Consider the following 69,141-nt stretch of genomic DNA (forward strand, 5'->3'; position numbering starts at 1 on the left):
TTCGAGCCCCACATCAGGTTGTGTGCTGACAAGCTTGCAGCCTGGAGCCTGCTTCAGATTCTCTCTCTCTCTCTCTCTCTCTCTGCCCCTCCCCTTCTCACACTCTGTCTCTCTCTCTCTCTCTCAAGAATAAATAAAACATGTAAAAAATTTTCAAACGGTTTAATATAAAAAATAAAAATAGAAGTTGACTCACTTTAAGTCATCAACCCATTCTCTTGATGACCCAGTAAACGGAGGACTATAACCTCACTAATGCAATCCACTGGTACCCCATTTTCCACAGCCCTTTGCAGCACCGGTTCATTACAATGCTGATGAGCTTTGAGTTAGATAAATACTGGCCATTCCAGTTATTATTAATACCTTCCTCATACTCGGTAGCCAAAGACATCTCGGGGACCTCGGCAAGAAGGAGCTCCCAGGTCCCCTCCATCCTTCCTGCGCCTCCTCGAGGTGTGGCCGGGGCCCAGATGGCCAGGAGCCAAACAGCCCCTCGCAGCCCCGGGGCCCTCACCACAGCCGCCTCTGCCGGCGTTTGCATCGAAGACCACTGACCCCAGAGCCACGAGACGTTGCCGCTGGTGCTGCCTGCGAGGCCAAGAACGTGGGTTCCCCGCCCAGCTCGGCTCAGCTCAGCTCTGCAGCCTCAGCTCTGGACCTCACGGTGCAGAGTCTGAAAGGGGCCTTAGCAGAAGAGTGTAGAATGCTGGAGGACAACCGGAGAGCTGGCGATCCGCGTGGGCGCCACCCACCCCGTAGCCTCTGAAAATTAAAGTAGAAGGTGAGGAGCATCCCTCCCCAGCTCACATGAGTCCCACTGCCTTCATACGGTGCTAGTGCGCACAAGACGCGTGACGCTGGGCAGCTCCAAACAGCACCTTGTGATTTCCACACTCTTGCCACCGTGCTGGGGCGGGGGCGGGGAGGGGGGTGCTCTGCCCAGACACCAACGAGCGTCTCAAGTGGGGGGGGGTTTCTTGATTCCAAGTGAACGTAACTCTTAGCCCTGTGGCAGCCTAGATAGTCTGCTATGGTTTTTTCCAGTAAAATAGAAAGAAAGAAAGAAAGAAAGAAAGAAAGAAAGAAAGAAAGAAAGAAAGAAAGAAAGAAAAAAAAACTTTGTAACTTCTGCGAAGCTCTTTACCTCACCCAACAGTTTCTCCCAGAAGGGTTTGCAAAAAAGCAACATTTGCCAGCGTGCTGTTTTCTCCAGGCTCTGCTCCTAGAGATAACGATGCCAATGATGCTGGCTACACAAGGGCCGTGCAAAAATGAACACACGCACACGCACACACACACACACAAATCAAAAGGACATTACTGTCACCATGCAATGGAACCACGTCATAAGCCCAGGCCACTCGCCTCAGGTGCAAGTTCTAGCAAGTTCAGAGCAAATCCACAGACTAAGCTCGCAGCCCATGGCCTCCCGTGTCTAAACCCACCTGTCGCAGTAACTGAGTAGCCGCAGACATCAACATCCAGCCCAACCACATGGTTCTGAAAGGAGGATCCAAACCGAAAGGGGAGGCACAGTTTTACTCATAATATCTTTTTTTAAGGTTTAATTTTATTTATTTTGAGAGAGAGTGAGAGAGCACGTGCGGGTGAGGGAGGGGCAGAGAGAAGGAGAGAGAATCCCAAGCAGACTCCACTCTGTCCATGCAGAGCCCCACTCAGGGCTCAAACTCACGAACCGCGAGATCATGACCTGAGCTGACATCAGGAGTCGGACGCCTAACTGACTGAGCCCCCCCAGGCGTGCCTACTCATATCTTGAGGAACATGGCCGATCAAACTGTCCCCACGGCAACCCAAGAAGTAAAAAACCTAAATGAATCTGAGACAGAGTTGTAGGAAAGGTACGTCCCCCCCCCCTTTCTGGGAAACACGAGAAAATCTCGTACACTTAAAATTGGTAACTTTCGGGGCGCCTGGGTGGCGCAGTCGGTTGAGTGTCCGACAGCCAGGTCACGATCTCGCGGTCCGGGAGTTCGAGCCCCGCGTCGGGCTCTGGGCTGATGGCTCAGAGCCTGGAGCCTGTTTCCGATTCTGTGTCTCCCTCTGTCTCTGCCCCTCCCCCGTTCATGCCCTGTCTCTCTCTGTCCCAAAAATAAATAAACGTTGAAAAAAAAATTTTTTTTAAAATAAAAAAAAATTCTTTTTTAATGTTTATTTTTTGAGAGAGAGCAAGCAGAGAAGGGAGACAGAGAGAGAGACAGACAGACAGACAGAATCGGAAGCAGGCTCCAGGCTCTGAGCCGGCAGCACAGAGCCCCACGTGGGGCTCGAACCCACGAACCGCGAGATCATGACCTGAGCTGAAGTCAGACGCTCAACCAACTGAGCGATCCAGTGCCCCTCTACCTGTACCTTAAATGCTGGAATTCTCCCCAAAGCGCTCTCCTTAGCCCTCTGCTGTTCTCTGGAGTTTACCCAAATCTATAGCTTCAACTGCCACTGAAATGTTCATAATTCCGAATTTCTGCCCTATATATCACTAAAGCTTAAAAAAAAAAAGTAGTTTTCTGTAAAGACCACACATATGTACATAGGAAAACAAATTCAAGGGGCGCCTGGGTGGCGCAGTCGGTTAAGCATCCGACTTCAGCCAGGTCACGATCTCGCGGTCCGTGAGTTTGAGCCCCGCGTCGGGCTCTGGGCTGATGGCTCAGAGCCTGGAGCCTGTTTCCGATTCTGTGTCTCCCTCTCTCTCTGCCCCTCCCCCGTTCATGCTCTGTCTCTCTCTGTCCCAAAAATAAATAAATGTTGAAAAAAAATTTTTTTAATTAATTAAATAAATAAATAAATAAATAGCTGGTGAAGCACAAACCCTGCTCCCCCCCACTTCTGCGCCTTTCCACGCCCTTCCCTCAGTGGTTCCCGGGCTCCACTGGCCCCTGGAATCCTCTGCTTCGGTTCGGAAGCGTTTGCTGTTTGTGAGCAAGGACAGGTGCGTCTGTTTCTTTAACGTGCGTTTCACTCTCCCCGCGCATGCTACCCCTCACCCGGTCCTGGGAAGGTGAGACGCAGAGGGCTGGACAAACCCTTGTCTGGCGTCTGGATCGGTTCCCCCCGTGGTCGAGATTGTCCGTGAGCCTCGGGGCTTGAAAGCCTGTCTCGGGGCCCCAGCAAGTCCTGTTTGCCTTGAAGGATGCGTAATGCACGCATTTGTTCAGAGGTACCCAGTGAGGGAGCCACCATCACGATGCAGGGGGTGGAGGAATTCCATCGCTAACCCTTTTCTCAATCCGTCCCCCTCCCTCTGGACCCCCCTGGATTCGGGCAACCAACGCCCGATCTGCTTTTTGACTCTGTAATTTTGTCTTTTCTAGAAATTTATGTAAACGGAGTCATGCGGTCTGTGATCTCTTGTGTCTGACGCCTTCCGCTGAGCATCGTGCCTCGGAGAACCCCCCACGTTTCCGTGCGTGTTCGTGGCTGGCGTCTCCCTGGTGCTGAATAACGCTGCCTTGTGTGGATGCAGCAGAGCGTGATTGTCCACCCACCAACAGATACACTCGAGCTGTTTCCCGATTTGGGCTGTTACACATACCGGTGCCACGAACACGCGTGTCTTCGTGCGGCCACGTTTGCTCAGGGCTGGGACCAGGGTGAGGCAGGGAAAGCGTCAGGTGCAAGCTTTAAGGAGGCACTCGCTCTCGGGGTCTTGCAAGAGCAGCCCCGGGTGGGGGAAATTTCCCTCCCTGGACACCGATCTCATCTCCGCTGGCCTCAGCCTTGGTTTTCATTTCTTTGGGAATAGGACTTTGGAGTCGACAACCAAGAGTGAGGTTTTCTGACTCATACAGTCCACGTGCATTTAAAATTATGAGAGACGGGACGCCTGGGTGGCTCAGTCGGTTGAGCGTCCGACTTTGGCTCAGGTCATGATCTCCCGGTTCGTGGGTTCAAGCCCCGCTCTGTGCTGACAGCTCAGAGCCTGGAGCCTGCTTCGGATTCTGTGTCTCCCTCCCTCTCTGCTCCTCCCCTACTCATTCTCTTATCTGTCTCTCAAAAATGAATAAACATTACCAAAAAAAAAAAAATTAAAAAAAAAAGCTCCAGTTTGCGTGGCTCCATCTGTCCATAAGAGGTCCCTCTCTGCTGTGCTGTTCTTTTCGCCGGATCCCCAGGGTCTCCCTCTTGTGGGAACACTTTAGCTGCCAGGCAGGGGGTTGACACATTGCTTTCTGATTTGGGGTCTCAGTCCCTCTAGATTCTCACGCTTTCTGATTTTTCCTCCAAACTTCCAGCTGCTTAACAGCCCTGAACTCTGGCCTCTGGGACCTTTAGCGGCACGTTTGTGGGTTCTTTTGGTGTTGTGTCCCAGGGTCCAGCTGGGGAAGGGGCCACCAGGTGCCCTCGGGCCCAGTCTTCCCCTCCGGTCCTTCCCAGCAACCACAGGCACAGGCCCAGCCCAGGGTCTTGGTCTGCGGCTCCAAGAGGCAGAAACAGGGGACACGGGGACCCTGCAGCCAGCACACCAGCAGAAATGCTCTGCTCCTCCTGCTGCTGTGGCATGAGAGGCCACGGCCTGGCGGCGAGTGACCTCGTAAAGCGGCCGACTGCCCTCTGCACCCCAGTTCGGAGCCCTCTGATCGTCCCGTTCTCAAAACTGAGCTGAGGTTGGGGCAGGAGAGGAGCTTCTGGTACCTGGGCGTCTGAATAACCTGCCTCTTCTCCCAAACCGGAGCCTTCCAGACACTGAATCTCTGGGAAGGGGGGCTCCTTCCAGACTGACTCGGGTTTAAGTTTGCCTCTGCAGGGAACTGCGGGAGGACCCAGGTCATGGGAGAGCACCTGCCTGCTTGGGACAGGTTGAAACATTAAATGGAAGAAAAGTGATCACTGTGGAGTCCGGCACACAATAGTGCACCTGCTCCTGCCCATGCCGGGGGGAGGGGGGGTGAGGGGTGGGGGGGCGGGGAGGGGGGGAGGGCGGGCTGGCTAGTCCCTGGCGACACAGGAGCTGCTGCTGTGGAGCAGGACGAGTGGCCCCAAACGGAAGGACGTGCACGGCTCCTCGTCCGCAGGGACAGCAGGTCCTCACAGGCTCTGGAAGAAGGGGGCCGTGGCCCCTCCGGTTCCCCCAGGCGCCACTGAGTCCTTAGTAGTTTCTCCCTCGGGGACCCTCTCTCCGCAAAACGTAGTGGTCTCACCACCCAAATATGACGGGATTTTCCAGTGGATCATGTTCAGGGATGAGTGTAGAAAATCAGAAAAGAGAAAATACAAGCAGCTCGGAAACCTGGGCTCATGTTCCGAGTTGCTGGTGTTCTAGACACACAAGGGCGGTGAGTCGGGAGGAGTGTGAATTGTTCCCAGCATGTGCCTCGTCACTCACATCTGTGAATAAATCCCAAGGCGGAAAAACCAAAAATATTGGGAACAATTTATGCTCAAAAGTTGTCCACAGTGTTCTCTGTTAAAGACCCTCCCTTTAAAAAAAAAAAAAAAAAAGAATAAAAAATTAAATTAAATTAAAAAAGATCTTCCCAGTTGTGGGAATAATACAGAGAGATCACAGCATAAACCTATAGGGGAATGAATTAAAGAAACACTCCACATAAGCAGCAGGGGTCAGGACAGGGACGCCCGGTCCCCAGGAGTCTCCCTGTGGCCTCACGAATCCCAAAGTCCCCGTCCCCAGACGTGAGCCCTTGCCGCCTCTCTCCAGTTGGACCACCTCCGTAGGCGGCAGGAACGGGATGGCCGACTTGGCCTGTTCTGGGGGTGCACACGAGGCCGGTCACAGAGCCTGTGGTCTGTCATCTGCGGCCCCTCCCACTCGATCCCGACCTTCTTCCCGCGAGTCCTGGTGCGGGTGCCGGCACCTCTGTAGAGCAGGTGGGGAGGAGAGAACCGCGGAGCCACAGGGGGTCCTGGAGAAGGCACGGAGCCCCCCTGCACAGGACCCTGCACGCGGGGGACGCTCGAGGCCTGTGCCCCGCCCCCCTTAACATGACGAGGGCCGGGCTCCCCAGGAGGCAGGACGTCCCCACTCTGTCTGCTCCGTCTGTGGAACTGACCTGCTTCCCAGCCCCCTCCTACCACCCCTTCCCCCAGCGAGTCCGGGCCCCTTCCCCCAGGTCCCCAGGGCCACAGCTGTGTCTGCGGTCCACACGGCTCCCCTCCCGGGAGGCTTGCTCAGGATCCCTTCCAGGAACAGGACCAGGTTCTCCCAGGGGAGCCCCGCTCTGGGTCCCAGCCCGATTCTTCACCAGGACCCTCCCGGACAGGACGGGGCTGCTGCAGGTTCAGCCGGTGATTTCACACAAGCACGTGGGACAGGTTTAATCTGACTTTCAGAGGCAGAGGAATACGGAGGCTCTTGGGACATTCCTTCAAAGAAACCGAGGCAAGGACCGTGAACTTGGAAAGTGGAGGCAGAGGGAAGTACAGGGTGGGAAAAAGGGAAAATGTAGAGTCTGGACGGGGAGCTGCTGGGAATCTGCTCAGGAGTAAAGCCAACACATTTCGGACGCAGGAGGTTTCTCCTGGAGACGGGCATTCTGGATACAATTGGAGGCTTTCTGGAGCATTGATGACCTCACTGGCCCCACACAGTCCCGGAGATTAACCCAGTGACCCCTGGAGCGTCTCCAAATCCCTCCGTGTTCAGAGCTCACTGGCTCAGGTCCGTGGAGCCATTTGTCCCCGGACATGCAGGGAATGAGTGAAAAAGATGAGACTCTCACTGGGTCTGGTCCTAAAGCCGCTCTCCCAGCAGCTGACTGTGGCCCCGGCACGTCCAGGAGGGTTTCCAGCCCGAAGCCCGCGGGTCAGCACAGAAGCCATGTTGCCCAGGGCGCATTCTCCAGCTCAGGGTCATGATCTAAATTAGCTGCTGGTTAGAAAGTTCCGGAAGCGGCTGAGTGTGGGAGAAGTAAGCCCCACAGTGAGCAGGGCTGGAGGCGCTGGCCCACCTGTGACGCAGGCAGTGCAGGGGGGTGGCTGTGGTCAGCAGGGGCCTCTTTGGACCTCAGATGCTGCAGGGTTCAGGCCACAGGGCCTGTTTCCTCTGGCTGGGGGTGTGAGAAAGGAGAGAGGCTGTCCGGGGGCAGGCCTGGCCTCCCTCCCCCTTCCCCTCCAGTGGGGCTTCTGAAGGTCAGGAGGGACTGAGGTCTGGACAGACCAGTGGCCTATGAGCCTGAGATGGGGGCCTGGCCCCGCCATGTCCCGGCTTCCACACCGTGGGCCCATCAAATACCCTAAATGGGCCTTGACGTTGCTCATCTGTAAAATGGACGCTAATCTTGATATCCGCCGCCTCTCGCAGGGACCAAGCCTGGGAACCGCAGAAACCAGACACGCTGTGCACGGGTGACGTTAGCTCTTGCTGCCCAGGACGGCGGCGAGTGACAGAGATCAGTATGTGGGGTCGAAATGTCCGTGGTGGGGTGCCGGCGTGGCACGTGTGTTGGCGGCCCCTCCCGTGTCCTGACCTGCAGCTGCTAGGGTTCCCTCTTGGGCCCTGGGCCCCGCCCTCCACACAGTGGTTTTGGTGAGCAGACATTCTTCCCCCGAGGCGCTCCCCAGGGTGCAGGGACAGGGACAGGGGCATTGCCGACTTGCTCCCCATCACGCCGAAGTGACCAGTGGTGACCTGCCCGGGCGTGGCCTCCGTCCGAGGTGTTTCTAACCGGGAGGCCAGGGACTGAGCCTTCTGAAGGACCGTCGCGTTAAGGGACGGGAGCGGGGGAAGAAGGCGGTGTTGATGCTCTCTTGTCCGAGAGCACAGAGCAGGTCGGGAGCCCAGAGTGGACTGGGGTGACTCTCGGAGGCCACACGGTGGGAAGGGACGGGGCTGGGATGTTGGGCCTCAGAGATCACGGTTAGGAGTCCAGTTTGTGCTCTGCCCTGCTGAGTGACCTGCGATGGTCGTCCACACCCTTAGGATGGGCTTCCGCATCCCCAGAAGGGACTTCCCAGCCCATAGGCTGACTGCCTTCAGTTGGTGTCCCCGGCCATCCTGGAGTCCAGCCTTAGCATCCGAGGCTCTGAGCAGCTGGGGGGAGCCTCCGTGGGCGGGGAAAGGCCACGGCCAGCGGGGAGTTATGGGGCTGCTCCCCCAGGGTCCACGGGAGACAAGGTTCTCAGAGGTCGTGGGGCCCCGTCTGGGGAGAAGAGGCCTGACCCTCAGCAGGTGGCCGTGAGTCTGAGGCAGCCGAGCCTGTGGACGGAGGAGCCCGTCCCTGCCCCCGGCCTGTGTGTGAGAGCGGGCCCAGGGCTGGCAGAGCCTTAGGGGGACGCGCTGGTGGGGTGCTGCCCTGTTGGGGGAGTTGCCTTGTGGGGGGGCAGGGCGGGTCCGTGTGCCCGGAGGGCCTGGGTGCTGGCAGTAACGAAACGCCCATGTTTGCACTGGGGTGTGGGGGGTGGGCCCTTCCCACAAAGCGCTTTGTTCTTGTGCTCAGAGCATCTTCCTTAGACACCCGACAGTTAAGTGCAGAGAAAATCAGAAAGGAGATTTGACTCGTTCAATGGTGTTAAGACAGAGGACAGGCCCAAAGCAGGGGGTCACTGTGTCCTTGGTACAGTGGTTTGTGTGACTTTGTGCCTGGCCATCGGCTGACCCTGGGGAGCAGGGCTGCCTGGGCAGAATGTGAACCCAGGGAAACAGGTAAGGGGTCCCGCTGGCTGCCAGCTGGGGAGCTGAGATCACCAGGCTGGTCGTGCCCACAGGACGGGGCATCTCCCACACAGCGCCTCACCCAGGGGGGGTTCCTATGTTTATTCCACCATCGTTCCCCGAGGGTCCCTGCAGGTGCCAGAGAGAAGAGGAAGCATCTGAATGGCTTATCTAGAGCAGCCAGCTTGTCCTAGACAGTTAGCTCCGCCCTTGGGGTGGGAAGAGCCTAAGAGTGTTCTGAGCAGAAGCTCACCTCTTCTCCTGCCTCTGCCTTCTGGATGTTTCCTCCACGGCCAACTGGGCCCAGACCAAGCCTGAAGGAGGCAGCCTGTGATGGGAGCCCACTCAGAAGACCCCCACCTGTGCTGGGCCTCCCGGCTCCTGGGGTTCAGCAGCCTCGTCCTCAGTGAGTGGCCCGGGCTCCCCGGGTGGGAGGCCGGTGTGCGGGGCAGGGAGGCGGGGGTCCCGTGGGTCTGCTGTCTGTGGGGAACAGCCCGAAATACCAACTCTGTCAGGGAGCCCGAGGGGGGCATCTGGCTCTGAGCCGGGACCCGCCTGGCACAGGGGGAGGCTGCCTCTGCAGCTGTGAGGGGAGCAGGGGGCCGACCCAGGGTCCCCGTCGGAGCTGGAGGACGCGGGTCCCGCTTCTGGGGCGAGAGGAGGGCACGGACACAAGGAACCAGGAAGGGAGGGCGGCCTCCGGAATTTGAGGGTGTCTGCGCCCACTTGCTGGAAGGGTGGGGATGGAACAGAGGGCGCTGATAATCAGGGCCCCGGGACAGGGTGAACGGGGCGACGGGAAGGGAAGCAGCAGGTCCCCAAAGGGAACCGAAAGAAAGACTGTCCTGAGGAAACCCGGATACCCCCGTTCGCTCTTCCCCCGAGACCATCCGCCTTCGTGAAACAGACGAAATGAAAACAAAGGACAAGACCGAGGTCTCGAGAGCCGTGGATTCCTGGGAATTTCATTTCCTGCCGTGTTTTGCTTGAGTGCCCTGGCCTGTCCGGGGGAGGGGGGTGCCGGGGTTCTAGGAAATTCCGGAACCTGGGGCATCTGTAAGCAGGGCGTTTCTCATCAGACGTGAGGTTTGCGGGGACCTGGGGGCTCAGTTGAGCGTCCGACTCTTGATTTCGGCTCAGGTCATGATCTCACGGTTCACGTGTTAGAGCCCCGCGTCGGGCTCTGTGCTTTGTCAGCCTGGAATTGTCTCTCCTCCCGTCTCTGTCCCCACTGCACTCATGCTCTCTCTCTCTCTCAAAATAAATCAATCCATTTAAAAATTTATTTAAAAAAAAAAGAAAAGGAGCTTTGTAAGGCGTTGACATCTCTCTGATCTCAGTATTTTGGCCACAAGAACACGTAGGCTTTCTCTTTCTTTTGATTTTAATTAACTGGAAAAATATGTGAGATGACGTAGAGTTTTCTCCGTCAACATCTGGGTTGGAAGATTATGTAGGAAAGAAGGAAAGAGAAATGGAAGAAAGAAGGAGGAAGGAAGGAAGGGGGGAAAAGTAAAAATCTATGTTCACTGCTGAATATTAAATTTTATCTTCTTCAGGGCCTCCTGGGTGGCTCAGTCGGTTAAGCTTGGGACCTCAGCTCAGTCATGATGTCACGGTTGGTGGGCCTGAGCCCCCAGTGGGTCTCTGTGCTGACAGCTGGGAGCCTGGAGCCTCCTTGGGATTCTGTGCCTCCCTCTCTGTCTGCCCCTCCCCCGCTCTCACTCTGTCTCTTGAAACTAAATCAATGTAAAAAAAAAAAAACCAATAAAATAAAACAAATGTTATCTTCTTAAATAAATCCTGGCTCTCTGGATCACAGCCTCCTGTGTCCCTGGCCGTCTGTCTCTCTGTCCTTCTGTCCTTCCTCTCTGGGATTAGCACCTTCTGCTGATCTGAGAGCTCTCACTGCCTTCCTGCCAGCTTGAGTCGGCTTCCAGCCTCCTGAAGCCCAGGCTCACCATCCAGCCTGGGGGGCAGGCCCCCCCCTGCAGCCTGAGGGCTGAGCCTCCTCCCTCCCTGGTTCCCTCCTTGCCAGCAGGTGCCCGAGGTCTTGCCCTGCCCCAGGCGGACAGGTACCTGGGTGCCCTTTGCCAGGAGAATAGCTGGGGCGTGAGAGCCCAGGACTGCTGGGAGCCTCTGAGAGTGAGCCCCTGCTCAGGGCAGGGTAGGGCAGGGGGAGAGGTGCAGGCAGCTCCCTGCAGGGGAAGCGCTGGGCTGGGGGAGAGGGAAGCCGGCTCCATGGGCAGCAGCCCAGTGGAGAGAAATGGGGAGATGCCCCCACCATGTGGAGCCACAGTACCCGGCCCTCCCTCGTCTCTAGGACGCTGCCCCCCCCCTGCACAGGTGTGCTCAGTTTCCTGCTGCGTGGACTTGACAGGGACCATGGAAACCAGCTCTCGTGGACATGGCTCTGAGAGCTTCATGGCTCTGAGCGGAAGGCCCCGGGGGGACTTTGGCTCCCGTGGCTGCCTGTGGGGTGGCACCATGGGTGTCTGTCTCCCGGGAGCCCGTCCCTGATCCCGGGAGGAGACCCCGAGAGGGCAGCTGGTGGGGAGCACAGGGCTCCATCCGGGACGTGGGAAGTTCGGGGAGGACCCCAGCTGTGCTTGTCAGGAGCAAGCATCGTCCTGATGGGAACAGCTCACACCTAACGGAAAGCTCTCGCCTTCTGACACCCTGGCAATGGTTCCCTGAGGGGAGCACGGTCATTGTCTCTGCATCAGAGACTCAAGGAGAAGGCAGGGAGCTTACATGACTGCCCGAGGCCACAGGCTGCAGAGAGCGGAGGACTCCCGCCTCCCGGACCCTCCCCCGGTCCTCACCGACCTGCTGCAAGGGACCTCCTGCTCTGAGACCCAAGCAGAGTCCCTTCCGGTCACATTCACACACCAACATTGCAATCGCAAAAGTTCTAGGAGGCATGCAGACCGAGTTCAAAGCACACTTTTGCTGGGGGGGTGATGTTTTTCTGCAAGACGTAAAACCAATAAGCCTTACACGTAACGGATACATCCAGCTTCTTGAGGCTGAGAGCAGGGCCAGAGTCCACAGACAGAGGTGACGTGCACGTTGGAGAAGAGTTACGTTATGTGTGTTAGAAAACAGGCTGATTCTCTTACGACAGGTGCGGCGGCTCCTCTAAAGTAATGGGACACAACAAGCCAAGGACACAAGCAGATCCAAACCGCAATGGGACGCAGCAGCTGGCACGTGGGGACAGGGACCTGCCGTCCGGGCCGGGCAGCGTCAGGCGGGATGCAGTCACCTGCTGTCGGAATGAGGGAGTTAGTGACGACATCATTGCGTAGAAGGATCTGGAATCTTCTACAAGCACTACTGGCCTGAGCCCTTCTCTGGGTTCTCTGCTTCCTAGGAGAGCCAGGAACGATGTGAACACAGCGAGGGGGCAGGCCCCGCGTGAGGACAGCTCACGGACCTGGAGAGGGGTCTGGGGCCCTGGCAGGCAGCGGTCCCCCAGGCGGTCCTGCCCTGCTGCAGGGGACACATGGGTCTTCCTTTCAGGACCAGGTCGTTCTTTGCCCGTCCCCTTCTTTCCTATCCCGGTCTCCAGAAGGACCCAGGGTATCAGGTCCCCTGGGCTGTGCCGCATGGGGCATTTTGGGGTCTGGAGGGGCGGCCCGGAGGCCCTTGCCTTCTGGTCACGGTCTGCAAGAGGTGACTGAGGAAGGACATTGAGGGTGTCTCGGGACCGGCTGGGGAAGCATGGTCTTCGTGGCAGGCACAGCAGAGCTCACCTACCCATCATATCTTCTCCCACATTTTCCAGTTCTGGGTAGGTAGCCAGGGCCCTGTGACTAGGTGGCCAAACCCATGAGCAAGATCCCGTGGCTTCTGGAGGGAGAGAAACCCCCACGGGCGATTCCCCTGTGTGCCTTCCCTGCTGTGGCCCTGAGAGGTGCAGCCACCAGGCCGTGATGACTCTACATTGTGTGACAGGAGCCCCCTCAGTCTCAGAATCTCCCCTTGTCTCAGCCCCTGAGCGACTGGAGTGCGGGTTCCCGTAGCACAGCCTCCCTGAGCCTGACCTTGGGCCACTCCGCTCCAGAGCAAGTCACAGGGCGTGGCCCCCACTCCAGGGCCAGGGCTCCCACAGCCTGTGGGCAGCCACTGTGGACGCTGCCTCCTACGCTGGGCACTTGGCATCAGCCCAGATATGCTCGGGGCTCTCGATCTGTGATGTCCTCATGTCCAGACTCTCAGAGTTAGGTGGCGTGGACACTGGGGGACAGCAGGACGGGACCGGGTTCAAGGGGACGCCCCACTAGGACCAGGACCTGATTCCAGCATGACTCCAAATTCTTGCTCTGTCCCGCCTCCCGGAGTCAAGGGAGTCTACTGGGAGTCTACTCATGAGCGCCATGGGTTCTAGGGTTTTCTCCTTATTCTCAATGACAAAACACTCACCGTGTCTGTTTCCAATGCCCTAGGTGCCTTCAGCACTGTAGTCAACGGTTCTGGAACTCATGGATCTCAAGTGGAGGATTCTGGAAACGTGGTTTCTGTGAAGGGAACTCAAGGAAGTTCTGTGTCGTTTCTTGTGACCCGAAGTCCAGAATCACTTCCAGGAGTCAAGCTGGAGATTTCTTGGGGCATTAAAAACAAGTCCAACTACCTAGTCCTCCTGCAAGTGTCTCCTGGGGAAGATGTTCCAAAATGGGTCAACTTCCAGGACAAGTTCGAGAAGAGGGTCCATGTGCTCAACACCACGACCCTGAGGATTGACAACCTGACCCTTGAGGACAGTGGGCAGTACTGGGCTCGAGTCTCCTTAACAGGAGGAAGAGAAACTATCCGGTATTTCCACCTCACTGTCTACGGTAGGTGGTGGCTCCTCCCCCAATCCATAAATACCCCTTTCTTTTGTCCCTGGGAGTGTCCCTGGCCCCCCTCGCAGGACCCCTTCCAGACCCCAGACCTGAGGCTCTGGCTTCTCCCTTGAAACTGGACGCAGTGTGTTCACCACAAGTCGAGGCAGAGCTGAGATCACTCCTGAGGCTTCAGACAGTGGCTCCCGTCCTCATAGCCACTCGCTGTATATTTGGGTCAAGTCTGTCTTATCTGTAAAGTGGATTCACCATCCTTGGGGGGAGGATGCCAGGGCGACAGTGAGATTCCGCCTGAGAAAGCATGAGGCGTGATGCTTCCCACTCACCTGACCCCGTGTCCTCTTGTCCCTCGGGCCCCAGAGCCCGTGCCCCGCCCCCAGATCCTGGCCAAGACTCCATCCGTCACACCAGACTGGTGCAATGTCACCCTGGAGTGCCACGCCCCGGGAACCAGAGAGGACGTGAATGTGTCCTGGGAGAACAAGGGCCTCCCCAGGGAGCTGGAGCAGAGAGGGGTCCCAGGACCGGCCCCCAACCCCTGGACACTGGCTCTGAAGCTGCCCCTGAGCCAGCCCAGCCCCAGCATCACCTGTGTGGTCAGCAACCCGGGGGACCGGAAAACTGCCACCCGGGACCTTGGGGAAGTCTGTGCCCACGGTGAGTGCATCCTGTCAGAGGGGTGGGGAGTCCCGGGGTCAGGTCCCCCTGGGGGAGGGTTTCGGGTTCTGTCCCCCATGTTTAGGTCACCTCCTGCCACCCGTCACCCGTCCAGGAGGCTCGTAGGCACATCCCGCTTGCTTCTGCCTTTCGGTGTCTCTCTCCTGCTCCTCTGCACCCCTCACCCCTGCTGGTCCAGGCAGCCCCCTCGGGTACCTCACCCCTGCCTCATCCTTCAGTCCTTGTGTGTCCCGGGAGGTCTCCAGCCAGCGAGGGGGGAGGGTCAGTGGTCGGTGCCACCTGAGGGAGGCCGAGCCAGCCGCTGCCTGCAGGGTTCAGGCGTCGGGGCTCGTGTGCCCGTCTCCGGTCTCGGGGGCACGCTTCCCGCCCCAGTGCTCGCCTGGATTCCCGGATGTGTCCTGGGCTCCCCAGGTTTCAGCCTCTGGCCAGGCTGCTGCTTCTTCCCCCAGACCTTCCAGTCCCGCGTCCTCCCCTTCCGCACTTACTCCCGTCCAGGGACCCCTTGCCTGCAGCTGCCCCACCGTGGGTGACCCCTGCTGGCCCACAGGAGGCCATGCTGGGGTCCCGTCCAGCAGGCACTGACCTCGAGCAGGGCTCCTCACCTCAGGACCCTGCAGGAGCCCCCCCTGAGCCACCCTCACCCCTCGCCTCCTCTCGGGAGCAGAGGGGCCCCCCACCCAGAGCTGATGCTGTGGCCAAGGGGACCGGAGTGGGGGGGGCCTCGGCTGCTTCTGATTTGCCTTCCTGTCCCACCTCGGCCTCCCACCTGACTTGCTCACCGTCAGCGTGTCCCCGAGTGAGCAGCGACCGGCTTCCCCGTGTGCCGCCTCGTCCCTCCACCCCATCGTCCCCTGCTGCCTCAGCATCCCTGAGTCCCCGGGGAAGCTCGTCCCTCAGTGACCCCTACCCCTCTGGAGGATCCTCCTGCCTCCCACTCACCCTCCTCCCTCCGGCTCCTCCCTCAACTCAGTCCGGCCCTCCCCTCCTCCGGGAAGCCCTCCCTGGAGACCCGTGTACTGGCTGTGAACCTCTAGTGCACCGCCATGGCCCTGGCTGGCTGCCTTCGGCCTTTTCCCAGCCCTCCCCCCGTGGCTGAGCCCCTCAAGCGCCTGGACCCTGTCCTGTCCCTCTCAGCACCCTGGTGCCAAGCAGGGCCCGGCGCTGGTTGAGCGACAGGACCTGCCGTGTTCCCCCCTCTCCAGCCCAGACCGGGTCCCTTCACACGTCTCCACGTGCCTGGCAGCGGGCATGTGACGTTGTCTCTTGTCTCATCCTTCTTCACTGGCTGTGTGGGGGGCAAACAGGTCCACTTGGACAGGCCGGTGCTGGTTTCTTGAGAGACATCCTGGGGGCTCTTGGCATCACGTTCCTGATCCTTGGAGCTGGACTGTACCTTCGGTGCTCACGTGGGAAGAAGCAGAGCTTGGAGCCTGGGAGAGGCAGGTGCACTTGTCCTTGCCGTGCCCACGTACCTCCCCCCGCCCCCCACTGACCCTCAGCTCCCTTCCCCCTGCATCTTGCTGCTAAGGGATGTCCCTGCAGAAGGCTGGTGGATGTGGGCGTGACCGAGGGGGGCATGGTGGGGGAGGGTACAGGTTTCCAAGGCTCAGATTCAAGCTCCATCCGTGGGACTCAGGTGCAGGATCCCAGGAAGAGCACAGGGACCGTTTTGGTGGCGTCCACCATGCGGGGAAGATGTCCCGAGACCACAGGAAGCAGGTGAGGCCTGGGTTCTCCCACGTCCCTTGCCTGGGTGTGAGTTTGTCAAACCCAGAGATCAGCGGTTTCTGGCCTTGTTGCCTCTGTATCCCTCTCCAGACAGTGCAGAGTTAACACGGGGTCCGTGCAGTGCTGGGCGCTTTGGGGGGAGGTCAGGTGAGCGGCATGGCATCTGTGCGGGTCCCTCTGGGGCCTCTGTGTCCCTCAGCTGTGGCAGGAACCCTCTGTCTGCGTTCCAGGGTTCGGGGGAACCACATCTCGAACAGGAGACACCGCTCACGACAGTCTACAGTGAGGTCCGCCACCCAGGCCAAGGCTTGAGGGTGATTTAACTGGAAAGAGCAGGGAATCCGGCCTCCCCCCGACACCTCTGTTGTGCGCGTGATGCCTGCGGCCCTGGTCCTGCCCCCTCCCCCTCTGGCTGCTCTCAGCAGGGACCGGATTCATCCACCCTCCGTGAATCTCTACGCGGACACGTTGGGCCCAAGTTGAGCAGAAGACACACATCGCGGCAGATCGAGGGGGACCTTCGTCGTTAAACGAGTCCAAAGCTGTGGTCCGGTTCCGCTCAGCCTCAGCCCCTTTGGCAACCGTCAACGGAGCCCACTCTCCCCACGTCTGGGTCCCGTCCGTCGTCCTGTCTGGATCCTCTGCCTCTGGGACCCATGGACATGAAGCCTCAACTTCCAGCCTCGACCGGGTTACCACCAGCCAATTGTCAGTATGTGCATTTTCCTTCTGTCTCTCTCCCCAAATATATGTGTAAATAACCACTTTAAGAAAAAAAATAGATGAAATTTGTCTAAGACCTATTATGGCTTTGTAATTTCAGGTTTAATTTGAAAAAGTTTGTTTTCACTCTGACCCTTGTGACTCCGCTCACAGCAGGACCCCGGCCTCTCCCTATCTGTCTCTTACTTCCCCCACCCTCCCATCCTCTGCTCGTCCCCGTGGAGCCCTCGTCTCTCCCCTGCCACCACCTCTCCCCCGGTGACTCCGGCAGAGTCCGAGGCCGGAGCCGGGCCACGCTGAGCCCGCGTCTCCAGTCCTGAGCCGACACCCTCATGCGGCCGCCTGATGAACATGGGCTCTGGGAGGCACAGTCACCTGTGGGAAACCCGATTCCTGTCTCACGGGGACCCTCCCCCTCCCCCGGCTCCTCCATGGGCTCCGATGACCTTTCCAGCTCCCTCGGGTCCCACCATCTGCCCACTGGCTTCAGCAACACTTGGAGGTCCCCTTTGCTCCCTCGTTCGCTCCCCGCTGGCGTCCACACCACCGGCAGCCCGTGGGTCCCCGTATGTGCCCTGGTCTCTGCACGAGGTCCTCGCCGAGTGCCCGCGTCCTACTCTGGCGCTCGGCCCCAGCTTCCTGCAGGTCCAGAACGCAGACCAGAACCCGGTACCGCCTCGTCCCCGGGACCTACATGTGGGGCCGGCCCGTGGGGCCGGGGGGGCTTCCCAGCATCGGGGGGCCTGGAGGGCTGACCTAGCAGCAGAATCCAGGCAGAGGAAGGAAGAATTCGAAGAGGAAAGACTGAGGACCCTGAGGGCACCCCCCCCCCCAGCTCTGGGACCTCAGGTCCAGGGACACTGGTTGTTCTGCACACAGGGCACAGGCAGCCTGAGAGATGCCTTATTCGTGGCCTCGGGCCAGCTGGTAAGACACACCAAACTTCAGAGCTGCAGGGGAGGCCTCAAGGCCCAGAGAGCCAGGCCGGGTGGGGGCAGGAGAGAGAGGAGGCGCTGGGCTCACGGGTGGTAGACACCCCGTGCTGACCTCTGCCTGCATCGCCCTGTCCTGCCCGTCCCTGTCGTCAGCTGTCCAGCAGTGAGGTGGACGAGGTGTGGGCCGCCTCTGCTCTCCCAGCACGTGTGTGCAGGTGGGTGTGGCCGGGACCTACAGCGTTGATCGGGGGGGGGGGGGGGGGGGGTGTGGCAGCAGCAATCCCCCCCCTCCCTGGAAACCCAGTGTGTCCACAGAGCAGGGCCGGAGGGGGGCGTCCTCCACACGACTCTCATCCAGGACACGCAGGAATGAGGGGCAGGAGAGGAGGGCACCTGGGAGCCGGCCCTGTCCTCTGGTGCCTCAGTTTCCCCTTCCTGGGCTATGGCCCTTGGAGAGGGACAACTTGTGAGTGGGGATGGGGCCATGGCACCTTTCCCAGTGGTTCTGGCAGGTTAAGGGCCGCCTGTCACCCCACTCTTCCCTGCTCTCTACCTTGCCCTCGCCCCCAGCACCCACCCCCTGTTCCCCGGCTCCCAATGAGCTCCCGGGGACCCGCAGCGGCACACACAAGAGGGACAGACAAGGGCCAGCCCCAGGGAGCACGGGGGACAAGCTGACTGTGCACCCTGCATCCGGCCCCCAGGAGTCTCCCTATGTCCTCATAAACTCCAGTGTCCCCGTCCCCAGACGTGAGCCCTTGCCGCCTCTCTCCAGTTGGACCACCTCCGTAGGCAGCAGGAACGGGATGGCCGAGTTGGCCTGTTCTGGGGGTGCACACGAGGCCGGTCACAGAGCCTGTGGTCTGTCATCTGCGGCCCCTCCCACTCGGATCCCGAACTTCTCCCGCGAGTCCTGGTGCGGGTGCCAGCACCTCTGTAGAGCAGGTGGGGAGGAGAGAACCGCGGAGCCACAGGGGGTCCTGGAGAAGGCGCGGAGCCCCCTGCACAGGGCCCTGCACGCAGGGGACGCTCGAGGCCTGTGCCCCGCCCCCCTTAACATGACGAGGGCCGGGCTCCCCAGGAGGCGGGACGTCCCCACTCTGTCTGCTCCGTCTGTGGAACTGACCTGCTTCCCAGCCCCCTCCTACCACCCCTTCCCCCAGCGAGTCCAGGCCCCTTCACCCGGGTCCCCAGGGCCACAGCTGTGTCTGCGGTCCACACGGCTCCCCTCCCGGGAGGCTTGCTCAGGATCCCTTCCAGGAACAGGACCAGGTTCTCCCAGGGAGCCCCGCTCTGGGTCCCAGCCCGATTCTTCACCAGGACCCTCCTGGACAGGACGGGGCTGCTGCAGGTTCAGCCGGTGATTTCACACAAGCACGTGGGACAGGTTTAATCTGACTTTCAGAGGCAGAGGAATACGGAGGCTCTTGGGACATTTCTTCAAAGAAACTGAGGCAAGGACCGTGAACTTGGAAAGTGGAGGCAGAGGGAAGTACAGGGTGGGAGGTCCGGGGTGGGGGTGCAGCGAAGCCGCCTGGCTCAGGGAGGGCAGTGGGGGTGGGGGGGCGGTGGACAAACAGCCAGGTGCCTCAGTTTCCTCTCTTTGTTTCTCTGTCCTTTAAATTATTTTTAAATTTATTTTTTTTAATGTTTATTTTTTTTTATAAGCACATAGTGCTTTATTTTTTTTCAACGTTTTTATTTATTTTTGGGACAGAGAGAGACAGAGCACGAACGGGGGAGGGGCAGAGAGAGAGGGAGACACAGAATCGGAAACAGGCTCCAGGCTCTGAGCCATCAGCCCAGAGCCCGATGCGGGGCTCGAACTCACGGACCGCGAGATCGTGACCTGGCTGAAGTCGGACGCTTAACCGACTGCGCCACCCAGGCGCCCCTAATGTGTATTTATTTTTGAGAGAGAGAGAGAGAGAGAGAGAGAGAGAGACAGAGCGTGAGCAGGGAGGGGCCAGAGACAGAGGGAGGCACAGAATCCGTAGGAGGCTCCAGGCTCCGAGCTGTCAGCACAGAGCCCGACGCCGGGGCTCGAACTCACGAGCCGTGAGATCATGACCTGAGTTGAAGTCGGTCATCCAACCGACTGAGCCACCCAGGCGCCCCTGTTTCTCTGTCCTTTAAAAGGGCACTTTTGTGTCCCCACTGCTGTTTCCAGGGTCTTGTGCCATTTTGCAAGGTGGCTCTCTTAGTCGTGCGCCAGGTTTCAGGAGGAATTCCTGAATATACCTGTGGGTTAAGGAACAGGCTTTGAGGGCTGAGTCACCTGGAGAGGTTGGCAGGAAGAGAAAGGGACGTGCCCCAGCCCCCTGCTCATCCCGGGGGAGGTGTGGCCGGGCCTCAGGGATTTGCTGGACACACAAGGGGGCTGCGCTGCCTGGACAGGGGGAGCACGGGTGATCACTGACCCCGGAGGCCAGGCTGGGCACAGCGGGCGTGAGAGGTCTGGGGGTGCGGGCTGTCCGGCACAGGGCCCTGGGGGCCTGGAGCACCCACAGACCCTCTGTCCTGGAGAACGGAGTGACGACCTCATGGGAGGTTGAGTGGGGGTGCAGACCCATCGGGAGGAGGATGGGCCCCCAAAACCAGTAGGGGTGGGTGGTGTGCAAGACCCAGAATGAGCCTCAGTCATTTCTGTTTGTTTTTCAGCTAATGTCTGGGTGACCTGGCCACACTCTTCCAATGTTCGCTGAGTCCCAAGGTGAGGTGAGGGCTCAGGGTCAGAGAAACCCCAGGCACAGAGCCCGCGGTCGCTGTCCCCATCGTGTGCCTGCGCCGGGTCCTGGGTCTGGGCCTGCCGGGGCAGGGGTGAGGCAGGTGCTCACCGGGGTAGGACAGGGGTGGCGGGAACAGGCAGCCTTCTCTGGCCGGATCTGTGGGAACTGGGTGGTCAGAAGCCCGAGGAGCAGAAGTCAGGCGGGCAGGGCCTCTGAGCTCTGACCTGAGTCTAGAAAAACCTTCAGGGAGAGGTCAGCTCAGAGCCTCAGGCCTTCATCTCTGGGGACACCTGTGGGAGGCATCGTCTGCTTGTATCTGGTGCGGTGTGTGACCCACGTCGAAGCTTGGTGCCCAGAGAATTGTCCCAATTCCTCTGTAAGGTCTGTGGGAGTAGAGCCTTCCTCACATCCAGAAAACATGCATTGCGTGCCCACTACCCACATGGCCCGCGTGACACCTGAGGACGCAAGATGGAAAGACCTTCCTGGACCTCAGGGGCCCCGATTCCCTTCGGAAGCTCCTGACTTCGCCCCCCGCCGGACGGGGACCCCCCCAGCCGGGGAGGAGGGGGTCCTGGTCCTGCTGCTCTGCTTGTCCATCATGCTCGGGTGCCCTGAGACACGGGACACCGTCAAGTGAGGCGCCTCGGCACCTGGCATACAGTAGGCGCTCAATAATGTCAACCGCCCGAAGATGCAAGGCAGCACTGCTCGGGAACACACAGTGCCAGATGTCCCCGGCCCACAAGGCCCATTGAGACCCCACAGGTAGATTCTGTTAGGACAGTAGAGTTGGGCGTCTGCTCCGGGATGTGGGTCGAACTATTTCCAGGTCCAGATATAACGACAGGTTGGTGGCATCCTCAGCAGTAATTTTCCCCCAGGTCAGGTCGGGGCCCTGCTCCGATTGTCAGTCTGGCAAGCAGGCCCTTCTAGATCTGGGGACCCTACAGACAATGGGGACAGTGACTTGCCTCCCCCCTCCCCAGGATCCCTTGGCAGGGGCCCAGGAAAGGAAGGGGGGGAGGGGACGGAGTATTGGACCCTCACCAGCTAGAAAGGGCCGAGGCCACTGTCACTGGGCCTGGAGGGTCGGGGGCAGGTCTGAGTACGTGGCCAGGGTCCGCCCCCGGGTTGGCCATCTCCAGGAGGGAGGGGCCCTTCCACGCCGGGGTGGGGGGGTTTTGAGGGGTTTGGCAATAGACGGCAGTGTCATGACTGGGGTCCTGGCCCTGAAGGTCATCGCGGGGGGGGGAGGCTCCCGTGCCGTGTCAGAGCCGGTGTCCCGAGGGACGACAGTGCAGGCAGGACCCGGCTGCTCACACACCCCAGGGTGGGAGGGCCTCATCACTAGCCCGGTTCCCTCTGGGATTGCTGTTAGAGACGCCAGGCGCGTGGGGCCCCTGTGCACTCAGGATCCACCCCGCGGTGCGACCTTGGGGTGCACATGACTCAGTATCTCGCATTTGTTTCTGGCGCACGCGGGAGGTAGACGCATTTCCCGTTCCTCTTCTGTCGGTCCCCGTCCGATGGCCACACGTGCGCGCGTTATGTTTGGGCTCAGTGGCCTCCCTCTCCTGGGGGAGAGACTCCATTATGCTGTTGATGAGCGTCTACAATATACCCTCACATTTCTCTGTTGGGAGCCGGCCGCGGGCTCCTGACCTGAAATGCTGACGGGAGCTGGAGACAGAAGGAGTTTCTATCCTCAGGGGTTTCCCGTCCTCAAGGTCAGTCCTATTTCTGTGAAAGGAAATTAGGGAAATGTAGAGTCAGGACTGGGAGCTGCTGGGAATCTGCTCAGGAGTAAAGCCAACACATTCCGGACGCAGGAGGTTTCTCCTGGAGACGGGCATTCTGGATACAATTGGAGGCTTTCCGGAGCATTGGTGACCTCACCGGCCCCACAGAGTCCCAGTGATTCACCCAGTGACCCCTGGAGCGTCTCCAAATCCCTCCGTGTTAAGAGCTCACTGGCTCAGGTCCATGAAGCCATTTGTCCCCGGACATGCAGGGAATGAGTAAAAAGATGAGATTCTCACTGGGTCTGGTCCTAAAGCCGCTCTCCCAGCAGCTGACTGTGGCCCCGGCACGTCCAGGAGGGTTTCCAGCCCGAAGCCCGCGGGTCAGCACAGAAGCCATGTTGCCCAGGGCGCATTCTCCAGCTCAGGGTCATGATCTAAATTAGCTGCTGCCAGTCTGGTTAGAAAGTTCCGGAAGCGGCTGAGTGTGGGAGAAGTAAGCCCCACGGTGAGCAGGGCTGGAGGCGCTGGCCCACCTGTGACGCAGGCAGTGCAGGGGGTGGCTGTGGTCAGCAGGGGCCTCTTTGGACCTCAGATGCTGCAGGGTTCAGGCCACAGGGCCTGTTTCCTCTGGCTGGGGGTGTGAGAAAGGAGAGAGGCTGTCCGGGGGCAGGCCTGGCCTCCCTCCCCCTTCCCCTCCAGTGGGGCTTCTGAAGGTCAGGAGGGACTGAGGTCTGGACAGACCAGTGGCGCCTATGAGCCTGAGATGTGGGCCTGGCCCCGCCATGTCCCGGCTTCCAGACCGTGGGCCCATCAAATACCCTAAATGGGCCTTGACGTTGCTCATCTGTAAAATGGACGCTAATCTTGATATCCGCCGCCTCTCGCAGGGACCGAGCCTGGGAACCGCAGAAACCAGACACGCTGTGCACGGGTGACGTTAGCTCTTGCTGCCCAGGACGGCGGCGAGTGACAGAGATCAGTATGTGGGGTCGAAATGTCCGTGGTGGGGTGCCGGCGTGGCACGTGTGTTGGCGGCCCCTCCCGTGTCCCTGACCTGCAGCTGCTGGGGGTTCCCTCTTGGGCCCTGGGCCTCGCCCCCCACGCAGTGGTTTGGGTGAGCAGACATTCTTCCCCCCGAGGCGCTCCCCGGGGTGCAGGGACAGGGACAGGGGCATTGCCGACTTGCTCCCCATCACGCCGAAGTGACCAGTGGTAAGCTGCCCGGGCGTGGCCTCCGTCCGAGGAGTTTCTAACCGCGAGGCCAGGGACTGAGCCTTCTGAAGGACCGTCCCGTTAAGGGACGGGAGCGGGGGAAGAAGGCGGTGTTGATGCTCTCTTGTCCGAGAGCACAGAGCAGGTCGGGAGCCCAGAGTGGACGGGGTGACTCTCGGAAGCCACACGGTGGGAAGGGACGGGGCTGGGATGTTGGGCCTCAGAGATCACGGTTAGGAGTCCAGTCCCTGCTCCGCCCTGCTGAGTGACCTGCGATGGTCGTCCACACCCTTAGGATGGGCTTCTGCATCCCCAGAAGGGACTTCCCAGTCCATAGGCTGACTGCCTTCAGTTGGTGTCCCCAGCCATCCTGGGGTCCAGACTTAGGATCCGAGGCTCTGAGCAGCTGGGGGGAGCCTCCGTGGGCGGGGAAAGGCCACAGCCGGCGGGGAGTTATGGGGCTGCTCCCCCAGCGTCCACGGGAAACAAGGTTCTCAGAGGTCGTGGGGCCCCGTCTGGGGAGAAGAGGCCTGACCCTCAGCAGGTGGCCGTGAGTCTGAGGCAGCCGAGCCTGTGGACGGAGGAGCCCGTCCCTGCCCCCTGCCTGTGTGTGAGAGCGGGCCCAGGGCTGGCAGAGCCTTAGGGGGACGCGCTGGTGGGGTGCTGCCCTGTTGGAGGGGTTTGCCTTGTGGGGGGGCAGGGCGGGTCTGGGTGCCCGGAGGGCCTGAGTGCCGGCAAAAGGGAAATGCCCGTGTTTGCACTGGGGTGGGGGGGGGGGGGCCCTTCCCACAAAGCGCTTTGTTCTTGTGCTCAGAGCGTCTTCCTTAGACACCCGACAGTTAAGTGCAGAGAAAATCAGAAAGGAGATTTGACTCATTCAATGTTGTTAAGACAGAGGACAGGCCAAAGCAGGGGCGACACTGTGTCCCTAGTACAGTGGTTTGTGCAACTTTGGGCCTGGCCATCGGCTGGCCCTGGGGAGCAGGGCTGCCTGGGTGGAGTGTGAACCCAGGGAAACAGGTAAGGGGTCCCGCTGGCTGCCAGCTGGGGAGCTGAGATCACCAGGCTGGTCGTGCCCACAGGTCGGGGCGTCTCCCACACAGCGCCTCACCCAGGGGGGGTTCCTATGTTTATTCCACCATGGTTCCCCGAGGGTCCCTGCAGGTGCCAGAGAGAAGAGGAAGCATCTGAATCGCTTATCTAGAGCAGCCAGCTTGTCCTAGACAGTTAGCTCCGCCCTTGGGGTGGGAAGAGCCTAAGAGTGTTCTGAGCAGAAGCTCGCCTCTTCTCCTGCCTCTGCCTTCTGGATGTTTCCTCCACGGCCAACTGGGCCCAGACCAAGCCTGAAGGAGGCCGCCTGTGATGGGAGCCCACTCAGAAGACCCCCACCTGTGCTGGGCCTCCCGGCTCCTGGGGTTCAGCAGCCTCGTCCTCAGTGAGTGGCCCGGGCTCCCCGGGTGGGAGGCCGGTGTGCGGGGCAGGGAGGCGGGGGTCCCGTGGGTCTGCTGTCTGTGGGGAACAGCCCGAAATACCAACTCTGTCAGGGAGCCCGAGGGGGGCATCTGGCTCTGAGCCGGGACCCGCCTGGCACAGGGGGAGGCTGCCTCTGCAGCTGTGAGGGGAGCAGGGGGCCGACCCAGGGCCCCCGTCGGAGCTGGAGGACGCGGGTCCCGCTTCTGGGGCGAGAGGAGGGCACGGACACAAGGAACCAGGAAGGGAGGGCGGCCTCCGGAATTTGAGGGTGTCTGCGCCCACTTGCTGGAAGGGTGGGGATGGAACAGAGGGCGCTGATAATCAGGGCCCCGGGACAGGGTGAACGGGGCGACGGGAAGGGAAGCAGCAGGTCCCCAAAGGGAACCGAAAGAAAGACTGTCCTGAGGAAACCCGGATACCCCCGTTCGCTCTTCCCCCGAGACCATCCGCCTTCGTGAAACAGACGAAATGAAAACAAAGGACAAGACCGAGGTCTCGAGAGCCGTGGATTCCTGGGAATTTCATTTCCTGCCGTGTTTTGCTTGAGTGCCCTGGCCTGTCCGGGGGAGGGGGGTGCCGGGGTTCTAGGAAATTCCCGACTCCGGGGCATCTGTAAGCAGGGCGTTTCTCATTAGACATGAGCTTGGCTTATAAGGCTTTGACGTCCCTGTTATCCAAATAATTTTGTCAATAAAAAAACGTAGGCTTTCTCTTTCTTTCAATTTAATTGACTGGAGAAATATGTGAAATTACATAGAGTTTCTCCATAAACATCTGGATTGGAAAATTATGTAGGAAAGAAAGAAAGAAAAAAGGTAGAAAGAAGGAGGAAGGAGGAAGGAAGGAAAGGAGGAAATGGAAAATTTTATGTTCACTGTTGAATGTTAAATTTTATCTTCTTAAATAAATCCTGGCTCTCTGGATCACAGCCACCTGTGTCCCTGGCCATCTGTCTTTCTGTCCTTCTGTCCTTCCTCTCTGGGATTAGCACCTTCTGCTGATCTGAGAGCTCTCACTGCCTTCCTCCCAGCTTGAGTCGGCTTCCAGCCTCCTGAAGCCCAGGCTCACCATCCAGCCTGGGGGGCAGGCCCCCCCCTGCAGCCTGAGGGCTGAGCCTCCTCCCTCCCTGGTTCCCTCCTTGCCAGCAGGTGCCCGAGGTCTTGCCCTGCCCCAGGCGGACAGGTACCTGGGTGCCCTTTGCCAGGAGAATAGCTGGGGCGTGAGAGCCCAGGACTGCTGGGAGCCGCTGAGAGTGAGCTCCTGTGCAGGGGAGGGTAGGGCAGGGGGAGAGGTGCAGGCAGCTCCCTGCAGGGGAAGCCCTGACCTTGGGGGAGAGCGAAGCCGGCTCCAGGTCTGTCTCTGCCTTTCATGACCCGGGGTAAGTTCACCCCTGACGGAGCCCCTTCCTCTGTGAAAGGTCCCCTCAAGGCCCTCCCCACTATAACATCCTGAGCCTGGGTGCCCCCATCTGGACAGGACTCTCCTTTGGCTTCTCCAAGGCCTGTGCTCTCTGTCTCCATCCTGTCCTAGTCCCGGCTGCTGACAGGGACGAACAGCTGAGGACCCTTCAAAACCAGGAGCCTAGGCTTTCCGCCGTCAGTGTCTCAGCCCCCCCGGCCGGAAGGATATCGTCTCTTCGAAGCTCAGCTCACAATCCTTGACCCTCTGCTCTCTCTGTCTCCACTCCTGAGCAGGGTCTTCTAGACCATGTGTGAAGGCCAGCAGCCCCTTCCCCGGTGTTTGCAAACTCTGTGTGCACGGCAGGCTCAGGACACGAGCCACAGCGGTGAACCGACAAGAAGCCGCTAACCCACGGCCCGGCTAGAGACGTGCAGGCCCGCCTGTGGTCAGCACAAAATGCCACCTCCCTTCTCTCCGCTTCCCTGGTGCTGAGCCCCTCTCACCAATGCTGGGGGCACCGAGACAGTCATTGTTGGCTCAGAATTGCTGGGGAACAGCCCTCGGGGAGGTACCACAGTGGAGGCTGAATCACAGTCCCTCCGGGAGCCCAGTGCACCGTCCCCACCCCCACCCCGGTTGCAACAAGGGCTGTTTCTCCGAATTTCATGGAAGTTGCAGCCAACTTTGCCTATTTCCACATCAACTCAGCCCTGACCGTTTGGCTGGGGAGCTGCTTTGGGTCTCCCCGGACACTTCATTGGGCCCATTCATTCCTGAGGGAGCCAGCAGGTGCTCACAGCCCAGTCAGAGAAGGATTGGAAGGATCGAGGGCACACTGGTCCCGGCCATCAGGAAACTCGAAGTGCAATTACCAACATATGCTGCGTTCGCTCGGGTGGATGGTGTTTGCGGCTGCCTGAACAAACATACACGCCCTGGGCATCTGACTCCTGGAGGAGCCTGAGGGGGGGACCCACACCTACCTTCTGCTTCGACCAACTGCACCATCCGTAGGCTAGCTGTGATGAACACACAATATGTTAGAGCCACGAGGAAGCCCGGTGGAGAGAAATGGGGAGATGCCCCCACCATGTGGAGCCACAGTACCTGGCCCTCCCTCGTCTCTAGGACGCTGCCCCACCCCCTGCACAGGTGTGCTCAGTTTCCTGCTGCGTGGACTTGACAGGGACCATGGAAACCAGCTGCCGTGGACACAGCCGGGAGCTTCATGGCTCTGAGCGGAAGGCCTGGCGGGACTTTGGCTCCCGTGGCCGCCTGTGGGGCGGCATCATGGGTATCTGTCTCCCGGGAGCCCGTCCCTGATCCCGGGAGGAGACCCCGAGAGGGCAGCTGGTGGGGAGCACAGGGCTCCATCCGGGACGTGGGAAGTTCGGGGAGGACCCCAGCTGTGCTTGTCAGGAGCATGCATCGTCCTGATGGGAACAGCTCACACCTAACGGAAAGCTCTCGCCTTCTGACACCCTGGCAATGGTTCCCTGAGGGGAGCACGGTCATTGTCTCTGTGTCAGAGACTCAAGGAGAAGGCAGGGAGCTTCCATGACTGCCCGAGGCCACAGGCTGCAGAGAGTGGAGGACTCCCGCCACCCAGGCACTGCCCGGGTCCTCACCGCCCTGCTGCAAGGGACCTCCTGGTCTGAGACCCAAGCAGAGTCCCTTCCGGTCACATTCACACACCAACATTGCAATCGCAAAAGTTCTAGGAGGCATGCAGACCGAGTTCAAAGCACACTTTTGCTGGGGAGCCGATGTTTTTCTGCAAGACGTAAAACCAATAAGCCTTTAAGTAACGGGTACATCCAGCTTCTTGAGGCTGAGAGCAGGGCCAGAGTCCACAGACAGAGGTGACGTGCACGTTGGAGAAGAGTTACGTTATGTGTGTTAGAAAACAGGCTGATTCTCTTACCACAGGTGCGGCGGCTCCTCTAAAGTAATGGGTCACAACAAGCCAAGGGCACAAGCAGATCCAAACCGCAATGGGACGCAGCAGCTGGCACGTGGGGACAGGGACCTGCCATCTGGGTCGGGCAGCGTCAGGTGGGATGCAGCCGCCTGCCGTCGTAATGAGGGAGTTAGTGACGACATCATTGCGTAGAAGGATCTGGAATCTTCTACAAGCACTACTGGCCTGAGCCCTTCTCTGGGTTCTCTGCTTCCTGGGAGAGCCAGGAACGATGTGAACACAGCGAGGGGGCAGGCCCCGCGTGAGGACAGCTCACAGACCTGGAGAGGGGTCTGGGGCCCTGGCAGGCAGTGGTCCCCCAGGCGGTCCTGCCCTGCTGCAGGGGACACATGGGTCTTCCTTTCAGGACAAAGTCGTTCTTTGCCCGTCCCCTTCTTTCCTATCCCGGTCTCCAGAAGGACCCAGGGTATCAGGTCCCCTGGGCTGTGCCGCATGGGGCATTTTGGGGTCTGGAGGGGCGGCCCGGAAGCCCTTGCCTTCTGGTCACGGTCTGCAAGAGGTGACTGAAGAAGGACATTGCGGGTGTCTCGGGGACCGGCTGGGAAGCGTGGTCTTCGTGGCAGGCACAGCAGAGCTCACCTACCCATCATATCTTCTCCCACATTTTCCAGTTCTGGGTAGGTAGCCAGGGCCCTGTGACTAGGTGGCCAAACCCATGAGCAAGATCCCGTGGCTTCTGGAGGGAGAGAAACCCCCACGGGCGATTCCCCTGTGTGCCTTCCCTGCTGTGGCCCTGAGGGGTGCAGCCACCAGGGCGTGATGCCTCTGCCTTGTGTGACAGGACCCCTCTCAGTCTCAGAATCTCCCCTTGTCTCAGCCCCTGAGCGACTGGAGTGTGGGTTCCCGTAGCACAGCCTCCCTGAGCCTGACCTTGGGCCACTCCGCTCCAGAGCAAGTCACAGGGCGCGGCCCCCACTCCAGGGCGAGGGCTCCCACAGCGTGTGGGCAGCCACGGTGGAAGCTGCCTCCTAGGCTGGGCACTTGGCATCGGCCCAGATGTGCTCGGGGCTCTCGATCCATGATGTCGTCACGTCCAGACTCTCAGAGTTAGGCGGCAAGGACACTGCGGGACAGCAGGTCGGGACCGAGTTCAAGGGGACGCCCCACTAGGACCAGGACCTGATTCCAGCATGACTCCAAATTCTTGCTCTGTCCCGCCTCCCGGAGTCAAGGGAGTCTACTGGGAGTCTACTCATGAGCGCCATGAGTTCTAGGGTTTTCTCCTTATTCTCAATGACAAAACACTCACCGTGTCTGTTTCCAATGCCCTAGGCGCCTTCAGCACTGTGATCAACGGTTCTGGAACTCTTGGATCTCAAGTGGAGGATTCTGGAAACCTGGTTTCTCTGAAGGGAACACAAGGAGGTTCTGTGTCATTTCATGTGATCAGACGTCCAGAATTAGCTCCAGGAACCAAGCTGGAGAAGATTTCTTGGGCCATTAAAAACAAGTCCGACTACCTACTTCTCCTGCTCGTGTCTCCTGGGGAAGATGTTCCAAAATGGGTCAACTTCCAGGACAAGTTCGAGAAGAGGGTCCATGTGCTCAACACCACGACCCTGAGGATTGACAACCTGACCCTTGAGGACAGTGGGCAGTACTGGGCTCGAGTCTCCTTAACAGGAGGAAGAGAAACGAACTGGTATTTCCACCTCACTGTCTACGGTAGGTGGTGGCTCCTCCCCCAATCCATAAATACCCACTTCTTTTGTCCCTGGGAGTGTCCCTGGCCCCCCTCGCAGGACCCCTTCCAGACCCCACACTTGAGGCTCTGGCTTCTCCCTTGAAACTGGACGCAGTGTGTTCACCACAAGTCGAGGCAGAGCTGAGATCACTCCTGAGGCTTCAGACAGTGGCTCCCGTCCTCATAGCCACTCGCTGTATATTTGGGTCAAGTCTGTCTTATCTGTAAAGTGGATTCACCATCCTTGGGGGGAGGATGCCAGGGTGACAGTGAGATTCCGCCTGAGAAAGCATGAGGCGTGATGCTTCCCACTCACCTGACCCCGTGTCCTCTTGTCCCTCGGGCCCCAGAGCCCGTGCCCCACCCCCAGATCCTGGCCAAGACTCCATCCGTCACACCAGACTGGTGCAATGTCACCCTGGAGTGCCACGCCCCAGGAACCAGAGAGGACGTGAATGTGTCCTGGGAGAGCAAGGGCCTCCCCAGGGAGCTGGAGCAGAGAGGGGTCCCAGGACCGGCCCCCAACCCTTGGACCCTGGCTCTGAAGCTGCCCCTGAGCCAGCCCAGCCCCAGCATCGCCTGTGTGGGCAGCAACCCGGGGGACCAGAAAACTACCACCTGGAATCTTGGGGAAGTCTGCGCCCACGGTGAGTGCATCCTGTCAAGGGGGAGGGACTCCCGGGGCTCAGGTCCCCCTGGGTGAGTGTTCTGGGCTCTGTCCCCCATGTTTAGGTCACCTCCTGCCACCCGTCACCCGTCCAGGAAGCTGGCAGACACATCCCGCTTGCTTCTGCCTTTCGGTGTCTGTCTCCTGCTCCTCTGCACCCCTCACCCTGCTGGTCCAGGCAGCCCCCTCGGGTACCTCACCCCTGCCTCATCCTTCAGTCCTTGTGTGTCCCGGGAGGTTTCCAGCCAGCGAGGGGGGAGGGTCAGTGGTCGGTGCCACCTGACGGAGGCCGAGCCAGCCGCTGCCTGCAGGGTTCAGGCGTCGGGGCTCGTGTGCCCGTCTCCGGTCTCGGGGACACGCTTCCCGCCCCAGTGCTCGCCTGGATTCCCGGATGTGTCCTGGGCTCCCCAGGTTTCAGCCTCTGGCCAGGCTGCTGCTTCTTCCCCCAGACCTTCCAGTCCTGCGTCCTCCCCTTCCGCACTTACTCCCGTCCAGGGACCCCTTGCCTGCAGCTGCCCCACCGTGGGTGACCCCTGCCGGCCCACAGGAGCCCCCGCTGGGGTCCCGTCCAGCAGGCACTGACCTCGAGCAGGACTCCTCACCTCAGGACCCTGCAGGAGCTCCCCCTGAGCCACCCTCACCCCTCGCCTCCTCTCGGGAGCACAGGGGCCCCCCACCGAGAGCTGATGCTGTGGCCAAGGATCAGTGTCTCGTGCGGCCTGCTCACCCGGAGGGAAGGGCCTTGGCTGCTTCTGACTTGCCTTCCTGTCCCACCTCGGCCTCCCCACCTGACTTGCTCACCGTCAGTGTGTCCCCGAGTGAGCAGCGACCGGCTTCCTCGTGTCCCGCCTCATCCCTCCACCCCATCGTCCCCTGTTGCCTCAGCATCCCTGAGTCCCCGGGGAAGCTCGTCCCTCAGTGACCCCTACCCCTCTGGAGGATCCTCCTGCCTCCCACTCACCCTCCTCCCTCCGGCTCCTCCCTCAACTCAGTCCGGCCCTCCCCTCCTCCGGGAAGCCCTCCCTGGAGACCCGTGTACCGGCTGTGAACCTCTAGTGCACCGCCATGGCCCTGGCTGGCTGCCTTCGGCCTTTTCCCAGCCCTCCCCCAACGGCTGAGCCGCTCAAGCGCCTGGACACTGTCCTGTCCCTCTCAGCACCCCGGCCCCAAGCAGGGCCCGGCACTGGTTGAGTGACAGGACCTGCCGTGATCCCCCCTCTCCAGCCGAGACGGGGTCCCTTCACGCGTCTCCACGTGCCTGGCAACGGGCATGTGACGTTGTCTCTTGTCTCATCCTTCTTCACTGGCTATGTGGGGGGCAAACAGGTCCACGTGGGCCGGATGGGTCTGCCCACCTGCCAGCTATCCTGGGGGCTCTCGTGGTCGTGCTGCTGATCCTCGGAGCTGGACTGTACCTTCTGTGCTCACGTAGGAGGAAGCAGAGCTTGGAGCCTGGGAGAGGCAGGTGCACTTGTCCTTGCCGTGCCCACGTACCTCCCCCCGCCCCCCACTGACCCTCAGCTCCCTTCCCCCTGCATCTTGCTGCTAAGGGCTGTCCCTGCAGAAGGCTGGTGGGTGTGGGCGTGACCGAGGGGGGCATGGTGGGGGAGGGTACAGGCTTCCAAGGCTCAGATTCAAGCTCCATCCGTGGGACTCTCATGCAGGGTCGCAGGAAGAGCACAGGGACCATGATGATGGCATCCAGTATGCAGAGCTGAGCCAGCAGACTTCCAGGGAGAGCAGGGACCAGGTAAGGCCGAGCAAGGCGGTCAGCCTGGGTTCTCCCATGTCCCTGTGCCTGGGTGTGAGTTTCTCAAACCAGGGATCAACAGTTTCTGGCTCGTTGCCTCTGTATCCCTCTCCAGACAGTGCAGAGTTAACACGGGGTCCGTGCAGTGCTGGGCGCTTTGGGGGGAGGTCAGGTGAGCGGCGTCGCATCTGTGTGGGTCCCTCTGGGGCCTCTGTGTCCCTCAGCTTGGCAGGAACCCTCTGTCTGCGTTCCAGGGTTCGGGGGAACCACATCTCGAACAGGAGACACCGCTCACGACAGTCTACAGTGAGGTCCGCCACCCAGGCCAGGGCTTGAGGGTGATTTAACTGGAAAGAGCAGGGAATCCAGCCTCCCCCCGACACCTCTGTTGTGCGCGTGATGCCTGCGGCCCTGGTCCTGCCCCCTCCCCCTCTGGCTGCTCTCAGCAGGGACCGGATTCATCCACCCTCCGTGAATCTCTACGTGGACACGTCGTGCCCAAGTTGAGCAGAAGACACACATCGCGGCAGATCGAGGGGGACCTTCGTCGTTAAACGAGTCCAAACTGTGGTCCGGTTCCGCTCAGCCTCAGCCCCTTTGGCAACCGTCAACGGAGCCCACTCTCCCCACGTCTGTGCCCCGTCCGTCGTCCTGTCCGGACCCTCGGCCTCTGGGACCCGTCGACATGAAGTCTCAACTTCCCGCCTCGACCGGTTCACCACCAGCCGGCTCAGTCTGTGCTTGAGAGCTGCAAAGTCGCACAGCCAGGGCTTGCCGAGTCCCGGCCCCGTGACGGGCACTGATCTCGTCACCCTCCTCGTTCGTCACTCACTGGGCCCTCGAGACACTGTGTGACCTGGGTGTCGTTGTGCCCACTTTGCAGACAGAGAGCAGGAGGCCAGAAAGGCTGAGTCTCAAGGCCGCACAGCTGGGGGAGCCCGAGCCGCACCGCAGCCAGGGCCTGGGTCCCAGCCGTCATCTGGTTTCCCGCGTCCTGGGAAACCTCCTCCCTTCTGTGCAGACGTGCTGGCACCTGGCACGGCTCCTGTTTCTCAGGAAAAAGCAGAAGTTGATGAGTGAGTTCTCGTTCCGCCAGTTAACTTTTCCCTGACCGCTTACTGACCTCTGCCTCCCTCTCTCTCCTGTCCCCACGGGGGACACTGAGCTCCTCCTGTCTAAGAAGGACCTTTCCCTACACGTGAGGCCCCGTCTGAGGCACCCCTCCTCTGGTCCGTCCCCCTGACCCGGCTGGCTCCCTCCCTGCAGCCTGCACCCTGGCTGGGGCTCCGCCTACTGAACGGCTGATCCCGCACCTGGGCCCCACCTCACAGGACCCCTAGAGCCCCCAGGGGTGACCCCCACGCGTCAGCTGCCACCTCCACCCACAGCAGGTGCCCCTTCTCAGGAAATGGGCCACACCCTGGACTCCTTCCTTCCTGCTCAGGGGCCCAGATCCGGTGCCTCTGAAGCCCCAGGCCTGTGCCAAGCGCCTCGGGTGCAACAAGTTTATTTTGTTGTCGCACTTGTAAGAGGAAAGCCGGAGGCGCTGAAGCCTTAGCGGTTTCTGCCACTTACTCAAGAGGACACAGGACCAGTCCCTGGGTTGGCACACGTGCTTTTCGGCTCCCCTTCCCGCCTATTGGGGCTGTGGGTTCGGCTCCCCCTCTTCACCCCTGCGCTGTGTCCTCCCCCCGCCCCCGCCCTCACAGCCCAGCTTCCCTTCTTGTAATCCAGGGGCCGGGCAAGACAGAGCAGGAGCTCGGCCCCCACAGGAGGGAAAGTGTTTTCAGGCCATGAATGTGCGTGTTCCGTTCGGAGGAGAGGCTGGTCGCCTACCTGAGCCTCAGGTCACTTCTTGGACGCACAAACTCTCTCCTTCCATCTCTACCTCTTCCCCCCCATGCATACAGAGTGGCCTGCTATTTGCCGGAATTAGTAATCCAAGCAGGACAGAAGTGGGTCTCAAATGTCCCTGCCTGTCCGTCTCCCCAGCTCAGCCTGAGGCTCCACCGGAAGCAGGTGGATCCCCCGAGATCAGAGGAAAGCAGACGAGCTAATCGCCCCGAAAACCTCAGCTTCTGCAAGGGAGCATGCACACACCAGCCTCCAGCCAAGCAGCTGCGTGTGCCTCAGAACTAAGGCTTCCAGAAACATCCAGATTGCAACTGAATGGACAATTCTAAGTATCTGAGAACGGTATCCGCGTCCGGAGAGGGGGCAGAGCCGGGCTGTGTCTGAACCTTGCAGTAAATGTTGTGAAACAAGCCGCTTCCCCCCGCCCCCCACCCCGGGGTCCTGAAACCTCACCCCTGTTGGTGGGCAGGGAGCAGGTGAAAGCATCTCCTGGAAGCTGGGCTGCATGAACTATAGCAGGTGGCTGGTATGATTAACCTCACTGCACACAGTCAGGGAGAGAGGAGCCCCGACCTGAAGTCTGAAATGATTCTTATTTTCAGTGTAGACCAGTCAGGGGCATGAGGTACACAGGACCAGGGTACCACCCCAATCATGATGGGGCTCCCTGGCACCGGGGACCACCCCCTCTTCATCCCCTTGTGCGCGACCACATGCCCCACCTGCCCCCGCACACCTGCTCAGGGCCTCCGTGACTGCCCCCGGCCTGGAGCACAAACTGTTACGTGTCTGTTCCATCCTGCTGGTACAATGGCCCGTCAGTCCCCTCCCCGTTGGCCTCTATCCTGCCCTCTTGGCAAACTCGCTTACTTCTCTGGGGAATTTTCTGTAGATCCCTGGGATTTTCTACGTAGACAAACATAAATAATGTCTGTGATCAAGACAGCTTTTCTTTTCCCCTTTCCAATCTATATCTCACTTTATTTCCTTCTCTTGCCTTAGTGCATCTGATGAGACTTTCCCTAGAGCTGCAGAGGAGCGGTGAGCACAAGCACCGTTGGCTCGTTCCCAACATTAAGGGAAACCATCCAGTTTTCCGCCTTCAACAGTGATGTTCGCTGTCGGCTTTTCCGTCAATACGTTTTATTACGTGACTCAGTTTCATTTTCTCTACCTTCGTTCTTCTTATTTCCTCTCTTCCACTTGCTTTGCATTTGTTTCGCTCTTATTTGTATAGGTTTGTAAGATAAATGCTTAAATTATAAATTTGGAGCATTTCTCCTTTGGTAAACTATGCTTTGAATCATGTTCATTTCCTTATAAGCACCTTGTTCGCGTCTTTTCCCACGTTTTGATGTCTTGTATGTTCATTTCCGCTCACTTCAAATGTTGAGACATTTCCCTTCAGGCGCCCTCTTTGACATTTGGCTATGGAGACTTGTTTTGTTTCCTCTGTAAGTGTTTGGAAATTTCCCGTCATCTTTCTGTTATTAAATTCTACCCGAGGTCTGTCCCAGTCCGAGAAAACACATTATTTCAGGACGCGAAAAATGGTTGACGTTTGTGTTCTGGCCCAGGATGGGACACTGTCTTCGGGGCTGAGAGGAGTCTGCAGGCTGCTGGTGGGGCCGAGTGTTCCTCAGACATCGGCCGGGTCAGGCTGGTTCGTGGTCATGTTCAGCGTCGCGTGTCCTTGCTGACCGTCCGCCTCTCGCCGCGCTGCCGGGACGGGAGTGCTGGGCCCTCTGGCTGCGATGGTGGACGCACCTGTTCCTCCTTTCAGTTCTGCCATGTTGCCACGTGTATCTGGTGCCGTGGCACCACGTGCCGTCTTCAGGTGGGCACACGTCGGGGGTTCTCGTCACGTCTTGCTGAACTGACCTTCCGTCATTGTCCACTATTCTCCTTTGCCCCTGGTAACTTCCCGGGCTCTGAAGTCTACTTTCTCTGATATAATTTAGCCCTTCTACGTTTCTTTGGATTCGTGTTTGTGCGATCTGGTGGTTCATTTTATACGTCACCCGGCTGGGCCACAGTGCCGAGAATTGCGGCCAAGTATCATTCTCTATGTTTCCGTGAGGACATGTGGGATGAGATAAATTGAAAAGGATAAACTCTGAGTAGAGCAGGCTGCCCTCCACATCGTGGGTGAGCCGCATCTCATCAGGTGAAGGCTGGAAGCTGCCAAGTCTGACCTCCCCTGAGGAGGACAGATTTCTGCAGCAGACGGTCAGGGGACGAGACCTCCAGCACTGGCTCTTCCCCGTGTGTCCAGGCTGATGACGTTGGCCTGAAACTCAACAGCAGGCCTTCCCTTGTCTCAGCCTGGCTCCCCCACCCTGCAGACTCCAGGCCCGCCAGCCTCTCTAAGAATGTGAGCCAAACCTGTACAATGAATCTCTCTAGACTTGCAAGCATCCCTTTAACTCTGCTTCCCTGGAGAACCCGAGTGACACCACGGCATGTCTGTTCCTATCCTTTGACTGTGAACCCAGCTCTGTCGAGCCAGACGGGAAGTGTGGTCGCAGAGGGAGCTGACCCCCAGCCGTGCGTGCAGCTGCCCGTCCGTCCCCGGCCGAGGCGCCCCCTGGCCATGCCCTGCCTGTCCTGCTCCCACCCCGTCCCGGCGCCCACACTGAAGGCCCCACACAAATCTCTCTCCCCGCTGCGCACTCGGGCCTTCGGTCCTCCCGGCGGCTGATTTTCCCGAGATCCTCTCCTCGCCCTCTTTTCTCCCTGCTTTTCTCCCACTCTGACTGACCGTCCCAGCGAGAGTCACGGTTCCCTTGTCCCAGGCGTCCACCCAGCCTGAGGGGACTCCCGGGGGACCTTCTGTGCCGGCGGGACCTCGGCCGCTGCGTGAAAACCGTGCTCCGGAACTGGAGGAAGAGGGCGGAGGGGTGAGGGGAGGGAGCCTCCAGGTCACGAGGGGACCGTCCCACCCTGCCTGCTCCTGCTCAGCTGTGGGACAAGGAGAACGGAGGCGATGGGGTTGCTGCTGCTCGCGGGAGAGGATGTTCCTGTGCTGAGTGTTTTAGAAAAACGCTGCTGAAAACGGTCAAAGGGGCGGCAGCGAGAGGGGGAGGCAGACGAACAGGAACGCTCGTGGAGCCGGGAGCCGGGGTCCGGCTCTACCCGCCTGCCTGAAGCCACAGGCCGCCGAGGAAGGCCGGAGGACACTGGAGGTGCAGAGGCCCTGAGAAGGCGTCGGACACGTGGCCTCCGGGGGGTGCGGCTCCGACCGTCCAGTTACAGGGCTGCAGGGCGGGAAGTGAGCGGCTCCATGACGCAGGAGGCGAAATCTGGGTGGATGATCCCTGGGATGCTCAGTTGACCTCATTCCCTCCTCCCGCGTCCCCATCCAGGGTGGAGGGGACAGGGCCCCGGTCCCGGCCGGGGCCGCCCAGTGCCAGGGTCCTGGCGCCTCGACTCCCTCTGCCCTCTCCCCCCCTTCCCACCTTCCACGTGGGCGGGCTTTAATGGGATAGACCGGATGGTGGGTCCCAGTCAACTCTCCCCCGGGAGCGTCTCTACGAGACTAAAGTTCCTGCCTCCCTTACTTCTGCAAACAGCGACCAGATCGAGCTTGGGTGAGGATCTCTCTCCTGGGTTTTCTTCCCTTCCACACCCGGTCCCCGCACGGCTGGCAAATGCTGCTTGTGCGCGGGGACGTCCTTAGCTTCCGCGTCGTTTGTCCCCCCCCCCCCCCCCCCCCCCCCGCACCGTAGGCGACCGGAGGGCAGAAGCCTCACCTCGCCCTCCGCCACATCCCCCGTCCCTCCTACAGAGGTGCGTTGCAGAAGCAGTTGAGTACCTGCGGCCGGAAGGTGGCGAACATTTGCCCCGAGAGAATCTGTCCCTCGTCTGGGCTTGTCCGGGAGCCCCCCGGCCCCCACGTCAGCTCGCCCGAAGTTGAGTGTCGTTGTCCCTGCGGACAAGCTACTCAGAGCTGCCCGCTCGGCTCTGCAAAGGGCACCCGCCGGGGTCTCCTAGGAGCAGACCTGCTCGGGGTGCATCCGGCCGTGGGAACGCGGCTTCTGCTGCTGGGGCCAAGTGTCAGTCCGTCTCCCGTCTTGCAGACCCACCACGGGCATCCGGCCTGTGTCGCGAGCAAGTGAGAAGGACGTAGCGGGTACCCTGGAGCCCTGGGCCGCAGCAAAGCACCAGGATGTGGACCGTGAGTCTCCTGAAAACCAAGGTTCCTCACATTCTGTTACAGGTTCTAGGGGTCCAGTCACTTAGGGAACATCAGCACATCCCTCCAGGCGAAAGCAACTGTGTCACTTTTTGCCCCTCATAGGGAAGGAGACACCAGGCTTTCCAAGGGTTTGTGACTCTGACGAGCGTGTCACAACGGGTGTGCACCGTCACTCCACTCACACATCACCCCCACTTGGAAGACAAGAGAAGGTTCTCTCGCTGGGGCTGCAATGTATGTGGCCCTGCCATCGGCCCTGTGGTGTTGGGGCCACGGGGCTTTGACGTGATCTTGAGACCCGACCCTTCTTGACAGAAGAAAACTCAGAGGTTCCTCTGGGGTGAAGAGAACCACTATTTCCGCAGAAAGCACCTCTCCTCCCAAGAAGAGGGTGTCGGACTCGAGCAGGCGCTTAGTGCCAGACCATGGGCCACACCAAATGACCACGTAACCCGATGATGGCCCTCAGCCGCGTGTTTTTGAGCCACAAGACCACACCAGCGGGCGTGTCTGGTCACATTGCGAGTGGAGCTTGCACACGAGAGCAGGCTCCAGCAGGACCCTTGCAGCCCCATGTGCCTGCCCTGCTGCTCAGACCGGGTCTGTTGGTGGACAAACGCAGATCCACGCGGCCTGTGTCCCCACGTGGTTAAACGCTCAACACAGCAAGCTCCACTCTGCCATGAAGTCCGGTCCTCTGAGCACACTTGGAGCTTGCTGTGTTGAGCGTCAGGTCACTTATGAAGCAACAAGTCACTTGTGAAGCTATCGGTGGTGGTGTTGACCCCTCGGAGCCACGACTCCTTCCGAAATCAGAGACATCCCTGGGAGGGGAAGGAGGCCTGTAGCCAGCCCTGGGCTGCTGGGGGCCTCCCACCTGCTTCCCCTGATGCAACAGAGTCTCCTGAAGACTGACGGCCACTGGGGGGAGCCGCCCCCAGGCCAGGGGACACCTGGTCCCCTGAGCAGCAGACACGGGGCCATGCCAATGACCGAAGGCATGCCACAGTGTGGTTCGGAGGAGGGGGGGCGGGTTAGAGAAAGGCTGAAAGGTCCGTATGAGAGACCGTGTCTCGGTTAATTTTTTTTTTTTAAGTTTATTTCTTTAGAGAGATTGAGAACGTGAGCAGGAAAGGGGCAGAGAAAGAATCCCAAGCAAGCCCTGTGCTATCAGCACTGAGCCGGACGCGGGGCTCGAACCCACGAACAGTGAGACCGGGCCCTGAGCTGAAATCAAGAGTCGGGCACTTAGCCGACCGAGCCGTCCAGGCACCCCCATGTCTGGGTTGCAAGTTGTTAGGTTTCTTTTTAAATTTTTTTTTAACGTTTATTTATTTTTGAGAAAGAGAGAGACAGAGCATGAACGGGGGAGGGTCAGAGAGAGAGAGAGGCACAGAATCTGAAGCAGGCTCCAGGCTCTGAGCTGTCAGCACAGAGCCCGACGCGGGGCTCGAACCCACGAACCGCGCGCGAGATCATGACCTGAGCCGAAGTCGGCCGCTTAACCGACTGAGCCACCCAGGCGCCACAAAAGTTGTTAGGTTTCTGACCACACATCAACCACAGGGCAGGAGAGGCCTCCACACATGCAGAGGTCAGAGGGATTTGCTTACTGGAGACTGACAAAAAGTCACGTAGCTTTGTGTAAGAATCTGCAAGGGAGTCTGACAGAGGAGTCCCGGACCTCACCAGACAGGCCTCCAAATTACTGTTCTCGGGGCAGGTGTTTGAGGAGGAAGAAAGGTTGGTGGTAATTCGTCGATGGCTGGGTTGGGTGGGGACATCGGTCGGGTTCAGGGACCGGGGCGGGGTGGGGAGGGGGGCACCGCGGGTACATTGAGCCCCTGAAGTTACATTTGTGCGGAGCAGCCTTCTGAGGGAAGGACGGACAGCGTCCACCTCCGGGCCTGGAAGGGGCCTCAGACCCACCGTGGAAGGGGTGCCGTCCGATACAATGGCCGCTAACTCGTCTCTGTGCACGCGGGCTGGGGCACGGAGCTGTCACGGGACGGAGCACTGCTCTCAGCGCCTGGGAGTCGCGGGGTATGTGGAGTAGATTCGGACAACCCGAGCCCTGCCTGCAGCTGGGAAGGCGGAAAGTCCCTAATGGCTTGTTTTGAGTCAAGGCAAAACAGGGTGTTATTAACACCGACACCGGAAGCAGACCCCACCTGGGAGTCCAGGAATCCAAGCCAGGAAACGGGGTGTCCGAGTGAGGGGTAGTTTCAGACCGACCGGTAAAAGACCTTAGTCGATAAACTCTTCTCCCCCTGAAAGGGGAAGAGCATCTACCAAAGGGCACCCTCTGCCGGTGCACGGGCTGTGATCCCAGGGGTGGCCCTGACCTTCCGCAGGCAGGCCGTGTGAGCGACCGGCTCTAAGGCCCGGGAGCTGCCGGGTTGGATCAAACGACAGTTGCACACGTCACAGCTTGAACCCCCAGCCCCTCCTGTGGGTACAGGGAGACCCCGCCAGGCTGGGTTGGACAGATAAAGCCGTATTTGACAAGCCGGCGCCCCTCAGGGCCAGAGCCATAAGGGACCACAAAGTTACGGGCCCGTGGCAGGTGCCCAGAGAAGAGTTCTGCACCGCCCTTGGAGAGAGGACAGAGTGCGAGATCCCACAGGACAGGGCAGCCCCGTGTCACAGGCGAACATGGTGGTCGGTCGTCCCCTCTCCCCCCTCGGGAGACGGAATGTGCAAGGACCTACAGGACTCCTCCACGAAGACGTGATGGGACGGAGAGAATGGCGTCCACCAGGACTGCAGAGGTTGAAGAAGGCTGGAAGAGGAGATAAGCAGTCAGAGTGCGGAGGCTGGACCGCCCGTGAGGAGGGCCACTTGTCGGGAGGGGTCGCCCTGGCACCGAGGCGGTCAGGCACGCGGGCAGCCCCCCCCCCCCGCCCTGCCGCGGCCTCCAGATGCCGCTGGGGTCACCACACCAGCCGGTGGATTGGCCCAGGCGAGCACTTCTGCGGGGTGCACACGGGGCACCCGTGCAACGCGCGTACCTGGGGCCCGCAGCGGAGAAGCCACGGGCAGGACAGCGAGGCTGCGGACCTCAAACACTACCGGTCTGACGGCCTGTGGTCGTCTCGGGCTGTGAAAGAGGGATTCAGGCCAAGTTCAATCAAGTTCACGTCTGCGTTACATTAAAGATGACGTTCCAAGAGGCGCTGGAGGAGATAAACTCCAGGCATTGGTTTTTCAGTGACACACGTGTCATTCATCGGGGTGCGAGGGCTTTTATGTTGGAGAGGAGCTCAAAAGGCGCCTGCTTACCATCCCCCCCCTCCCCTGCAGGCTGGATGACCCTGCAGCAGCGTGGATCAGCCAAGCCTTCAGCGGGGACTGAGCTGACGTCCTCCCTCCTCCCTCCATGGCCGCTCCTCCCCGCGGGGGACATGACCCCAGACAGACCGGCTCCTCAGGAACCACATATGGGAATGGAATCAAATTTCCCAGAACCTCGTAAACAACCACTTCTCTGTCTCTCCTCACCCAGAGTTCGTGACTCCGCCCAGCAAGCATCGCCCTTGGTCTTTTCTCCTTAGTTTGAATTTGACTCTGTCCAGAAGAATCTCAGTTTCTCCCTCAGAGGCTTTGTCACAGAACCTGTCCGCCTTGCCTCAGTCCACTTGTCATACGTCCCCAGGCCTGAACACCCTCTACAAGTCAAGTCTTGTGTGGCCAGTTGGGATGGGGGGCGAGGGGGGGCATGGATGGTGGAAGAGAGAGGAGGCTTTTCCCTGCACAAATTCCTTTTTGCCAGAGACAGCAAGCTGACTTCCAAAAACATGCTCAAATTCACGGATCATCACCGAAATAAGAAATGAAAGACAGGGGCACCTGGAGGGCTCAGTCGGTTGATTGTCCGACTGCTAATTCTGGGCTCGGGTCATGAGCTCACAGTTCGTGAGTTCAAACCCCGAGCTGGGCTCTGTGCTGATAGTGTGGAGCCTTCCTGGGATTGTCTCCCTCTCTCTCTCTCTCTGTCTCTTTCTCCCTATCCCCCACTCATGTGCATGCTCTCTCTCGCTCAAAATAAATAAATAAACTTAAAAAAAAAAAGTGGAAGAGAATACCACTTCCATATATCAAATTGACAGTCAGGATAATCATGTTCAGTGTTGTCAAGGCTGTGGGAAAAAAGGGAACTCACATACACCGTTGGAAACTGACATTTCCCAGACCTTTGTACGACAAGGGAGGGCTGATGAAATACAGGAATTCCGTGGGGGGAGCTCGAGGAAAAGCCCTCTCACCCTCCCCCTCTTTTCTTCTTTGTGGCGTCTGGAACTTGCAACAAGATGGCTAGAGTTACAGCAGCCATTTTGCGACCTTGAGGACAGAAGCCACACACCGAGGAACAGAAAAATACAAGTAGCCTGGGATCTCGATGCTTCGCAGAGTCACCACTCCTGCCCTGACCTGCTTGCCTACGGGCTTTTTCTGAACACCAGAGAAAAACAACCCCATCATTTGTTTAGGTCACCACGATTAGATCTCTCTCACGGCAGCCCACGAGAGTACAGTAGAGAGAGTCCAGAGTACGGAGAGTATAGTAGGCCCCCTTGTTCGTGGTTTCACTCTCTGCCGTCATCACAGTCGGGAGGCAGATGACTCTCCCTGTGACAGCCGTAGCCCAACGCCATATCACAACGCCTGCGTCCTTTGCCTCCCTTCCCCTCGTCACATGGGCATTTCATCATCTGACACCATCCTCGGAAGGAGGAGAGTGAGATATTTTGAGAGAGAAAGCACATACACGTAGCTTTTATGATAGTACAAGGTTATGATTGTCCTGCTTTCGTTAGTTAGTATCGTTAATCTCTGTGCCTGACTTGTAAATCAACCTTCATCACAGGTGCGCGTGCACAGGAGCGAATACAGTCTCCATGGGGTTTGGGACTCTGTGGCCTCAGGCATCACCGGGGGTCTCGGGACGCATCTCCCGTGGGTGAGGGGGCACTACTATATTTCTAAAGGACACAGATATTGGTTGTAACATTGCTTTAGAATAACGTTAGCAGCCTAAACGCCCCTAGCTCCCACTTTCCTGAGGCTTTCCACGTCCGACCCCCAGCTCAGCACGCAAGATCCTGACCCTCAACCTCTGTCTCGTAGCGAAACTTGAGCATGGGTCTAGTTCAGCACGTGCCTCCCCGGCTGCTAGGGAACCAGACGTGTAATTCTAATATTTCGAAATGTCTGGAAAGGAAGACACAAAGTACACAAGACTCAAGAAGTATAAACTGTGTAAAACCCCAAGTTACATCAGCAAAAACTGAGAAGTAGGAGAAAGAAAATGGAATTCGTTCTCACGAAACCCACGAACAGAAATAGAGGTCTGTTCGTAGCGTCGATAACGAGAGACAGAGTAGATTTAAATTCCTTATTTATTATTTACAGGACACCACTAGTAAAATTAAAATTAAACTAGGAAGGGTGCCCAGAGCATCAGTCAGTTAAGCATCAGACCCTTGATTTCTGATCAGGTCACGATCCCGAGGTCGGTGAGATCGAGCCCCACGTCGAGCTCTGCGCTGACGGCTCAGAACCTGCTGAGGACTCTCTCTCTCTACCCCTCCCCCTCTTGCTCTCTCTCTCTCTCTCTCTCTCTCTCAACATAAATAAAACAAATTTTTAAAAAATTGAAAATGGGATGTTAACCTTCCAAACCTTTAGGAGGTAGAGAGGAAAAGAAATAAAGTCTATGTTAGTGGTTCATCAATTTTATGGCAAGATTGCAAAACGTACGTTAAAAGATTTTAAGCAGACAATCTCACAATATATTTGTCAATTTGGGAATTGCACATTTTAAAGCATACACCAAAAATCACAACCTAGAAAATATAAGATATCCATACCCAGGAAACAAAGAATATGTTAAGATCTTACAGTTTGTGATGGCTTCGTACAACATTAGCTAATCCCTCAAGGCTCAGAATGGGTTTAGAAGAGACGTATGACGGGAGTAGGGGCACAGCCATAATTCCGCCTTCTTGAATATTGTGCAAGTTTGGATTTTTGAATTCAAGGATTCAGGCCAGGGGAAGGTAGGGAAGCTTAGACTGTTTACATTCCTCGTCTATTTTAAGGCAACGTCACAACAAACATCCGGGCTGGTTAGAAATACATTTGGGGGCTAGTCAGAGAGATCTCATCCTGGAGATCTAAACAAGTCTGAATCTGTGATGAGCTCCTTGTCCGACTCAGTTGGTGGTCTGTGTTGCATCATAGTGTGCAGACGGAGAGCTCACGCCAGGCGTGGGACAAGCCAGCTCTGGTTTTCCTTCTTCTTCGCTTAGGTGTGCCGTCTTCAAGCCATGAATCCTGGGAGGGGATCTTTCTCGGCAACGCCATCTTTCTGTGCTGGTTCGGTCAGTGATATCCGTGCCCCCCAGACAGCAAGAATCTGGAGTCCAGCCAGTGGGTGGGAGAGCTCCTCCCGGGGCTGTTTGCTGTCACTGGGTAACAGACAGATCAGGCCAGGGTGCCAGTGAAATTCTATTACATGCTCGAAGTGGGGTTTTTTCCCCTGATCAAAATGAAAGTATAAATAGACATTCTTGTATTTTCTTTGCATCCCTCACTGGATCATCTCGTATAACGCACTTTGGAGACCAGGACTTTATCTAAAAGGCTAGCTTTTTTGTTTTCATTTTATTTTAAAATGTACAGGAAAACATACCCAGAGGAACTGTATGTGAATGCCTGTGACTGACTAAATAATGGGCAGAGGCCCTGAGGAGCACTGTTCTGAGGGGACATCCAGACGGCCCAGCTCAACATGCATTTCCTCGGGGAAACACAAATCAAAACCACGAAATCACCTCCCGCCCAGTAGCGTAGCTGGAATCAAAGACCCAAGGGGCAACGAGCAAAGACACAAGGGGCAACGAGCAAAGACACGAGGGGCAAAGAGCAAAGACACGAGGGGCAAAGAGCAAAGACACGAGGGGCAAAGAGCAAAGACCCAAGGGGCAACGAGCAAAGACCCAAGGGGCAACGAGCAAAGACACGAGGGGCAACGAGCAAAGACACGAGGGGCAACGAGCAAAGACACGAGGGGCAAAGAGCAAAGACACGAGGGGCAAAGAGCAAAGACACGAGGGGCAACGAGCAAAGACACGAGGGGCAACGAGCAAAGACACGAGGGGCAACGAGCAAAGACACGAGGGGCAACGAGCAAAGACACGAGGGGCAATGAGCAAAGACACGAGGGGCAAAGAGCAAAGACCCGAGGGGCAACGAGCAAAGACACGAGGGGCAACGAGCAAAGACACGAGGGGCAACGAGCAAAGACACGAGGGGCAAAGAGCAAAGACACGAGGGGCAAAGAGCAAAGACACGAGGGGCAAAGAGCAAAGACACGAGGGGCAACGAGCAAAGACACGAGGGGCAAAGAGCAAAGACACGAGGGGCAACGAGCAAAGACACGAGGGGCAAAGAGCAAAGACACGAGGGGCAACGAGCAAAGACACAAGGGGCAACGAGCAAAGACCCAAGGGGCAACGAGCAAAGACCCAAGGGGCAACGAGCAAAGACACGAGGGGCAAACTGGCACAGCCACTGTGGAAAACACTGTGGAGTTTTCCCAAAAACTAAAACATAGAAATGCCGTATGACCCCACAGTGTCACGTCTGGCTATTTACCTGAGGGCACTGGAATCCAGATTTCGGAGACTCTGCCCCCTCCCCACATTCACGGCGGCATAGTCGCAACGGCCAAGACGCGTGCGCACCCCAGGGTCCAGACCGGGATGGGCAGATCACGGGGCATACACACCACAGGGAGTCCTAGTCAGGAGGTGGCCGTTTCATGACCACACGGACGGACGTCGAGGGCCATGTGTTAGGCGAACTAAGTGCGACAGAGAGAAAGACAGACTCAATGTGCCCACTTACGTGTGGATCCACACCTGTTATACTCACCTGTGATCAGCGCCGGGGCCACGTAAGGAAACGTTGAATCGCCACATTGTACACCTGAAACCAACAATACACTGTGTGTTAACCAACTGGAGTTTAAATAAAAACTTTTTTAAAAAGCAAAACTAAAAGCGGAACGCCCAGCCCTAGACTAGAGCGTGGCTGCCAGCAGCACGGGCTGGGGTGGGGAGGCAGCTCACACTTGCAGGGCTGAAATGAGTAAGTCCCAGGATCTAAGGCACAGCCTGGTGACTAAAATTAATACCGCCGTGTTATAGGGATGCCTGGGCGACTCAGTCGGTTGGGCGTCCGACCTCGGCTCGGGTCACGATCTCACGGTCTGTGGGTCCTCGCCCCGTATCCAGCTCTACGATGACAGGGAGGAGCCTGCTTGGGCTTCTCTCTCTCCCTCCCTCTCTCTCTGCCCCTCCCCTGCTCGTGCTGTCTCTCCCTCTCAAAATAAACAAACTTAAAAAAAATAATAGCCGGGGCGCCTGGGTGGCTCAGTTGGCTCAGTCCAACTTCAGCTCAGGTCACGATCTCACAGTCCTTGAGTTCGAGTCCCGCGTCAGGCTCTGTGCTGACAGCTTGGAGCCTGGAGCCTGCTTCTGATTCTGTGTCTCCCTGTCTCTCTGCCCCTCCCCCGTTCATGCTCTCTGTCTCAAAAATAAATAAACATTAAAAACATTAAAAAAATAATAATAATAGCCGACATTAAGAAAAAGAAAACGCCACTGCGCTACAGACCAGAAGGGCACCGAGAGGGCGGATCCTACGTGTCACGGCACCACCATGACGCGAGGTGTGGAGGTGCTAACTGTCCTCGTGTGGTGACATTTTCACAACGTGCATACAGTCACCACACTGTGTGTCCATTATGACTCAATAAAGATTGGCTCTGGGAGGCGTGATAACAAGTGGTTTTCGTTCTTCTGTGTCAGTTTCTATGTTTTTCCAAATTTTAAATAATCAACATGGATCATTCTCATCAGAAAAACAAAAACTTATTTTTCAAATCCGTACACCTATAGCTCAGCAGGTGGGGGGAGGCCAGTTGGTGCCACCGGTTGGTGGCAGCAGATTCAAAGTGGGGGGTGGGGTGGGGGGTAGGAAGCGATGGCAGGGCGGGGACAGCCAGGGCGATAGGGGCAGGGGGCTGGGGGGGACGGGCACAGGGAGGGCCAGGGGCTGGGCAGGAGTGGAGCAGGTGTGCTGGGTGTCCCTGCACTCAGGAGTGTCAACAAAACAGACCCGACTGTGCTCGTTTGCTAGGCAAACAGGGCGAGCAGAATCTTATTTGCATGTGTCTGCACCTGTGAGGACGACTGTCCTTCCTGCTCGTGCACCCGACCCGTTTCTGCTCGCTCCACGCACCCCTGCCCTTTGCGTGCGCGGAGGACAGAGGCGGGGGGTACGTAGGAACGGGGGCGCCGTCCCTGTGTCACCTCAACCCCTCAGGCCCCACGGGAACCCCTTCTCTATTCGTAAACTGCTGGATCATGAGTAAAACTGTCAATAAGGAAACGACATGTCACTCCACACACACGAGGGAGCTGGGTCCCCGTGTCAGGCCCTGCTCGGAAGCTGCATTTGACGGGTCAGGCAAAACAAAGCTCAGGAAGGGACAGCCGGTGTTCCGGGATCTGGGACAATGTGCCCCAAATCTTAGGGCCAAAGGTGGCAGAACCAGACTTGGGGACCCAGGGGGTCTGACTGCAGAGCTCAGCCCCTCTCTCCACCCTGGGGGGGGGGGGCTCTGGGGCCAAGGGCGGGGGCCAGGTTACCAAGTCTGGGTCACCCTACCCTGCTTCTGCCTGTGAGGAACCGAGGCTCGGGGAGGCCAGGTGAGAAGCCTGAGCTCAGAGCTACTAAGTGCACACAGGGTCCCAGTAGCCCCGAGATGCCGTCCCCCCTGGGACGCACAAAGCGGGGGACCCTCTGTGGCGCTCACTGTCCTCCCCCACCCCATGCAAAGTCTTCCGACCTCCAGTTGGGGGCTGGAAACACGGCCACTATTTGAAATAATGCTCTTCTCTCTGAGCTGTGCCTGCTTCCTACCCGGGCCTCAGGGAAATGATGACATGAGTATTTCTCAACGGGGAGACAGCCACTCTGCTAGGGTCTTCCCCCAGCCTGATTCTCTCCTGTTGGCCACCCAACGGTCACTGTGGCTTCCTGGTTAGGGTCAGGGATCCCGTGGGGCAGGGAGCCGTCCAGGGAGTCCTGCTGTGTTTTTTCCTGGAGACACGGAGACATCCACACCGGCTCCCCTGCCCCCAGACCACACCACTGTGGTGCCACACAGAGTGTGACCCCAGCATTAGGCACCGTTCTCAGAGAGCCCTGAGGGTGGCTGCACAAGGGGTGCCCGGAAGCCACCTTTCTAACTTCTTATAAGTCAGTGGGTTTCGCCAGGCTTCCTGCCCCTTCTTAAAAGAGTTTTGCCAGTACGATTTCCTAGAAAGGCAGTATTTGACTTACATTTTAAAATGGATTAACGTGTAGTCACACATAGTGTTTCCCTGTGATTGTTAATGTTGTGTCCATACTCTCGTTCCTGTCTGCAAACTGGTAAGACCAGAACCTGGACCAGAACCCGGTAACGCCTCGTCCCCGGGACCTACCTGTGGGGCCTGCCCGTGGGCGCCCCGTTCTCAGCATCGGGGGGCCTGGGGGGCTGACCTAGCAGCAGAATCCAGGCAGAGGAAGGAAGAATTCGAAGAGGAAAGACTGAGGACCCTGAGGGCACCCCGCCCCCCAGCTCTGGGACCTCAGGTCCAGGGACACTGGTTGTTCTGCACACAGGGCACAGGCAGCCTGAGAGATGCCTTATTCGTGGCCTCGGGCCAGCTGGTAAGACACACCAAACTTCAGAGCTGCAGGGGAGGCCTCAAGGCCCAGAGAGCCAGGCCGGGTGGGGGCAGGAGAGAGAGGAGGCGCTGGGCTCACGGGTGGGAGACACCCCGTGCTGACCTCCGCCTGCATCGCCCTGTCCTGCCCGTCCCTGTCGTCAGCTGTCCAGCAGTGAGGTGGACGAGGCGTGGGCCGCCTCTGCTCTCCCAGCAGGTGTGTGCAGGTGGGTGTGGCCCGGACCAACAGCCTTGATCGGGGGGGTGTGGCAGCAGCAACGCCCCCCTACCACCCCGCCCAAAACCCAGTGTGTCCACAGAGCAGGGCTGGAGGGGTGTCCTCCACACGACTCTCATCCAGGACACTCAGGAATGAGGGGCAGGAGAGGAGGGCACCTGGCAACCAGCCCTTTCCTGTGGGGCCTCAGTTTCCCCTTCCTGGGCTGTTGTCTTTGAGAGGGACAAGCCCTGTGAGTGGGGGTGGGGCCATGGCACCTTTCCCAGTGTTTCTGGCAGGTTAAGGGCCGCCTGTCACCCCACTCTTCCCTGCTCTCTACTCTGCCCTCACCCCCAGCCCCTCCACCCTGTTCCCTGGCTCCCAATGAGGCCCCGGGGACCCGCAGCAGCAAACACAAGAGGGACCGACAAGGGCCAGCCCCAGGGAGCACGGGGGACAAGCTGACTGTGCACCCTGCACCTGCCCAGGCCGCCCTGGGGACGCCCTTCCTCATCCCCCTCCCCGCTCCGCCCTGCAAACCAGGCTGGCTGCCCTCAGGCCTCTTCCCGGGGCCCAACCGGAGGCAGACACGGAGACCCGGGCAGCGAGGCTGGGAAGGGCCCTGCGCACGGGCTGGGCTGCGGTCAGGGTCAGGGTCAGGGCGCGGGCCAGGGGCGCCCCTGAGTCTCAGCCCCAGCAGGTGCAGGGCCTGCGGGCAAAGCTGTGCCGGCAGCGCCCCCTGGCGGAAGGAGCTGCAGCGGCGGCCGCGCGCGGCCCGGGCTCCCAGCCCCGCCTGCAGGGCCCAGGGAGCAGGTCTCTCCTGGACCCTGAAGGTGGACGGCACAGCCCTGCACCGGGCCAGGCCAGGTCAGCTCCGGCCAGACCCGGGTCTGAGCAAGGCGTTCAGGGGACAAGTTCTCTCCGGGTGCCTCGGGCCGTGCGTCCCTCCTGTTCCCTGGTTCCTCAGCCGTCCAGCGGCTGGTGGGTTATGGGGCAGCTCCGAGGCCCTTCTGGCCCTGGGATCCCAGGATTCTAGGTCAGGATGGACCCGATCTGGCTCCCAGATACCTGTCTGATCCCAATCTCCCAACTGTCCTGTCTGGGCTCACGTATGCTCTGGGCACCTGACCTCTGGCTCCTGGAACACAACAGCCCAGGTCCCGCCTGAGGCCATGACACGGGCTGTCACCTCTGCCCGGAGAGCAGCTCCCCAGATGTCCACGGTCACTCCTCACCTCCTCTGGTCTCCTCTCAGAGGCGTCGTGGGGAGGCCGCTCCGACCTCCTGGTGTGACCTGGAAACCACACTCCCAGGCCCTGAGCCTCCCCCCACCTGCTCTTTTCTCCAGAGCCCCTCCCCCTCTGTGTTGTGGGCACCGCCCACTGCCTTTCTCCTCCCAGTACGGTGAGGGGGGCGGAGCCCGGGCTGGGTGCTTCCTGCAGGGGTCTGTGCACCCAGTAGGAGCTCAGGAGCAGGCGCAGGCGTGGAAGGAACGAGTCCACCGTGGGAGGGTCCGGTTGGGGGCAGACGGTGCACCCTGGACAGCTCGCGGTCGGTGCCTGCACGTGGTCCTGCCGCTGAGACCAAACAGGGGTCACCAGACAGGAGCGGGGGGGGGGGTGGGGGGAAGGGGGGGCGTCCAGGAGCTGCCCTGTGGGGACAGAGAGAAGGGGCTGGAGGGAGAGCCGGCCCCGGCCAGGCCGCTGTGGCTCAGCGTGTCCACACGCCGGCACCCGGGTTACCTGCATCGGGGACTCCGGGTGCGAGCGGGGAGGGTGAGTTCTGCGGGAGGCTCCTCAGAGTGGGGGCGGGGCACGAGGTCAGAGAAATGGGGGAGACGCAGCAGACGGGTCCCTGCTGACCTGTTCAGGGTCCGACTCCAGCGGGAACGGCGGCAATGCGCTCATCCGGGTTTCCCGTCATGGGGGGCGCGGAATTCTCACTCCTGTCTTTTGGAGCAGAGGTGCTATGGGCTCCTGCTACGCCAGCGTCCGCTCGTCGCCTGCCTGGGAGACGCCACTTTCAGGACAAAGCTCCGCGCTGAGCCGGGCACCAGGCCTTCGGGGTCGCTTCCCGTCTCTCCAATCTAGCACCCCCCCCTCCCCCCAATGGCGATGCTTCTCCTTCCCGGGGATTCTCTGTGAGTCCCTGGACCTTTCCGCCCCTCCCACCCCGGAGCCAAACTCAGCTCTCACCCCCTTTCCGCACCCCTGCCTGAGTGCTGTCTCCCCCATCCCTCTGCTTACTCCCCCTGCGTGAGGTGCGTCTTTGCTCCATTGCCCCCCACCCCCCACCCCGTGCACCTGCTCCTGCCCGGGGTAGGGGCGGGGGGGCGGGGGGCGGTGCTGGCGGTAGGCCCGGGAGGCACAGGAGCTGCTCCTGTGGAGCCGACGAGTGGCCCCAACCGGAAGGAAGTGCATGGCTCCTCGTCCCCACCCTGGGGAGGGACAGCAAGTCCTCACAGGCTCCAGAAGCCCCTCCGGTTCCCCCAGGCGCCACTGAGTCCTTAGTAGTTTCTCCCTCGGGGACCCTCTCTCCGCAAAATGTAGTGATCTCACCACCCAAATATGACGGGATTTTCCAGTGGATCATGTTCAGGGATGAGTGTAGAAAATCAGAAAAGAGAAAATACAAGCAGCTCGGAAACCTGGGCTCATGTTCCGAGTTGCTGGTGTTCTAGACACACAAGGGCGGTGAGTAGGGAGGAGTGTGAATTGTTCCCAGCATGTGCCTCGTCACTCACATCTGTGAATAAATCCCAAGGCGGAAAAACCAAAAATATTGGGAACAATTTATGCTCAAAAGTTGTCCACAGTGTTCTCTGTTAAAGACCCTCCCTTTAAAAAAAAAAAAAAAAAGAATAAAAAATTAAATTAAATTAAAAAAGACCTTCCCAGTTGTGGGAATAATACAGAGAGATCACAGCATAAACCTATAGGGGAATGAATTAAAGAAACACTCCACATAAGCAGCAGGGGTCAGGAGCCCGGCCCCCAGGAGTCTCCCTGTGGCCTCACGAATCCCAAAGTCCCCGTCCCCAGACGTGAGCCCTTGCCGCCTCTCTCCAGTTGGACCACCTCCGTAGGCGGCAGGAACGGGATGGCCGACTTGGCCTGTTCTGGGGGTGCACACGAGGCCGGTCACAGAGCCTGTGGTCTGTCATCTGCGGCCCCTCCCACTCGATCCCGACCTTCTTCCCGCGAGTCCTGGTGCGGGTGCCGGCACCTCTGTAGAGCAGGTGGGGAGGAGAGAACCGCGGAGCCACAGGGGGTCCTGGAGAAGGCACGGAGCCCCCTGCACAGGGCCCTGCACGCGGGGGACGCTCGAGGCCTGTGCCCCGCCCCCCTTAACATGACGAGGGCCGGGCTCCCCAGGAGGCGGGACGTCCCCACTCTGTCTGCTCCGTCTGTGGAACTGACCTGCTTCCCAGCCCCCTCCTACCACCCCTTCCCCCAGCGAGTCCGGGCCCCTTCCCCCGGGTCCCCAGGGCCACAGCTGTGTCTGCGGTCCACACGGCTCCCCTCCCGGGAGGCTCGCTCAGGATCCCTTCCAGGAACAGGACCAGGGTCTCCCAGGGGAGCCCCGCTCTGGGTCCCAGCCCGATTCTTCACCAGGACCCTCCCGGACAGGACGGGGCTGCTGCAGGTTCAGCCGGTGATTTCACACAAGCACGTGGGACAGGTTTAATCTGACTTTCAGAGGCAGAGGAATACGGAGGCTCTTGGGACATTCCTTCAAAGAAACCGAGGCAAGGACCGTGAACTTGGAAAGTGGAGGCAGAGGGAAGTACAGGGTGGGAAAAAGGGAAAATGTAGAGTCTGGACGGGGAGCTGCTGGGAATCTGCTCAGGAGTAAAGCCAACACATTCCGGACGCAGGAGGTTTCTCCTGGAGACGGGCATTCTGGAGTATTGACGGGCATTCTGGAGGCTTTCTGGAGTATTGATGACCTCACTGGCCCCACACAGTCCCGGAGATTAACCCAGTGACCCCTGGAGCATCTCCAAATCCCTCCGTGTTCAGAGCTCACTGGCTCAGGTCCATGGAGCCATTTGTCCCCGGACATGCAGGGAATGAGTAAAAAGATGAGATTCTCACTGGGTCTGGTCCTAAAGCCGCTCTCCCAGCAGCTGACTGTGGCCCCGGCACGTCCAGGAGGGTTTCCAGCCCGAAGCCCGCGGGTCAGCACAGAAGCCATGTTGCCCAGGGCGTGTGTTCAGGCTCAGGATCATGATCTCCTGCCACCAACCTGGGGATCCCCCCAGAAGGGGGAGGGCAAGAGCACTGGGGCAGGCTGCTGGGGTCATTTGAGCTGCTTCTGGAGGGGTGAGCAGATATTCAACCCGAGTGGGAGGGACGGGCTTAGCCCAGGGGGTGGGGGCAGGTGGACAACAGGGCTGCGGGGGGTCCCTCTCAGGTGTAAGGGACCGGGATGGACCCCTCCGAGTGGGGAGCTATTTCCCAGTTAACTCTCCTTCTGGGTCTCTTGTCCCCTCTGTGTCCCCATGGAAGGGGCTCAAAGATCCACGGGCACATTCTCAGGGGCTGCGGGTAGGGATCCATAGAGCCCACCCTCTCCCTGAGGGACCCTGTAATGGGGCCTGCGCCCCTGGGGTGGGCAGAGGCCTGAAGGGGTGTCATGGTCTGCCCTTCCCCGCCCCTCGAAGAGAGATGCCAAGAACCCGCCCAGCCCAGACCCACCAGAATCTGGTGACAAAGGAAGCAGGGCAGGAAGGGCTGGTGTCCCGTGTGGGTCTCCTGCATGGGGAGCGGGCACCGGTGGGCTTCTCTGGGTTGTGAGGAGATGTCGCCAGAATGGCTGATGGGTGGTTGAGAGCAAGGAGGAAAGTGGCCTGGGAGAACGGCCTTCAAGCCCCCAATGGAGGGAGAGCGGTTTCCCCGGGGCTCCTCCAGCTCACCGTCTCTCAGGGTCCCCGGGGCCCTGTGGGGAGACCAGCCTGGGCTTCTGAGGTCAGCAACCTTGCGGGTCTGGGCCGCCCTGGAGGCGCCGGCCCGTTCGTGGCCCGTTCGTGGCCCATTTGTGACGCAGGCTGTGCAGGGGGGCGGCTGTGGTCGGCAGAGGGCCTCTGCGGACCTCAGAGGCTTCTGACTTGCAGCCACAGGCCTGTTTCCTCTGGCTGGGGGTGTGAGAAAAGAGAGAGGCTGGCCTGGGGCAGGCCTGGCCTCCCCTCTCCCCCACTGTGGCTTCTCAAGGTCTGGAGGGACTTAGGGCTAGAAAGACCAGAGGCCCAGGAGCCCGGGGAAGAAAGAGCTGCACTGGGGTCGTGAGGAGTGATTAATTATATACTTAGGTGTTGGAGGAGGTAAATAAAAAGGGAGGGGGAGGTTTCCAGAAGGACTTTTTTTTTTTAACCTTTAATGTTTTATTTAGTTTTGAGAGAGAGACAGAGACAGAGCATGCGTGGAGGAGGGAGACATCTGTGTCCAAAACAGCTCCAGGCTCCGAGCTGTCAGCACAGACCCCCACGCAGGGCTCGACCTCAGGGCCAGCGAGATCATGACCTGAGCCAAAGTCGGACGCGTAACGGACTGAGCCACCCAGGGGCCCCTCCGGAAGGACTTTGCTGAGCTAAAGAGGACTCATATAAGATACCAGAGTCCTGCTGTTGTCAAGCCAAGGTTGCTTTCCCTCTGGTAAGACATTAACCTTAGGACAGGAGGGTTCCTGGAGAAATGTTCTACTCTGTATTTGCCTCAAGTATTCATCAACGGGCTGCAGGTTATAAATTTAATTTTATCTACATTTTCTTCCTGCCTTTGTTCCCCACAGCACTGCGGAGGGGCGGGTGCTGTTAGGGCTCCAGGAAATGGAGTCTATAGATTTCTGGAGATCGCCTTTTTTCTTGTAAATATTTTTTTTTCTGAAAGAGCGTAGAAAACTTTATAATTTTTTAACCTTATTTTTTTATATATAATTTATTGTCAAATTGGCTAATATACAGTGTTACACACACTAGTATTTTTTTCCCTTTCCCCTCCCCCATGGTCTTCTGTTAAGTTTCTCAAGATCCACATAGGAGTGAAAACATATGGTATCTGTCTTTTTCTGGCTGACTTATTTCACTCAGCATAATACCCTCCAGTTCCATCCACGTTGCTGCAAATGGCAGGATTTAATTCTTTCGCATTGCCAAGTATTATCCCGTTGTATATATAAACCACATCTTCTTTATCCATTCGTCGGTTGATGGACATTTGGGCTCTTTCCATAATTTGGCTATTGTTGAAAGCACTGCTCTAAACATTGGGGTACAAGTGCCCCTATGCATCAGCCCTCCTGTATCCCTTGGGTCAATTCCTAGCAGGATAAATTCCTATTGCTGGGTCGTAGGGTAGTTGTATTTTTAATTTTTTGAGGAACCTCCACACTGTTTTCCAGAGCGGCTGCACCGGTTTGCATTCCCACCAGCAGTGCAAAAAACAAACAAACAAAAAACAAACAACAGTGGAACAGATCAATGAAACTAAGAGCTGGTTTTTTGAAAAAATAAACAAAATTGATAAACCTCTAGCCAGGCTTCTCAAAAAGAAAAGGGAGGGGGCGCCTGGGTGGCTCAGTCGGTTAAGCGTCTGACTTCAGCTCAGGTCACGATCTCACGGTCCGTGAGTTCGAGCCCCGCGTCGGGCTCTGGGCTGACAGCTCAGAGCCTGGAGCCTGCTTCTGATTCTGTGTCTCCCTCTCTCTCTGCCCCTCCCCCGTTCATGCTGTGTCTCTCTCTGTCTCAAAAATAAATAAACGTTAAAAAAAACTTTTTTTTTAAAGAAAAGGGAGGACCCAAATAGATAAAATCGCAAATGAAAATGGGTTTATCACAACCGATCCCTCAGAAATACAAACAGTTATCAGAGAATACTATGAAAAATTATATGCCACAAACTGGAAGAAATGGACAAATTCCTAGACACCCACACACTATCAAAACCCAAATGGGAAGAAATAGAAATGTTGAACAGACCCATAACTAGTGAAGAAATGGAATCGGTTATCAAAAATCTCCCAACAAATAAACATCCTGGGCCAGATGGCTTCCCTGGGGAACTCTACCAGATATCTAAAGCATAGTCAATACCTACCCTTCTGAAGCTGTTCCAAAAAATAGAAATGGAAGGAAAACTTCCAGACTCATTCTAGGAAGCCAGCATTACCTTGATTCCCAAACCAGACAGAGTCCCCACGAGAAAGGAGGATTACGGGCCAATATCCCTGATGAACGTGGATGCAAAAATTCTCAACAAGATACTAGGAAATCAAATTCAATAGCCTATAAAAAGAATTATTCGCCATGATCATGCGGGATTCATTCCTGGGCTGCAGGGCTGGTTCAACATTCGCAAATCAATCGATGTGATACGCCACATTAGTAGAAGAAAAGATAAGAACCATACGATTGTCAACGGATGCAGAAAAAGCATTTGACAAAATTCAGCATCCTTTCTGAATAAAAACCTTCAAGACAGTCAGGATGGGAAGGAATATATTTAAACATCATAAAAGCCATACATGAAAAGCTCACAGCTAATATCATCCTCAATGGGGAAAACCAAGAGCGTTCCCCCTGAGATCAGGAACACGACAGGGATGTCCACTCTCACCGCTGTTGTTTAACCTACTGTTGGAAGTCCCAGACTCAGCAATCAGACAACGAAATGGAAAAAAAAAAAAAAAAAAAGCCTTCTTGTAAATATTTAAAACAGTAGCAAACTGATGGAGACTCCTGTCCCCCAGGACTGTGATCTCTATCGTTAGCCATTGTTTTTCCCTTCTCCTTTGTTCTTGGGCAGTGGGACTGCCTGAGGAATGTCACCCGCATCCCACCCAAGGAGGGAAGGAGGGTTTGCAAGGGGTTTTACGGGTCTCAGCTGGCCTTACGCTCCCTCATCACTGGGACCACAGGAGGAGGCAGAGGGAGCCCAGAGCTGCAGGACAGAGGCCACCCAAGTGGCTTCAGTGTGGTTCCAGCCCCAGGAACCTGTGTGGGATACAGGCCCTGGGTGTGCCCTGAGCAGGACATCCTGTGGCATTTGTGAGTGATGGGTGGTTGCAGCCTTGAGTCACTTCCTCACTAACTACTGCTTCTCAGCTCGACTGCTCTGCATGACTGGGCAGGCATGCCTGTCTCTCTCTCTCTCTCTCTCTCTCTCTCTCTCTCTCGCCATGTGTCTCTGCCTAGCCCTCACCTCCCTGCTGCCCCCCACTCACAGCACTCTGACACCAGGCGTGGGGGGACAGGTGTCTCTCCCGCACCAAGCACTGTGCTGTGACCCCGGGTATCTGTCCTATAGTTCAGTCCAGTTATGACACTACCTACACGGACAGAGTGTCAGATCCCACAGGGTAATGATGAGGTTTGGGAAATGGGGTGTGGGGGGGAGGGTCGGAGCTGAGGGCCAACAAAGAATTCTTGAGACATCTTTGGTGCAAAAAGGGATTTTATTGGGGCACCTGGGTGGCTCCGTCGGTTGAGCGTCCGACTTCAGCTCAGGTCATAATATCACAGGTTGCGAGTTCGAGCCCCTCATCGGGCCCTGTGCTGACAGCTCAGAGCCTGGAGCCTGCTTCGGATTCTGTGTCTCCTTCTCTCTCTGCCCCTCCCCCACTTGTGCTCTGTCTCTCTCTGTCTCTCAAAAGTAAATAAATGTAAAAAAAAATTTTTTTAAAGGTGATTTTAGTAAAGCACAAGGACAGGACCTATGGGTAGGAAGGGCTGCACTGGGGTGGTGAAGACTGAGCAGTTACGTACTATGGAGTTGGGGGAGGAAGAGGCCAAAGGGAAGCCTCCAGAAGGACTTTCTTTCTTCTTTTTTTTTTTTTAATTTATTTTTGGGACAGAGAGAGACAGAGCATGAACGGGGGAGGGGCAGAGAGAGAGGGAGACACAGAATCGGAAACAGGCTCCAGGCTCCGAGCCATCAGCCCAGAGCCTGACGCGGGGCTCGAACTCACGGACCGCGAGATCGTGACCTGGCTGAAGTCGGACGCTTAACCGACGGCGCCACTCAGGCGCCCCGCCTCCAGAAGGACTTTCATCTGCTAAAGAGGACTCTTATGATGCCAGGGGCCTTGCTGTGGTCAGGCTAAGGTTGTTTTCCCTCTAGTGAGGCATTAACATTAGGACAGTAGGGGCTTCCTGGAGAAATGTTACGCTTGGCATTTGCCACAAGTATTTGTCGATGGGCTGCAGGTCAGAAGGAAATTTAATTTCACTTGCCATTTCTTTCTGCCTTTGTTCCCACATCACTGTGCAGGGGAGGGTGATGTTGAGGCTCCAGGAAACTGAGTCTATAGGTTTCTGGAGATTAGGCCATTGATGGGATTGCCTTTTTCTTGTAATTTACGAAGACATTTGCAAAGTGATAGAGACTCACTTCCTGCAGGACTGTGATCTCTACCAGCTAGCGGTTTATTTTCTGTCCTTTCCTTTGTCCTTGGGTGGCTAGGAGAGCCTGAGGAATGTCACACATCCCACCTGGGGGGTGTGGGTAAACACACATCCCACTTGGGGTGGGGGGGGGCGGGTGGTATGGATACCTATAAGGAGGGGGCTAGATTGTGTTTGGCCCTCAGTTTGCCTTATGCTCCCTTGTCAGCAAGGGCTCACTCCCACCAGACCGCCCCCCACTCCAGAGGCCAGCAAACATCTAGGGTGTTTCCGGTGTTTCTGACTGATCACTTATAAATTAGAAGTTCCCGTGACTCCTTCCTTGGGTTCAATTAATTTGCTAGAACAGCTCACAAGACTGAGAAAATAATTACCGTTCACCAGCTTACTAAAGGCAACGATACAGGGTACCAGAAGAGATGTGTGGGGCGAGGTGAGGGGGAAGGGGTGCAGGGCCTCATGCCCTGTCCAGGCGGCCCCTCCCCCCACTCCTCCAACTATTCACCCACCTGGCAGCTCTAGGACCCCATACCTCTGGGATTGTATGGAGAGTTCCTCAACGCAGGCACGATGGATCATTAAGTCCATTTCCAGCCCCTCTCCCCTCTCTGGAGAAACAGATTAGCAGCTTCTAATCAGGGCTCTGTCTTTCTGATGTGACCAGCCCCCACCCAGGAGCCCTCCCAGAGCCACTTCGTTAGGACAAAAGACACTCCTCTCACCCAGGAAACTCCGAGGGAACCCAGGGCAGAGACGACACATGTATTTTCTAGCATCTCACAGTCGCCAGCATCGGTGGTCCTGCAGACCCTCACACTGAGGCCCCAGGCTGGGGCTGCCCTCCTGCCCAGGGTCCCCAAAGGTCAGCCTCCCTCCACTGGATAGGGCGTCATTGCCTTCCGTCCCCACGCCCTGCCCTTGCCAGTGACTCTACTGTCCCCGCATTACTCTGTCCTACGTCCTGTGATCCCAGGCTTCCAGAACTCCCGAACCAGATCTGCTTTTGAAGAAGGTGGCCAAGTGAGTCAGGTGCACATTCAGGCTGGTCGGATTTCTTTCTAGCATGTGTGTGATCAAACGTAGCAGCTATACGAGAGCGTAAATATACAGTGCACCACACCATGCACGGGACAGCAAACGCGTACTTACAACCCTCAGGGTCCTGCTGGCCCCAATCCATCTTCCCAGAGGCAACCACATGTCTTGTTTCTGGTTTCAGTTGTCTTGTGGTTCCTTCTGTGTCTCTAGATAACGCTTCTCAGGCTGTTGCTGGAGTTTTCAGGCTGAGGCCTCATGGAATGGGACCCCGCTGGGCTGCAGGGATTTAACCCCCTGAGGCACCCCCTGGGGCCACTGGCCAGTGGTTGCAGAGGATCCTTGGATCCTCATTGCCTGCCTTTCTCACGTGTGTGGTGACCCCTGGTTTTCCTCTTACGTAAAAAGGAGCCAGGCAGCCCTGTGAGTCCTCAGGCTCCACCCTAGGGTGCAGGCAGGGAGGCGGCTCTCGGCTGGGGAAGCCCTGAGTGCCACAGCCAGGAGGCTGCTGGAGTTCTCTGCAGGGCATTTGGGGGGTTTTTGAAAAGCGCTGCTTTCTTGGCTTCCAGGCTCCATCACACTCCGTGCCTGGAGTGGGCAGTGGGCCCGGGCCCTTCCAAGCACAGACCTCCCGGCCCCGCCCCTGTGTCCCCCGAGAAGCCCTCCCGTTCCTCGCTGGCCTGAGCCCAGAGTCCCTGCTGGTTCCTCCGGGCGGACGGCTCCAAGCTGTGCTGCGTGTGTATTCCAGGAGGGTGCTCTCGGCCCTGGCTGCTCAATGGGTGCACCGCGAGGGGTCATTAACCGTTCCCTGGGCACTACCCCAGAGATCCTCGTGTAACCGGTCGGGGGTCGGGCTCTGCCGACCCAGGCGGCCCTCTTCCTTCTCTCTGAGACTCCAGGTATCTCTGGTCTGCTGGTCAGGTGTCTCCCCGTCTCTCTCTGCGGTGACTTATACCCTTAAAATAGACTTACTGTAGTTTTAAGGTTCTGGGGAAGGACAGGAGACGCATGCGTTTACACGGTTTATGAACATCTTGAACAAGAAACCCAAAACCTCGTCCCAACCCCCACGTGCAACCAAATCTCCAGCCACTCCTTTGCCCCCTGTCGCTGGCAAGTAGAAACAAACGGGCCAACGGCTCCACAGTCAGCCCCTGTCACTCGGCCCGTGAGCACCTGCCCCTTCCCGCGGCTGTGACACCCTCGCGGCTCCCTGGTAATTTCTAGGCCGAGAGGTAAACCGCACTGGGTTTGGATCAGCGCTCGACGACACCGGGGCTCCGGGTCAGCCTCGGCCATCTCCTGACCTCTGCTCGGGGGTGGCTCCGTCGGTTTCCAGCCCCCCCTTCTCACACAGAGGTTCAGGGGCAGGAGCCGGGGAGCCACGACAGCAGGGACCCCTCTCCCCTCCTTCCTCTTATCGGGATGGAGGTCATCCTCAGAAACCCCATGTGACCTCCTCTTAGGCACCACTGGCCAGAATAGGGTCACATGCCCACCGTGGTGACAGGGGCACAGCCATCTGTCCTTGACCGCTGAGCCGAGGGGGGCTCTGTTAGCAAGAACAATGGTTTGGGGACGTTCCTTCTATCCCTTCTCCGGGGACCGAGTTTTCTATGTTCGGTCTCTACTGTGATTTCACGCCGTTCTTCTAACTTTTCTCTTCTGCTCACCCTGTCCCCACGTCACTATTTGGTTTCCTGTAGTGTTGGTTCTGTTCTTTTGCATTTTTTAAGGGTTTGTTGTTTTTTTTTTTTTTTGACAGAGAGAGAAAGAGAGAGAGAGAGAGCACGAACAGGGGAGAGGGGCAGAGGGAAAGAGAGAGAATCTTAAGCAGTCTCCACGCTCAGCACAAAGCCCAACATGGGTTCGATCCCACCACCCTGGGATCATGATCTGAGCCGAAATCAAGAGTCAGAATCTCAACCCGGGCGCCCCTGTTCTTTGCATTTTTAAATTCTGCAGAAGAATCCCTTTTCTCCCTGATTATCTTCTTAGCCCTGCCCCTCCCCCATCACACTCTGACGTCTCAGTCCACCTTTCATCTCTGACTTGCTCGGGTCTTTTGCAAACGCTTATGTCTTTCCTGCGTTTGGGAAGACCAAACATGTGTGGAGGTCTCTGGTCAGGGTTTTCCTTTTTCTTCCTTTTTCTGCTTTCCTATCTTTGGGTATTGCTGTCTGCCTTCGCAAACATGTATTTGGATCCCTCAGGATGTTGCCTTCTGGACGCTGAGCCCTTGGCACAGGGGTCAGGGAACCAAACAGGATGGCTTGTGTTTGACGGGCGTCTGCCCGCTGCCCGCGGGGTCCCAGGAGAGTGGGAGCACCCAGCAGCGGTGAGAGGATTTTCTGCTCCAGCTCTGGGGTCTGTGAAAGCCACAGAGAAACGGTCTCCACTGGGCAGGGTGTCCCTGCTCACGAGGCCCCACATGACCCTTCTCCCTCCTCCGCATCAGTCTGGGCCAGCCGTGTGGCATGTTCCTGTCTGGGTCTGTTGCCCCTGGAAGGGTAAATCTCAAACTGGATTTGCAGTCTCAGGGGCTGGCAGGTGCTGTCAGAATGTTTAGATTTCGTGATTTCCCCCGACGAGAGTCGGGACAGGAATGTGTGCACGTGCCGGGTCCTGTACCTTAGAGGAAAAGCATTTCCAGGGCCGTGTTCACGTCAGGGTGAAACGTCTTACAGGAGAACACAATGAGGGCAGGGAGCAGAGCGTGGTCCTGAAGGGGACCGCCACATGCACGGTTCACCTAGAGGAGACAGGCGGGGAAAGGGCCACTGGACGGGGCCGGGCAGAGTGCCAATGGTGGCACCTACCGGGCCCGTGCGAGGCCAACGCTCCCTGAGTCCCTGAGCGCCGCGAGGGTGTTAATACGGTGACTCTTGCCACAAGGCCACGAGGAAAGGCCTCTGATGACTCCGCTTTTACGGCCGAGGGGGCTGAGGTCCGCGGAAGCCCAGGGCTTGCTTCCAGACCGCCGGGAGGTGCACGCGGGTTTCACACGGGCAGCTTGGCCCCAAAGCCACATTTCCTGCCCATCAGCTGTAAAGTTCACATCAACTTGCCCACAGGTCAATCCATCTAGAACCTGTTTGCTGAAAGACACTTGACAGAAGAATCCGTTTCTTAGATGAGCAAATCCCTGAGCGGGCAACTTACTGCATTTGCTAAACTTACAAAAAATCCATTTCTGTCATTACTGATAAAGACTATGTCAATTTGAGTTGATGGATTAAGAGCCTGGGAGAACACTGGGGAGCAGACTCAGGGCTCGGGCTCCAGATGTCTTCCTTGCCCTCGGCGTCCCCATCCGTCCCCCAGGTCAGGGAACACCAACCCAGGCCGCCTGGGGCACCGACGTCTCTTTCTCCTGGCAGGGAGCTGGGCAGAGAAACTGAACGTTGCCGAAGAAATCATGGAAACCTGTCAACGGACACCACACAAATCTTCAAAAGCTTTAAACTCTTCCGTCCAATTTGAATTGCTTTAAGCTTTATACATAGATGAAAGGAAGAAGTTTCTGGAAAAAGATGGATTCGATCATTTGGGTGTCCTGGTCACTCACTGAGCTGGTGCCCGGCACCCTGGCCCACTTCTGCCCACACCCCCTCCCCACCGAGTGCGCCCAACCCGGAAGTCCCCGGTCTGTGGCTGGCGGGGGCAGATTTGGCTTACAGATGGGGCGGAGGTATGGGATTCTGTCTTTGTGGCCACAGCTCACAAAAGTCCACGAGCACAAGGATAATCGATGCCCACCAGGATAGCAAATCCTCAGCGAGGAACTTTCTTGCTCTACGATTCCGGTAGTAAGTAGATAAGCGCGTCCAGAGCGGCGCTCTCAGCAACCGTGTCGACTTGTTTTCCAAGTGCGTACAACGATCTTGCGCACCTATCAGCTGCCAGCTGGCAGAGTTTCGGTCAAGGTGGAGACTGATCGGCTTGAACCGGTAAATGAATCGGTCAAGCCTTCTGCAACAAACCTAGATGAACTACCATGGTTCGTTAGAAAGTTTTCAACATTAAATCTAGACCCGGCTGGGAAGCTACATTTTCCCCCACGATCCTCACATTAATGATTTCGTTTTAGCCAAACGAAAACAGCCATCACGTTAGGTTAAAACCGTAGGCTTGAAGAACCATTCCTTGCTGTCTTGTTGCCTCGTTCTTATTTACTTTATGTATGTTTTGTGGCTTATAGTATAAAAGCCATAAGCACAAGCCATTTTTACGTAGTTGTGTGTTTATGTATCTTTAAGTAGCTTATAATCAAATAATTTAAATCTTGGGGTGCCTGAGTGGGTTGGTCGGTTAAGCATCAGACTCTTGATTTCAGCTCAGGTCATGATCTCACGGTTTGTGGGATAGAGCACCCCCCCCTCCCCGCCCCCATCGGGCTCTCCAATGACAGCGCAGAGCCTGCTTAGGATTCTCTCTCCCTCTCTCTCTGCCCCTTCCCTGCACACACACGTTGTGTGCTCTCTCTTTCTCTCAAAATAAACAAGTAAACGTTAAAAACATACAGGAGAATTTTATTTACGAATAAGGATTTAGAAGTCCCAAATAAAACTGTTATCAAACGATAGCACATTAAGAGAATAATACATCCACTGGGGTTGATTCCGATAACACAGGACTGGTTCAATATGAGGAAATCTATTAATGTGTTTGTTATTCATAGAGGAAACCGGGGGAAGACCAGATGATCTCACCACAGATGATAAAAGGGAAAGAATAAACTTTAACATGGTATTCATGGTAAAACTCTTAAAATGGCAATATGAACATACTTTTAAAATGCCTTCTATGCCTTAACCGTAAACATCACGTTTAACAGGGAAACCCGAGGGGCGCCTGGGTGGCTCAGTCGGTTAAGCGTCCGACTTCAGCTCAGGTCGTGATCTCACGGTCTGTGAGTTCGAGCCCCGCATCGGGCTCTGGGCTGACAGCTCAGAGCCTGGAACCTGTTTCCGATTCTGTGTCTCCCTCTCTCTGACCCTCCCCCGCTCATGCTCTGTCTCTCTCTGTCTCAAAAATAAATAAACATTAAAAAAAAAAAACAGGGAAACCCTAGAAGCACCCACACTGAGGAGGCAAACGAGGTCGTCCTCCAGAATCGCTAGGATTACACAGTCTGGGGGCTATTTGCCCACACAGTGTGACACAGGAGAGGAGCGGGGCATAAAAATTGGAAAGAAGGAAGAAAAATTATCATTATTTGTTGACACTATGGTTATTCACCCAGAAATACAAAGGGATCAAATGAAAAACTGTTACAAACAGTAGAGAAATTCCACGATGTGACAATATGTGTTATGTTCGTATTATTTTTGTAACGTTTATTTATTTATGTTGAGGGACAGCAAGTGGGGGAGGGGCAGAGACGGGGAGACAGAGGATCCCAAGCAGGCTCCACGCTGTTGGTGCAGAGCCCGACACGGGGCTCGAACCCACGAACCTCGAGATCTTGACCTGAGCTGGAACCAAGAGTCGACGCATAACCGACTGAGCCCCCCTGGGCGCCCCTGTGTGTATTATCTTGAAACTAATTAGACGACACAACAGGAACAAGGTCCTATTTGCAATAGTGGCCAAAGTTATGTAATATAATTTCAACAAGACGTGCCTTTGACTTTCTTGCTGTTTACCTACATTAGGTCATAAACATAAAAGAATTGATAAATTACTCAAATTTTGGTGGATCTTGAGATGCGATATTTCCTCTGTTTACAGTGAAGCCTGGCGGGTGAAGGAGCTCAAACCCCCCTGTTTCCTTTCCTTTCCCTGCCTCCCTCTGCTGACCCTGAACCTTATCTCTGCAGCTCTTGATTTTCCATCATCCAGGGCCACCCCTCCTTCTGTCCAGGCTGCGCAGTGACATCCTGACGGCCCCCCCCTCCGAGGCCCTCCCGATTCCGGGAAAGCATCACTGTTCCCAGGCATGCCTCGGCAGGTCCTGCCTGACGACAGGTGCTCCCTCACGGGGGTGAGTGACTCAGAGGTCAGAAAGCGGACTGCCTGCCGAAGACTTCGCTTCTCATACAACCTGCGAAGTGAGAAAACCCTGGTGAGGAGCCCAGGGACACACTGTACTGCTTTGCTGTCCCTGGGGGTGCGTCGGAAAGACGCGGGGTCTTATCCTAGCTCTACCTAAGAAGGGACTTCGGGGGCTCGGGGTGGAGTGCAGGATGAGGCAGATCTTGCCAAGGCCCCTCACCGCCCCTAGGCGCCCTCCTGGGGCTCTTGGCTCTTCCCGTAGACAGTGTAGACGGTGGGGGTGCGATCAGGGCTAAGGGGATGGCAGCCGCCCTCCTCCACGTCATTCCGCCGTTCAAGCAGAGTTTAGGGGCGCTCTTGGTCAACTCCAAAGAATCAGGCACAGAGGTCATCAAGCTACCCCTCTTCCCCCTGCTTCTTGTCCTCGACCAGGCAGTTCCTGGGAACCTCACAACACAGCTCAGTGCGGGCCCCTCTTGAACACCGCACGATCTTTGCACAGGCTCTGCCCTCTACCCAGATGCTACCCCTCTCCTCGCCCCCAGTACCCCTCGCTTTGCTCACTCTCTCATGTCTCTTGGGGTCTCCTTCCCTGACTGCTGTGGCGAAAATCACACCCGTCCCCTTCCTGCCGGAAGTACTTCCGGAGTATTTCCCGGAGTGCGCCCCATTCTCCCCTCCCCCAACCTAGAACGTGTCTTCTCTGAGGCCAAGGTTCTTGTTGTTTTGTCGACCTCGGTGTCCCAGATCAGAACAATGCTGGGAACGCAGTAGACCCTCACTAGGTATTAGTGGGACAGGGGCGCCTGGGGGCTCAGTCGGTTGAGTGCCCGCCTTCGGCCCAGGTCATCGTCTCGCTGTTCATGGGTTCGAGCCCCGCATGGGGCTCTGGGCAGACAGCTCGGAGCCTGGATCCTGCTTCAGGTTCTGTGTCTCCCTTGCTCTCTGCCCCTCCTCCACTCACGCTCTGTCTGTCTCTCTTTCTCTCTCTCTCAAAAATAAATAAACATTAAAAAAAATACTTGTAAGGTTAAACAAAAAGTATTAGTTGAACAAGTTTGTAACTCGCCTTAGCTGCTCTCATCGCCAAAGTGCTCTGAAAAACTGCCAAGCATCAGATAAATGTTAGGCCTTCTTCCTGTAATCTGCACTTTGGGAAAGAGGCAACTGAACCCCAGGAAGCAGTTTTTTCGAAGGCTGATGGAGAAGTGGGCATGAGAGCCTCACGCCCACCCCTCCCGACGCTGCTCCTTCAGGCCACCCTATCTCTACTGTGCTTGCGTCCGTCCCGGGAGGGAAGACCCTCTCCACGGCTGGGAGCTCCCCGAGGGCAGACACTGAGGGGGCAGGGCTGGGCATCTGGGTCAGAGGTCGCCCTCTTTGTTCTTTGTTTCCCCCCTCTTCCCCTCCTGTGCTTCTCCAGGGTGGGTATGGGGATTTGGGTCTTGAGGAACTGCTTCGAGGCCTGTGTGGCCCAGGTCAGAGGGGGACATGACTCAGAGGGGCTGAGTTGGAAAGTCACAGCGAGGCAGGTGCCGAGACAGCTGGGGACAGTGCACAGCGCACTCAACTGGGGGCAAGGAGACCCCGTCCCGCCTGGTGCCGCCGTGCTTTTCTGCCTAAGTCCTTCTTAGTGGTCCTTCTGGAGCCCACTTTCCCCACCATGATCTGCTGGGACTGGACCAGGGGACTTCCAAGGTCCCGACGTCTTGTGGGTCAATGATCCAGACCTGCCGCCCTTCCGTGCAGTCAGAGGTCGCGGCCACTGGCTGCCCCTGGGAGTCTGGACGGCGGGGCTACTTCCTCGCTGCTCGATTTTAGTCCATGGTTCTCGAAGGATGGGGCCGTCACTGGGGAACATGCTAGAAATGCGAGGCCTCAGGTCTGCCCTAGACCCACTGAGACAAGTTCTGGGAGGGGCACCAGCGAGCCCCCGGGGGGTCTCTGATGTGACTCGGGTAGAGACCCATGCTCCCGGAAAGGTGCCCTGCCCTCCCTGGGCCACTCACTCCCATCTCCAGGCCTTCCTGGGTCATCAGGCCGTCGGCCACCACATCAAGTGAGGGCACAGCACCTGAGATGCTCTCCCAGGGGCGGCTCACAGGGGGGACAACAACGCCTTTACCCAAAAAGGAGGCATTAATGGCAGGATCTCTGGCAGGTAGGAGGGAAGGAACCATGGGAAAGGGGGAGGAGTGGATGGGGCTTTCTTGAGGCCCCTCAGAGCCCTGGGTCTGCCCTGCCTCCAGAACCTGCTAGAGCCCCTGGCTCCTACTTGCTTCGGTTCTTCTGTGGATGACAGGTCCTACCGAACACCCAGTCACACTCCTGCCTCCCCCGAGGGCTTGAGTTGGGGCCTATGGGCGGTGAGCGCCTCCAGGGAGACCTGGGCTCTCTCCCACCCCTTCCCCTGCCAAGTCGTGTGCCCTCGGGTCAGTCACACACCTCGCGGAGACGTCCCCCTCCCTCTCCAGCCTCCGCGTCCCTCCTCCTTGGTGAGGCCAAGGCCCTGACGGGATTGTGTGCATATGAGCCGGGTGGTTTCCAGCCTTTGCTCTCAGGTCCAGACACGACAACCGCACCGTTCAAAGCAAGGATGGGACCAGAGCCTGACCAGGAGTAGGGTACCCTGGCTTTGTCGTCGCTCATGGCCTCTGACCACAAATCGGTTGACCTGGTTTGATTCCCCCGGACCCACCTTAGGGTGTCTCAGGAGGCTGATCTCCACGGGGAGGGTGCTGGCTGTTGGTGCCACCAGTCGGAGAGCAGGGTGGTCTGAGGAAAGGGCCTGGGGAACAGCATTGTGGCACAGAGTGGACCCGCCTGCACACAGCACGGGGGCAGTGAGGGCGTGTGGGATCGGGGGGGGGCCCCCTCAGCCCCAGGACAGGGCAGCCACGTTCCATGGGCTCTAATCCCCGCCATCCAGCACCCTTCCTTTCTGGGCACAAAGCCCTGACCGTCAGCACCGCTGGATCCCGCCTCCTACCCCACGACCCACAGGAGAGGTCGGTACGTCCCTCCCGGGGTCCCCCCACCCACTGCCCTCCCCAGAGCTCCCCTCGGGCTCTCCCTAGCGCCTACCTTTCCCCGACTGCACCTGCCTCACTTCCTCACCCAGATGCACACCCCCTGCCGGGCTCACCATCAGAACCGTGGGAAGGACGTCCCCCCGAAGCCCCCTGCTCAAGGAGAACCGGGGTCCCAGGCTGGGGTCGGGTGGAGAAGGCACCCCAAGTGCACATCCTTGCCGCAGCCCCGACAGGCTCCTGCCGCTCATCTCGCCCGCCCGCCCCTCTTTCCTGCCGGCAGACTTCGGGGAGACGCCGGCTGGGAGGGAGAGGGGGGAGGCCGCGGGGCCGGCTGGCTTCAGGGCGCTGGGCTCGCTGTGCGGGGCCTCGTTCCCGCCCTGGTACAACAAACCTGCTCATGCTCCAAGGCCCAACTCAAGTGTCCCCGTCTCTG

General features: G+C 58.0%; 1 protein-coding gene across 8 annotated transcripts; it reads left to right on the plus strand.

The window, feature by feature from the left end:
- The first annotated feature begins 8,583 nt into the window (after nucleotides 1-8,583).
- On the plus strand, nucleotides 8,584-35,561 carry LOC122476445 (SLAM family member 9-like). 8 transcript variants are annotated; one of them, XR_006295489.1, is made up of 7 exons: nucleotides 8,594-9,041; nucleotides 13,087-13,476; nucleotides 13,846-14,142; nucleotides 31,768-31,902; nucleotides 32,106-32,191; nucleotides 32,446-33,267; nucleotides 34,184-35,561. XR_006295489.1 is itself a non-coding variant. In XM_043569094.1 (6 exons), exons 1-6 carry the CDS (start codon nucleotides 8,969-8,971, stop codon nucleotides 16,212-16,214), a joined length of 1,065 nt encoding a protein of 354 aa, XP_043425029.1. In that variant the 5' UTR covers nucleotides 8,586-8,968; the 3' UTR covers nucleotides 16,215-16,694. The 8 variants fall into 8 exon arrangements, 6 of the variants coding, with proteins under 6 accessions (XP_043425030.1, XP_043425031.1, XP_043425032.1 ...); XR_006295490.1 differs by lacking the exon at nucleotides 34,184-35,561 and having other exon boundaries at nucleotides 8,586-9,041; nucleotides 31,768-31,906; nucleotides 32,446-32,474; XM_043569094.1 differs by lacking the exons at nucleotides 31,768-31,902; nucleotides 32,106-32,191; nucleotides 32,446-33,267; nucleotides 34,184-35,561 and adding exons at nucleotides 15,468-15,602; nucleotides 15,806-15,882; nucleotides 16,122-16,694 and having other exon boundaries at nucleotides 8,586-9,041.
- Nucleotides 35,562-69,141: the final 33,580 nt, after the last annotated feature.

The sequence above is a fragment of the Prionailurus bengalensis genome, chromosome E4 (assembly GCF_016509475.1).
Source record: "Prionailurus bengalensis isolate Pbe53 chromosome E4, Fcat_Pben_1.1_paternal_pri, whole genome shotgun sequence".
NCBI lineage: Eukaryota > Metazoa > Chordata > Mammalia > Carnivora > Felidae > Prionailurus > Prionailurus bengalensis.

What these genes read in the sequence shown, in the direction of transcription:
- LOC122476445 (XM_043569093.1), top strand. Translation starts at nt 8,969, where the DNA reads ATGGGAGCCCACTCAGAAGACCCCCACCTGTGCTGGGCCTCCCGGCTC. An exon ending in TTTCCACCTCACTGTCTACG is followed by an intron (nt 13,477 to 13,845) that starts GTAGGTGGTGGC and finishes CTCGGGCCCCAG; the next exon opens with AGCCCGTGCCCCGCCCCCAG. An exon ending in TGGGGAAGTCTGTGCCCACG is followed by an intron (nt 14,143 to 15,467) that starts GTGAGTGCATCC and finishes GGGGGCAAACAG; the next exon opens with GTCCACTTGGACAGGCCGGT.